General features: G+C 38.5%; 1 protein-coding gene across 1 annotated transcript; it reads right to left on the minus strand.

The window, feature by feature from the left end:
* Positions 1-169: 169 nt before the first annotated feature.
* On the minus strand, positions 170-35846 carry LOC104155318 (ectonucleotide pyrophosphatase/phosphodiesterase family member 1-like; the record flags this gene model as incomplete). The annotated part of the gene is given in 20 exon segments (XM_009708905.1): positions 170-305; positions 1494-1648; positions 4464-4515; positions 5049-5224; positions 8294-8381; positions 11525-11594; positions 12690-12817; positions 14064-14095; positions 15648-15779; positions 16952-17060; positions 19354-19426; positions 19738-19803; positions 21011-21120; positions 22208-22327; positions 23707-23786; positions 26574-26671; positions 31636-31696; positions 31865-31990; positions 33922-34038; positions 35669-35846. Coding segments are annotated over 20 exon segments (2107 nt in total), but the record flags the coding sequence as incomplete, so codon positions are not given.
* Between the last annotated feature and the right edge of the window lie 15580 nt (positions 35847-51426).

Genomic DNA, 51426 nt, shown 5'->3' on the forward strand with positions numbered 1-51426 from the left:
AAGTGCCTAAAATATTTTTCTTTCTCATATGTTGAAGTGAACAGCAACAATTCAGCAACTCCTCCTTCATACTCTGGTTAGTTATCAAGAACATCTATAAAAGACTACATCTACTACATTACAAGTTAATTAAATCAGATACACTGTACAATGAAGGCAATGTACGTACTTGGAGGAGAAAGGAATCCATAAGTTAAGCGAGGATGATTGTTATAAAACAAGCATGTCTGATTATGATTGAAAGAAATACGAACATCCTTGTGTAAACAGCTGGAGGCATCCTCTGTAGCAGAAACCCATTTGTCCTATTAAGTAAGAAAACATCACTGGTAAAATGGATAGCTGACTTACCATAGTTCTCTCAGTGTGGGAGACTGCAGAACTCTAAATATTTAGCTGCAACTGCTTTTAATGGTGTGAAAGAACTTAACTAAGATGCAAGAATTGTTCCTGGTTTGTCAGTGGAAAACAAGCCCTCCCATCCAATTTATATATTTTGGAAATAAAGTGAACAGAACTGCAGCATTTCAGTCGAGTTCAGAATAGCGTCTTCCAAAGAGAACCTGAAGGTGCCCATTAGAGATAACCTGATCACTGTAAATGTACTTGTTCATGCAGACTAGGAATCAGAGGCGTCCAGATGTGTTGTTAGCCATCTCCCTCCACTGGGCCACTTGTTACAGTAACTGGTTGCTTCATGCCACTAACCTCAAAATATTTAGGATCAAGCAAATCTTGCCAGAGTTTAAATTTAATTATAACAGTCATTTAAAATCTATCATTCCCAGATAATCAAATTAAAATAACACCCTCTACTGTCCTAATTCCATTTAAGCATGACGTGGCTTCTAAATTTTTTCCGAACGGGAAAGGTCAACATAAAAAAAAAAATCACCTTTCATTCACAAGATCAGTGCCCTGCAAGAACAGGCACATCTTAGCATAGGGTTCAGGACAGCAAAGACCAGATTTATCTCCACCAACCTCTTTTTTCCCCACCTAATCAGGACAATCTTCTGAGAAAAGGATCAGATCAAGGCGTGAATGATTTAAGATAGTCCAGAGATTATTCTTTCAGAGGGATCCCACCACATTACAAACACTGCTTTAAGACCACAAAACCCATGTTGAGACCAGACTTTAAGGACAGTACTGGCAGACTGCTATAGCAGACCTACACTGCCATGCAGTAAGCCGGTGCAGACTCATTGGGCTTCTGTATCAATGGCAATGGGTTCCTCCTCTTGCTGGTGGATCTGCTTGCTCTGCAGGCAAAACTGCAGCTCACTCCAAGAAATAGAAAAGAGTCAAAGCCAATCCTTGAGAGGAAAGTGAAGAAAAGCTCATATAAAATTCCTCTTTTTATCTCATGTGGTTCTATGTAGTTCCCTGGGAAATAATATCATGAACAGATCTAAGAGGCATTCAGGAATAACTGGTATTCAAGCTTTTTACCTTTCAAGGTTACTTCTAACCGTCCTTCATATACTTACCTCTTTGTTAATGGTGTACGCACTCCACAGAGACATCCTGTAGTCCTTGCTGTACCCACTCACATAACGGTAATGGTAAAGGAGGCAGTAATTATGCCTCTTCTGCAGAACCCTGGGCCGTCCATAGGGCAAAGTAAATTTCTCTATATTTTTAACTGCAGCAGAAATAGTACTTGTTACATTTCAATCAATACTGGTTGTTAAGCATCTTTACACACCTAAGGTTGCCTCAATTTCCAACTGCCAAACAGAGAAGTCACATTAATGAAACAAAAAAATTCTCATTCTTATATCAAAGATAATTTTTGCCTTGACATGGAAACTATAAGTCAAAGCCAGTATAAAGCAATCATTTAAGCTTATACTGTACAAATTTATATTTAAAATAAAATCAAAGATAGTTTCCATGTCAAGGCAAAAATTATAAGTCAAAGCCAGTATAAAGCAATCATTTAAGCTTATACTGTACAAATTTATATTTAAAATAAAACATTTTCCCATTTAAAACAGGAAATGGATCTAAGTTGCAAAGTTAAGTCTTTGTTGACTTTGTGTTTCAGTTTAAATATATGTGGGATCTGCTTCTACTTAACATGTAGATGGGACAGTAATCAATTGTGATGATTTGAAATCTGCTGAGGGGATTTTAGTAGAAGCCACAAAGTCATATGTAAAAGTGACATTTAAAGGACCAAGAAGTACAGAGAGCTAAACAAACAATACAGTGAAGTACTGGTTGGATTTTCAGATGTGCAACAACTCGCTTTATAATGAGTGTGACAGTCAAAATCTTCCTTCTTCCTATCATGGATCACATCTCTTTAGAAAGTTTGTATACAGAGAAAGGTATCTCCAAATGTTTTATGTATGATACTGCACAGGGGTTTTGGCAGACTCTTGCCTAAGGCATTGCCTGTTTATTGGCCAACTACCACATCCAGTGGAAGAGTGAGGACTTTAAAACTGTATCAGAAAGAAGCTGTGTGGAATCAGCATAGGGTAAGTCATTAGACAGAAGCTGAGAAGTAAAGCAGAGTTAGCAACAGAATTACTTCAGAATCAATACCATTTATCTTAAGGAATAAACAAAGTAGTTACAAAACAGAGTCATAAGAAACACAAGCTCTTGCAACCATCTGCTGCAGTCAAATGTCAGCAGAAAGTTCCAGTTTAACCCCTAAGGTAGACTTCAATTTCATCAACACATTGAATATTTAAACTTTTGCCAACTGGAAACAAAGAAAAATAAGGTCTTCGAGTTCTCTGATGTAAAATAAAAACTGAGAAAGACTTGCATATCATGAAAATATTTTAAAATACAAAAATACTACTTTGCCTTCGAGAATGCAGGGATTTTCAATCATTACATGACTGGAATTATAAAGAAGGCAAAGTGTATTTTCCATCAAATAGATCACTACTAACCACAAATTAAGCAGAACTACAATTTCGAGGCAACTGTTTTAAATGGGGAGAGAAATTGAGCAATGAATGCTGCAGTTTTTTTTCCACAGTAATTCCACAACACAAAAAAACTATCAATATTATGACATTTATTTCTCCACCCATGAAGGAAAAGGCAGACAATCACATTTTTTCATGAAACTAAAGTAGCAGTTAATATTTCGGTGTTCTTACAGGCTGTTAAGTTACAACAATCAATGACAGAATATGCAAACTGAGGTAACTAATAAACTTGAAATAGTCTTAAGGAACATCTAGACTGGTTACTGGAATTATTTCATCTGTGATAATTCTTTTTATATCTAATTAAGTACTTAATTCATACAATTTATAAGGAAATTACTGCTATTAAGACCAGTGCTAAGTCAGGTCTCACTGATAATCCAAGCCAAAATCCTAGTGTTTCAAAAATGCAGGTTGAGAGCCTTAGGCTCCTATTTCTACAAAACAGCACTGAACTAGGTTATGCGCCTGGCCTTGCCATATATCTTCAAAGCTGGGTTCAACAAGGCACTCGGGCATCCACCTACACATTAGCAGAGTGTTTCAGTGAAACAGACTTAGGGGAAAGAACACTGTACCTTACTAACTGGATTTCATTCTGTTGCTCTCATGAGTGTTACAATACTGAGTTATTTTGGGACACATTTTAAAAAGATGCCCTGTTTGTGGAAAAGATTCAAGAAAGCTCTATTCACTCCTTGTGCCAGGACAAATGACACAAACTAACAGAAGCCTTAAGTTAGCCCTGAATAAGCAGCAAGTACTGGATCCTGCCTGTAACTGGCATTTAAGTCCAGTAGTGAGCTATGGTGGCGTGTTGCGAAATACAGTTTATTTGCATAAGAAACAAGGTTTCATGAACACACACAAGGTAAGGGCTCTATCAGCCTATTTCTCTTTGACAGCCGAATCCTCTTGATTTCATTTTTTAAGGTATTAGCACCAAGGGCTACATTCCATTTTGACTTATGGTTTTCATTAGTCTTATCTGCTTCATGCTCAAGATAGTTTATCTTGTTTTACGAATCATGAGCACATCTACAGCCTTGCAAACTGCAGCTCAAACATTGCATGTATATCCAAAGAATGGAAATAAAGTGTAAGACCACGTAACAACTCAACCATGTAAAATATCCCTTATGCTTCATTAAAAGTATGCTGCCATCATGATGTCAGTATTTGCAGGGATTTCTTATCTGATACTTCCTGATTGCTTTTGCTTCCCATTCTGAAATGCTCATTACTTCAGTGCCAGAAAATTCAGAAGTATCAGATAATACAAGTGCCATAAAGACAGATGTACAAGGATACACATCTATTTGAGAACAAATGGTTCAGTGAGACTATTTGAAAACTTCAGAACTATATAGTCCCAACAAGTATTCCAAAGAATTTTTACCTCATGTACTTGAGAGTTGCTCAGAAGTTTAGGCATCAAACATTTTATATTTAATAATTTTTACACCACTGTTGTAATTTTATATTGCTATCTAAAGTTCTTACCTTCTGTTTCAGTGAGATTTAAACGCTGATGAAAATCCCTGACTGGCAAGCCCTATAATTATAAAGCAAAAACAGTGAGATTCTACTAAGTGCTCTACAAAGCATATTATGAGCCACTACTACACTTAAAATACCAAATGTAACATCTGCCTTGCAAGTTATCCCTATTCAGAGCCCACTGGCATCTACTGGAGAGGGGCTATGGAGAATTTGTAGAAACAAATTGGTTTTGTCACAGGCAAATCTACAGCCTTGAAAACCACAGCCCAAACACACAACATTCACAGAAGGGAAGTTTCAACATAATTAAGTGAAGCAAGCAAGAAGATGCTTTCCCCATCAAAGCTCGCTTCTGTGGCATCTTGTAGGTTCTTCAGAGCTTTACATGACTACATAAGTAAACTGCAAAAATGAATATACAAATACAGGCTAGTGCCCACTAACCCCAGGCAATATTTGATTCTGAAACCAATAGTAGGGGACTGCAAAACTAATGGGTAAAGATAAACACTGGACAATCCAGAGGTTCACTCTTTGAATACAACAGACATCTCTCTCCACAACTTCATCCATTTCAGTACTCACCCCTGTCCTACAGGAGCAGCCAAGGCTCACTGAAAAGGCTCTTTGTCCCACCACAGAGCATTCAGAAGGGTGGCTTGTTTCTTTGGGGTGGTGGGGGATGTAAACAGGGTTCCTTAAAAGATGGTTTAGGCGTCCGTGAGTTCCATTGTTTGGGGCTGGTTTCAAATCAAGCAAATCTATGAAAGAATTCAAGTGGTATTAACAGGATGAGAAAGACTGTAATACACAGCTGCTTGTATTGTGATTACAAGTATGGGTGAGTCAATAAAGCTGCACTGCTTGCTGCTCATAACACCCAAACCAGAAAGCAATGTAACCCCTTTAAAAGGAAGCATGTATATTCTTAGCTAGGGCTTAGGTATTAATCTGCTTGTAAAGAGGGACACAGCAAGTGCAAAAAATGAGAGGCTTACATCTGAGGGGAATTGAACCTGCAGCACCCAAACTTGCAGTGGGGGACAGAATGGCAAATCTCAAACACATGAAGCAAGTGACTATGTAACATTGAAGCTTTGAGGAATAAGTTTGGGAGATTTTTGTTCTGGTTCTTTTAATTATCTGGAAATTAAATACATAAGCTTAAATTAACAAGCATCACTAAAGGGTAAAGCCATAAAAGAACCTAGACAGAACATAGGTTTCTGCTTACCGCTTAGGTCTAAAATGTTAAGTTTCAAAACTCTCAAAGTAGTCTAACCACAAAAACATCTCTACCCCACAAACACCTAAATCTCTGCCATTAAAGTAACTCAAACAACTAAAAGCTGCCGACCACCAATGCTCAGAGATACTTCAGACACCTTCAGAACACTGAATAGGTCAAGTCCTATTTCATGCTTAATCCTCACTAGCATTCATAGATTTGTTGTTCTTTCACTTAACTCATATTGAATCTATGAAATAAGATGTTTTCAAAACATAGCAAGTGATGAGACACACTTGTATCCAAAAGCTTGGTGTCTAGATCACTCACCTAGAACACATGAGTTAGAGATGAACTTCCCTACCTACATGGGGAACTGAACATATTTCTCCCTGCACTGTGCCACTCATATGTTGATGTCATCCCCTCCAGATCAAGCTGTTTTGCTTTGGAAAGAATAAAACAACTCTTCTAATCCTAGCAGTCCCTGCTCCAATGAATACATCACAAAGCAGTGAAAAGCCAAATCAGAACCAGTCCTGGAACTCAGGTCATCACTTCAACAGCTAAATTACATTGTTATGTTATAATACTATTATTTTAAGTGGAGCATCCAGGAATTCGCAACACCCCAGAAGTCCAAGTCTGGTAACTTGAACGCCTTGGAAAACATAAGTTGAAACTCCCCTATTCAGACAAGACAGTTGTACATATCTGGTGTTCATGCTTGAAGCACTGAGATGTTGGACAAATAGGAGACAGTATCTCTTCTCTGGCTGCACTTTGCAAGAAGATACAGCCAGGCACCTCCAAGATAAACGCTAGAGCCCCAAATGACAAGTGAAAGAAGATGCGTTTCTACAGTCCAGAAGGCATTGAAGGCCTTGGCAAGGAAAAGGCTGAGTAAGTCTCATCACTTCATTTTCTACCTGAAAGTCAATGTGCTGCCTTTTGCACATCCTATTCTTCTAATTCTTTCTATACAGGATGGAGGAAATCTAGACCTCAATGACTGCACTTAAACCATCTGATCTGTCACTGAACTGGCTTCACTGAAATGTCAGTAAGGATTCTACCCCTCCCATGCAGCATACACCGAACAGATTGGGGGGGCACAAGATGGCGGTTCAAGATCAACCATGACATAAGACAGCAAAGCATACGAGGCTGTAAGACACACTTCCTGATAATGACCTGTTCCCTATTCCAGCAAAGAATTTAAACACAGGGTTTAAATGTGGTATACCTGAATATCGCCACTGATCAAGCATGTGCAGTGCTCCCGTTAAATATTTTCTGGATCAAACCCTTTGGTAATACTTTGTCTCTCACAGATGCAGATGTTAGAGCAAGTATAGGTCCTGCCAAGAGAGAAGTAGGCAGGAAATAATGGAAAACAGGTTAAGACCTCAAGGGGAATAAACAAACAGGAAGCAGTGGGAATAGTGATAGACTTTTGGAGAAACCATGAAATACAGAACAAAGAGGGAACAAAGGAACAAGGAGTCATAGTAACACCGTGTTTGAAAGGGGAGGGGGAAGGTCCAAAGTGTCTAATAATTTTCAAAAAGAAACACCACTTCTCTGGTGCGATGTACTGTAGAGGGACAGAAAATAAAATGATTAATATCTGTATATGGAGTGGGCTGTCTGTGATCCTCAGATACAGAAGTAGACTGCATGGAACACAAATCAATCGCGAATTCTAGAGTGACACCATAGAGGCCTGAGAAATGGGAGATTTGATTATATCAGAGGCAACTAGCTCTAGAGCAAGACTCCAAAGCAATGGGACAGACTAACAAGACAGTTGCAGTCCCTCAAAAGACCAAAAAAGCGTATTTGAAACACCTGTTGTATTACACAATGAGAGTGGGCAGAGAAACATCCAAATCTAGTATTATAAGATACAACATATAAATTTAACAAGTGATACACAATGATGAAATTGGGAGGAGGTTTGTTATCTGAATCAAGCAAACAAAAATTTAAAACCCAAAGTTTCACCTGCATTAAAAAATTTATATTAAGTAACTGAAATTAATAATATGGTAAAGGAAAACAACAAATAGGAAAACAGATGACAAATTATAAGGAATTGTTCAAGTGTGTAAAAAGCAGCAGGAGTGACTGACACAGGCTTTCTGGAAACGAGCTGCCTGCCAGCTGCACCCATACCCATTACTATACTCGTTATTTATTGCTCTGCCTGAATAAGGTCACCTGAGTGATTAATCTGATAAAGCCTCTAGTTAGATATGAGAGAGAAATACCTCTTCTTGATTGTAGGGAGATTGTGAAGTAGTCAGTTTTAGTAGCAGTGAGTCAAAGCATTAGCTCTGGAGCAGCCAGAGGAACACAGGGTGACCAGTGGAAAGGCAACATACAAGGCGGCCTGACCAGTAGATCCTAAACAGCTGTTAGCTATTTAGAAGCTGGACCTTTCTCAGAAAAACAAACAGCTTTTTATTTGTGAAAATCAGTAGCAAGTCTTAAGGACAAATTTCTAAGGACACTGAAAAATGTGTTATTAGAAGATTTACAATGCCCCAAAGATACTATATTTTACTGAACAAAGATGACCCCCATCAATTGTACTTACCACACATTAAATTATATACTTCAATGTTTTCAAATGGATCAACTTGAGTACGAAACTTGAATCCTGGTCCAAAACCAATAAAGATAGCCTAGGATTTACAGAGAAAAGTAAAGTGGAACTCTAAGCCAAATTAAAATGGAAAATATCTTCATACTCAGAGGGCATTTTCTTCCAAGAACTTAATCTTTACTTTACCAACATAGTATGGATCAAGTCAGAAGCATGTTTTCTTTAAAAAAAGTAAATGTATAAGAATAATTTTTAGAACATCATAACAGTATTAGGAAACCCGATTCTGCCTCACTGATGTCTTTAAAAAGTCGCCTTCAGCCACTTATGAAGACCCCTTGTTCTTCCCTGCTCTTGAAGGAGTTAAATTCATTTTCTTAAATGCTTTAAGAGATTTAATGGAAATGTTGAGCCAATATAACCATCACATTTCATACCCTGTAAACAATTTGGAAGCATTTAACTTAAGGCTATAAAAATATCTGTTGGTAGCAATGTTTTAAATGGTTTAAGCAATGGCAAGATCCTAGGCTTCTACGCCTGGTTTGCAGCTGTTCTTTCTTCTTCTTGTACCACTTCCTGAGCTGTACTGGCACAAGCTATTCTGTAGCCATCCAGTGAACCTGATCCAGGAGTGAAGCCAGCTCAAAAAACCTTTTTTCCTGCTGGCTTGTTTCCTTCTGGTTCAGTTCCCTGACCTACTTAACACTGCAGCCTCACAAAGCTTGCACTAGCATATAGCAGGGTTTGCTGCAGGAACAAGAACAAGGCAAGGGCAGCAAATGCTTAAACTTAACTACTGCCAAAAAGATTGTTTTTAAACTTATCCCGATATATTCCGCTTATTTTTAATTAAATGAAACAGATTGCATCTATCTGTTGTATCAAGGTACTGAATAAGTGATGGATGTTTTGCACTCTGTAGCACCTTCCTGGGTAAGATATCAAAGCTCTTTGCAAACAATGCAATTGTCTCAGATTTCACAGCTGTGTGGCAAAAATAAGAGGCTAAAAACTTAACTCAAGTTCTTTTGAGATTAAAGCATAATGCAGGCTGTCATTCTCCAGCTCTTGATACTAAAATCTGTAGTCTAATAATTTACTCAACAAGACTAATTTGAACCAAATGAAGTAGGAACATGCTACCTCCTTTCTGTTGAACTAGGTAATTACAGAGTATGAAATTTATGCTGCTATAATGTTAGCCACAAAAGGATAAGTTATAACTGTTTTAAGACCAATTAGGGATGCTATGAACTGACAATCCCAAGTCTGGCAAAAAGTCTGAATAGAGTCAACTACTAAAAAAAATTTACATAGTCAATTTGTAGCAGAGAGAATATATTAAACTGGCATTTGGCATCACATGGCCTTGCTGGTTGTAACCCATTACTAGGTATCCTATCAACAGGTTGTCGATTGCCAAATTGAGGAAGAAGAGTAGGTCTGGAAGGGTAAACCAATACAAAATTAACACAGGTTTTAGATAACATTTTTTTAAAAGACAGTTTGATATCAACACTACGTAATTCTTAGAAGCCTGATTTTCCATGTCTTGTAGAGCAATCTATGCCTTTCATGGACTATGTAGGTCTCTTCATAAAACCTGTTTTCAATAATTTTTTGAATACAGGTTTTTCTATAGATGTGTTTACACATATTCACTGTAATAGTACCAAATACCTCACAACTATTAGTGGATTTTATCCTGAAAATAGCTTTTTGAAATGAAGAGTATTGCCTTTCATTGATAGCAGAAACTAAAGCAGAGGATGGGTTAAGTGACTTCTCCAAATTAGACAGAGCTGACCAAGGATCTGCTTTCATGTTTCCCTGTGATCTCTTCCAATTTGTCATTAAAGACAAGAATTTCAGGACTCTATTATAAACATGGCTGACATTCTCTCAAGACAGTGATACATAGTCTATCATGACACAGCAGAATTACAGAGTTGGGAGATCATTTAGTCAACTTTTGCAAGAGACAAAATCAAAAGTAATCATGTTATTTCTGAAAGATGCTTGTCTAACCAGTCTTTAGGTAATTCATCTCATGGAAGCTCCACAGACTTCCAGGGCAAACTGCTGTACTCACTAATGGTTAAAAGATGTTTTCTAATAACCAAATCAACTCTTCTTTATTGCAGTTTAAGCCTGTTACTTCGGTTCTTAGGTAACCAAGAAAACAAAGAATGGACTAGCCTTACAGACCAGGGGACTGACTGGCTAGCAAACAACCTTGCTTGCAAGGGCCTGGGTGACATATTTGACAGCAAGCTGAACATCAGCCAGCAGCACACCCTGGCAGCAAATAAAGCCAACAGCATCCCATGCTGCATAAACAGAAGCTCAGTCAGCAGACTGAGGGAAGGGATTATCCTTCACTACGCAGCATTTCTTTAGGCCACATTGGGGTACTGCACCTCCAACATAAGAATGACATCAATAAGTGATCATAACACATTCAATGGAGGCCCCCCAAGGTGGTTGGAAGCTGAGGCTCTTGCCCTGTGATGAGGAACAGGGCTTGTTCAGCATGGAGAAGAGACTGCTTCAGGTGGACCTAACAGCAGTCCTCCAGTACCTACATCACCAAGGAGATAGAGCCATGCTCTTCAGTGCGACACAGTAGGAAGCAGAGAGACAACAGGTATAAATTGAAACAAAAAGGGTTCCGGCTGGCTATAACTAATGCACATTTACACCAGGAGGACAGCCAGGCAGTGGAATGGACTGGTCAGAAGTTGTGGAGCCTCCGGCCTTTGCAGTTTTGAAGATGCAACTGCATAACGCCCTGAGTAACCTGGTCCGATCTCAAAGCTGGCTGTTTTGCATTGGAGGTGGGACTAGAGACCTCCCAAGGTCCCTTCCAATCTGAATTCTTTTAAAATCTGTATTTGACAATTTGATGAGATAAGTTTTCTCTTTTCTTGCTTTTAATGTTACAACAAAACAACTTGGTACAACTTTATAGTCCTACCAGCACAGTGAAATCTCTGGGGTAAGTCCTGTTGGGTTTTTGCCCAATTCTTATGGACAGCAGAATCCCACCCTATGTGGGTTACCCAGCACATCAAAATAGCAATCCTACAAATGCTTGATTTCTTTAATTACAGATGGAATAGTGTCACCAATCTTAAAAAAAAAGATCTCAGCACCCAGCAAACACAACATTCAGAAATAGGAGCCAAAAATAAGAGCAAGCATAAGCTTCAGTCTCACCTGCATACTGGGGAAGCGATTGTCTGAACCATGGAATCCACCCGTGCAGCTTTTAATCTCAAGCGGTTTCCTATAAAAAAATTCAGTTTATATAACTCACACTTTACAAGTCATATCAGTATAAAATACATTCAGTGATGCATTGTTTACTTGTCTATTTGAAGATTCTTAGAGGCTTGTCCCTAGGGAATAGAATGTCTTTAAGGTCTGGAAGAGAATGCTTTTACAATCAGAATGATAGTTTTCTCTGCAAATGTTATCCCTTTGGAATTCTCAAGAGTCCAGAGTCATTTTAAAGTCAAGTATCAGATGACATATGAACAAAATGTTTGTTCTCAGGATAACAGATTTTCACTTCACTCCCGTTTGGGTAACAGAAATTTACAGTACTTTATGTAAGTAGATTTTTAAGACTGTCAGTTTTTTTAAAATGAACACTGTAATGTAATTTAAAGCATTCAGCTGGGCATCTTACAGTCTAATAAAAACAAATCTCCAACACATGCCAGGTCCATACATATTATTTAAACATGTACAGTTCTAGTAACCCAAACCTGATTTGCATGACTTGGACACGTTTACAGTGTTATACAACAGGACTTACTGAATACATGGACTGAAGAACTCTTTCATGATGAAAGCCCTAGAGTATCACAGTGGTGTTCAAAGATGTATTACTATAGCAAGCACCATTATTCTGGGAGTTGTAAATTAATTGGTCAGAACATGCAAGGTAACTAACAACAGTGGGCTCGGTAACTTCAATGTATACCAGTGGATCACTCGCAAGACTGATTCAACTGAGTAGTTATGCACATGCTTAGCTTTCATGACTCACTTTGGAACTTCCTAAAACATGGCAAGATGTGCTCAAGTATCTGACAAAGGGGACTGTAGTTTCTAACATTTGTGCCACAAAGCCTGCCACTACCTGTGTACTCAGCAGGGAGAGTATCTATGGCTGCCAGTTTAGAATTGAGCCTCCTCAGGCCAGCAAAAACTGTAGAGAAAAGCATGCATCATTTCTTTGCAATATGCCTTTGCTATGACAAACAAGAATACCATGCTCCAATAGCTATCATTGAAATCAAAGCATCTGGAAGAGAAAAGCTAGGAAAAAACAAGTTATTTGCTGTATAGTCAAGTACTGAAAGCTATAACTTACCTAGCAAGCTGCCATTGGGAGTCTAAATAGAAGTGCAATGGTTCAATCCGGTCATTATAGGAATAATGGAAACGCTTGGGTAGCAGCTGTTTCATATAAGCTTTGAAAGGCTGATGTGGTTCTATGCACTGAAATGTTTAAATAAAAATGTAAAATGTACATTTCAAACTTTTGCTTATGTGACACACAGTTCTTATAAAGCACTTCCATTGAAAAGGGTCTGCAATAACTTCCACTAAGGACAACGAGACTCCATCAGGTTTGGAGTCATATGGTCTGGGATATAAATATTAATAACTCTTTAAATAACAAATAGTGACTGGTTTTGCGTTCAATATTTATTAGAAGAATATTTATATTGGATTATTGACATAAATAACTTTTTTCTTGCAGCCTACAATTGTACAGAACTGAAGAGTACTGCTTAGAATTAATAAAGAATTACACTGAGACATGAACATCATGATACTTTCACAAGTGGCAGGAGACTACACAGTGCAATAATTCTACAGCTCTATAATGCAAAGTAACAGACATTCAAAGGGGTTTTAGATTGGTCACTTAGGGACAAATAGATTTTTCCACCAACTAAGATGCATTAATGATTTGGAAAAAAAACCAAACAAAAACACCAACAAAAACACAAATGAAAAAATCCCTCTACTGCAACATTGGAATTTTTGAATAGTGAAGTCATCTATACAAACAGAATAGCTCTCACCAACAGCGGTGTCTGCACAACTGAGAGGCAAACAGATAGTGGTACAGGGATGAGAGCAGAAGCCAAGTATATAGCAGAAAAGCAAATTCCTTAAGCTGGAACTGACAAAAAAAAAATCATATCCTCTCTCAAAGCTGTTTATCAAAAAGGTGTGAGCAAGAAAGTCTTCTGCTTGTCCAGGAAACAGAACTGAACTTTACACTGACTTGGCCCTCAGCCAGCTCCTTAAGCCGGAACTGACAAAAAAAATCATATCCTCTCTCAAAGCTGTTTATCAAAAAGGTGTGAGCAAGAAAGTCTTATGCTTGTCCAGGAAACAGAACTGAACTTTACACTGACTTGGCCCTCAGCCAGCACAGTCCAGATACACAAGTTCTCCAGTTTGAAGAGCAACACAATACAGTTAGTGAAAAGAAGTCAACACAAAACCTTAGTTAATGCACAACCACAGATAGCCATATGATACCTTACTCAGCTTTGACCTTCCCTTCCCCTGCATGGAACTACTTTTGCTGTTGTTGTTAACTGTATAGCATATGGAAGGACACTGATTCAAAGTCCTATGTAAGTGCCCCAGCAAACAGCTGATGCTATAAAATATCTGTAAACGTCAGTAGAAATTAAGCTAGAACAACAGGTAAGACTACACTTACTGTGAGGTTTCTGACAATGCCTTCATAATTAACTGGAAGAATCATATGTAAGAATTAGTCACCTAAGTTGAAAAAAAAATCAGATTTAAAATGAAAGCATTCCCATCACATAATATAATTAGCTTAGTTTCAAAATATTTCTGGACATAAGAAATAATTTTTCCAGAATGAAAACCATATGGAACAACAACAAAAAAAAAATCACTAAACTGTCAAGCCATTGCTTTTATGAAATTTTAGTTCACAATCTCTCTTCCCCTTGTTTACTTTAGAGCTGTAAAATTTTAAACTATAGTAGCCACAGTCAGAAACATAATCTGAGAAGTAAGTTTTCAGAGAGGCAACTAAATGCTGTGCTAATCAAGCTGCATTTTTCCTGCTTACTAATAAATTCCTAAAGAAAAATACAACTATCAGAAGAGCAGTTTTATCTGGCAAGCATCCTTAGATAGCCAAGTGCAAGCTGGCTAAGATTCAGATTCTTGGACTCAAGCTAAAAGGGACTATTACATCATTCAGCTTGACGTTTTGTATAACACAGGCCCACCACATTTCACAGTTACTCTGTCCTGAGTCTGATATCCAATGCTTGACTAAAGTACATAAAGGATTACACTGGCAAGGGAACCATTAATAATCCCTGCATAGATATATGCAGTGCTACAAAAATAGCTATGCTACTTCATGAAAATGGTGCACGTGTCAAAAGCAGGAGATACTCTGCTTTTCTTCCTGAACTTGTTTCTCCAGGGAGAACCTGGAACTGCATTTCACTCCCACGTTCTCCAAGGAAACATTTAAAACAGTTTAGAATAGCATCAAGCAATGAGGTAAACAGGACTTAGAGTCACTGGTGTTGAGGTCTACAAGTTTTAAAGGGCACAGAGAACAATAATCTAGATAGAAAAAAACCAACTTATGAAACATGAAGGCAACACCTGCATTCAACATTAAAAAGTACCAAAACTTGCAGGCATTAAATGTTCACCTAAAATGAGGCTGCATAACAAATCAAAGTTTAACATTTGTAAGCATTCATTGATTATTTTTTTTACTCAGATTCATTATATTAGGTTTATTTGCAGTCTACTCAACTGCTGTCAGGCTATTAGGCCATTTTTTAAATAACTAGGAAATACATTACAATACTTATAAACTAATTTGTAAAAGATAGTAACAAATCTCACATTCCTTTAAGACAGAAATATGGCAAATTTTATATGTAAACTGCTAAATGGGGAAACAAGGCAAGACACAAGGGTGGGACTTTTGGGCTGTCCTGAGCACCAAAGATCTGATTCAAAAGAAATGCCATTCACAAGGCAAGAGCATTTGCAGTCAATTACTCTGAGGCAGCCTGCAAAAGCAATCTGTAGGATTCAAATACACTTTCAGACCTGCAAACTCAAATGGTCTTAAAAAATGCAGGTGCACTACTCAGTATTTCCTCTTCATCTTTATCCAGGTTGTCCCTAGTTGACCTTCACTCAGGTTTACCAATGGAATATGTGGATCCTAAGTTTGTATTCGTAAAGTACAAAAGCATATAACTGAGTAACAAAAATTAGTTTAGCAATTACATACAAGAGAAATACTCATCTGGAACATTATTAGGTCTTAAGCGAGCTGCAGGACCAGGTACTACTATGAAATCTTGAACATCATCCAGATAGCTGTTCAGATATGCTGTTTTTCTGCAGCTCCCCGCTTCCATCCCTGCAAAAGAAAACAAATTTTATTTGAAAAAACGGAACATCAATGTAGAGTAGCCTTGCTGAGGAGACATGTAACTTAAGTTGTAGAAGTCAGAAATGTAATTTCTCAGGTCTTTATCAGCAACCCCAAGACATCTGATCCAAGGAGACAACAATACTTATGTATGCAAGAAAACAAAACACTACACAGGTACACACAGTCACCCATTTCCTCAGCCAAGAAAGACACGTCAATTGAATAAATAGACAAATTTTCTTCTTAAACTCATAAGATTTTTTCCCTTCAGAGAACAGTAGGAATGGTCAGACCATATATTCATTTAGCCCAATATCCTACCTAATAGTGTTCAGTAACATGTCTAGAGAAATACCCAATAAGCACAGCAACTATGGACTGATCTTCCTCACACTGTTCCTTATCAGTTTCCAGAAGTCAAAGGAACTTTGATTTGCATATTGCATTTGAACTCTTATTTTTAATAATTCTTGACAGGTTTATCATCTATTAATTTTGTAAATATTTTTTAAACCTGTACAGGTATTTGGTTTGGATCATTCCCAGTGGTAATGAGTTGTGCAAGTCAGTTTTGTGCTGCATGGAACTGTGCTTATATTTTGTTTGTCAGGAAAAGAAGCAGAAAAAATGTATTTGTAAAAATATATAACTTATCATAGAAATAATTCTAGAAATACAGAAAAGCTATTACAGAAATAAATCAGTGTCTCATACTGACAGCCTTCTAATAATGGATAAGGGAACTGATAACTGACTGAAAAGATATCGCTTGTATTTTCACTTCTTCAGCAATTTGCAAACTATTGCTGTGTAGTGTAATTAAAAGAATAAAATGAAATTTTTTTTTTTTTACACTTCACATTTTTTTATTCTATTTCTTTTATTGGCTAGCAATGATCACCAAAGGAATTAGGAATAAAATATGAAAACTATTTAATCCTTCCTTCTGTTCTCCGTGTCTTCCCCCCTCCCCTCAAAACAGCCTGATTCTCACTTACACTGATTATCTCTTACACCAACTTGATAATATAAAATGTAATTTCTAGGTATTAGCTACTTCGTTAACCTTGACAGAAGCATGCAAGTATAAACTCAGAATATTACTTTATAAAAACAGCTCTTCAAAATTTTGATATATTTTCTAAAATCAAATTTACCATGATCTGATATAAAAATAATGTTCAGGCATTTATGCAAGTTCATTTGCTTGAGACCATCCATCAGCATCCCTACTATGTTGTCCACTCTCTGTAATGCCACAATGACCTGCAGGACAAAAACAGGAATGTAAGGTAAGTGTTAACCACTTTAATCAAAAATAATTTATTTTTAGGGAGAGTGAATAAATTTAAACTGTAACAGTTTAAATTGTAACAGTATGTGTTAATAAAGAATAAGAAGGTCTTCCTATAGACTATTCAAGTCTGAAAGGATGGGAAGTTCAGGCTACAGGGTGCCAGGGGAAGTTCAGGCTACAAATCAGGAGGCATTTCTTCACAGAAAAGAGTCATTAGGCATTGGAATGGGCTGCCCAGGGAGGTGGTGGAGTCACCATCCCTGGAGGTGTTTAAGAAAAGACTGGACGTGGCACTTAGTGCCATGGTCTGGTTGACATGGTGATGTTAGGGCAAAGGTTGGACTCAATGATCCCAGAGGTCTCTTCCAACCCCAAATCAATTCTGTGATTCTAGATGCAGTCCAGACATAAATGGAAGGACACAGGGGACCTGCACTGTGCAGTAACCCCCAAACTCATGAGACAGAGCACAGATAGCACACACTAACGGGAAGAACTGTGAGGACAGGAGACTTAGAGAAGTAGGAACAGGCAAAAAGCAGGTTTAATGGGGAATTGAGAATGCTCTTAGTTGTACACCCTTTAGATGCATAGTCTTTGCATCTACTGAGAATGGACTCAACAGAAACACCTATATTGCTAAATAAAAACGGGAGCCTGCAGACTGCCTAGCACCTGCGCTGTTCAGGGCTATCTCCATCTACAGCAGACTGGCTATATCTATACTACACAGCTCTTAGCCCCAATTTTTTCTGGGCTCCACACCATGCTAAGACACAGCTACACATTTTCATGTGTTATTTCAGTTGAAGACATCAAAAAACAAATAAAAAAACTAAAACCCCTAGGTTATAGCCAGTGAGGGTGGTTTTAAAGTATGAAATTGAGGACATTTGTTGCATTACCAGGGGCACAGACAAGGACAAGAGGGAATGCCTAAGGGTACAGATGCTGATGTGAGAATACCAGAGGGCTGAAGAGAACAGAGGAAGCCAAGCCAGCAGCACTCTTCCTTAAAATCCCTGGAGCAAACTGTCCTTGAAATTGTGCCTATGTTAGTCTCAGAGCAAACTAGTTTAAAGGGACTGAAATAGCCAAAGAATAAGCTACCAGTCTAGCACCGTTCATGATCAGGGGTCTGGCATTCAAGCTGACTTGCCTAGGTACAGCCACTGGGGCTACTTTTGAATACTTGCTAAGTAAACAAAATTTTAAAAGTACTTTTAAATTATATCATGCTGTTACCTCATTGAACCAGTTGTATAACCTGTCTTGCTTTGTGTCAACAAAGATGAGATTCTCTTGGGGAAACTTTCTCTCCAGAGCATTCATGACATACAGAACTTTAGATCCACTTATTAACTGAAGAAAAGGATAACCAATTTAAACACATCCCCCGTACTGCAGTTCCAATTAGTTGTCTGCTACTTCACTAGGCACTTACAGTCATCTTACAGTTCCTTACAGGAACAGTAACTGCTCACAGCTCAAGAGAAATTGGCAAGAGCTTTTTACTCTTGTCACCACTGAGGTTAAGTACCTGGTTAAGATGCTCAAACTTCCTGACCAGTCAAGACAGGAGAATTTTACAAAGTTCCTGAATTTCCAAGAGCTTTTAACAAACCGAAGTGAAAAATGCAAAGGAAAAATGTAAAGCTATTTAGCACTTTTGAAAACAGTAGCAGTCCCAAAGTCTTCTTGTTTATACAATAGGTACACCACAGACTGATGGGGTGAATATCCCTTTTATCACCCTCTTTCCGAGAAGGTATAAAAAAAAAATCTAACTGCAGGGAGATAAGACCAATATGCTTCTAACCTCTGCACAGAGACTGAGGGAAAAATAATTACAATTATAACATGAATACTTAACCACAAAACTTGGACCATTGCTATAAAAATCTCTGTTCTTGCTAAATTGGAAGTATACAAACTTTCTGTCCCCCTCCCAAAGCACTAAAATCAACATAAAGAATTAGTAGCAGAAGATAAAACAACATACAAGACATACCCAAACATGCTTTGGCAATTTAAGTTATTGAAATGAAGAAAATTAAATTTAGACTTATTAAATAGGCTGTTTATTACATGCTTTGTATCAGTGATAATTGTAGATAGGCTGAATATTCACAAATTTTTCCTAATAAGCATACTGAACATGGTCTTGGTTAATCTAAAATGAATTATGGAAATTTATTATCGAGCCAGAGCAAAGTTTCAAATTAAAAAAGAAAAAAATTAAGAAACTATAAAACTACTTACTCCGCTGCTTACTGGTCCAAACTTATGGCCTGAGGAATCTGGTTCTTCTAAATACAGAGTGTAAAAGTGTGGTCTATATCAAACAGTACCAAAAATGTAATATTTTACATACACGTTGAGACAGTTTGAAGATAGTATATTTCAACAATGGATATCAAACATTGGAAACACCACTGTCATTCAGGGGAAGGAGACATTAAAGGGAAAAATCAAGAAATGTAACTTAAAAATTATTTTAGTCACAGAAACAGGCTTGCATTAAATAGTCCTTTAACATTGTTAGACTAACGCATAAGACGTTGTTTAAAGCTGAAATCATATTTACAGAGCAATTCATTGCAATACTACTTGAACAGGAACTTACACTTGTAATTGTGTACCTACCTTTCATCTTCAGGCAGCTGCAGCCAGCGAAGAACAGTTACCACCCTTTCTTCAAAGGGGATTGAGCTATATCAGAACAATACAAGATCAACCTAACAGTCCCAAGAGCTAAAAAAAATTTTAGTCACATATTACAAAAATTAATGTACTTCAGCAGAGAAAATTGAATTCAACTGGATGCCATTAATGGCTATTTAGCAGGATGCATGTTTACCTATGCTAATTGCCTGTGACTCTACAGGAGTTAACGGCCTGATCTAAAGCTCCCTCGAATATTGTCCCTATTGATTGCAATGTGATTAGAATAAAGCTCCCTGTATAATGAACAAAAACGATACTAAGAGAGTAATTGGCTCACAAGGTGCAAAATCATGTGCAAGTTTTCATTCCAGTATTATGTTTTGAAAAAGTTTTGGTCTGGGGTGGTTTGTGTGTTGGTGTTTGGGTTTGTTTTTTTAATTTTAAACAGTTTGAATACAAGTTCTCATCTTATGTCACAAAGTAGATGCTCTATATCAATTGCTGGAGTAGACCAACAATAAGCATGGTGACCTGTAATAATACAAGGCACCCACAAAGCTGCTTAACACAAGTAACAACATTAACACAAGTTCCAAGTGAAATAAAAACATGGGTAGTAAGTCAAGAATCAGAATTGCCATGCTATATGAAGGGTGTAGGAAGAGAAAATCATTCTAGGAAGACAGAAGTCAAAAGCCCAATTTCTTGGATGGGATTTGAGATTAAATGGTGATAAACAGATTTATGTATAATTTTCATTAGGTAGAAAACAGTTAATTGCAGTGAAGAGCAATCACTGACTAAAATATGACTGCCTTAATGTGAAATATTTTCAAAATTTGCAATGAAAATAATTTTACCTCAGAGCAATTTACCACAGTCAACAGTAAAACTTTAGTTTTCATGGACAATATCACATCAAAACCTGAATCATTCACTTTGAGAAATTTGGATTGAATGACTCTAGACACACCCACAAGATTTTTATAAACAGAAGAGCACTAAAGCTTCAAAGTTGGCTGTTCCTAAACTTGATTTTTCCACATCTTTCTGGTAAAATGTTTGCTGAGGAATGACAAAATGATTAGACAAAGAATCTATATTATACTCATAACATTAATTGGATCCTATCGTTCTTCACATTGCGTACAACTATTTAGAAAAGCAGGAAAAAATTTATGCTTTCTCTGGCATCTGTCCCATTGCAACAGTTAAAGTAAAATATTCATCCAAGATGCAGGAGTTTACATACCTATTGTATTTTTCATACAGGTTTGGAAAGGTTCCATTAACTGCTACATCTGATCCAGGCCAAAAGAACGTACCCGCTTTTAGACCTTGGTACATAGCCGTTAGCCAAATCTGCAGAAGAACTGCCATCGTTAGTGCAGATCACTGAATTAGCTGAGTAACTGCCAGATCCACTACCACCCCCGCACCTTTTCAGCAAGATCAAAACCTAAAAATGTGAGTGGAGCACCTCTGACAGTCAATCTTGCACGTCATCGCTATCTGTGGTCCAGATATACCTTGCAACCTGATTCCTTATGGCAAACACTGACATCCCTTCTGCTGCTACACCGGAGGGAGCCAGGACAGAAGCAGGAACCACTATCTCCCATAGATGGAGTGGTCATGCAATGCTAGAACCATGGCTGAACACCAGGAAGGGGAAATGTCTCAAGAACCATGAAGCAAGAAGGGGTGGGAATGTTCTGAGGACCTAATCCCCACATACTCTGAAATATGGGAGCAAGACTTGGGTCAACTCTTCCAATTTTACTGCTGATCTTATGATTTGCAGATTTCCATCTGCCTTCTGCATCTTTTCCTGCCTGATTTGTACACGACTTTCTTCTCAGTGGCCTGCAAAGTCTACACTTGTACGTTCTTTCCTAAAAAAAGAAACCTCCATCCTCCCCACATCACTAAATAGTTGCATCTGTTCCCTTGCTACTCTTCAGGCTAGCATTCACTCAAACTTTCCCATGCCACTTCATTTTGATGGTAGTCTCAGCAGATTTGCCATAGCTGTATGATTGAACAGACATTTTCTTGTAAAATCATGCTTTTACACTAAGTAGTAATTTGAGCAGAGTGTAAACCTTTACTACTGCTTCTTACTAAAGCTAACTGGTCTGGCCATTTCCTCAGAAAAGTTAACTGCAAGCCAACTTCATATTAAAAACAGAACAAAGTCTGGTATCTCTATTAGTTATTTTAAGTAAGTTTTCTCCTTAGAGAAAATTCCATTTAAGTTCAACAAAATCTGTTACACTTTCAGTTGTCATTTTGCAGCTCCAGTATGGCAGTTCCTAATCATGCTGAGTAATGCTTCTTGGCTGACTTAGAAGTACCCTCTGTACTCTTTCAACATCACTATGCATCCAAGTGATATTGAATAACATAACAGGCTGATGTACATTCTCAGTGGTGTACTAATACTTACAGGCTGTCCTTGGTACCACTGGGGATTAAACTTCTCCTCACTTCTAAGGGTGAAGGATGCATTTCTCTTGGGGTCATACATCTTGTTATCTATAATACCATGAGATTCAGGATACAGCCCCTATAATTCAAAGCATACATTGTCACAATGTTATAAAGAAACTTCTGGCTACACAGATGTTCATTAAACAAATATGTTCAGTGAATAATCTATATGTGACTTCACCATCACGACCTCAAGACCCAAATTCAGCAGCACCACCTACCATTGCCACCAAGCCCTACCTTCCAATTCTTAATTGCTTCTCAGTGAGATTAAAAAAATAGGCAAGCAACTTGCTCTGAAATCAAACTGAAAGACACCATCTCAGCTCCTGCATTTGTTGTATCTTTAGTACCAATGACAAAGCAATTCCCCATGCTGGGCCTCCATCACCTGACCAAAAATGGTATTTCAAAGAACTGCACATCAGAGGGTGAAAGTTCTATCCGGGGCCGTCCATTAGGCAAGCAGTGAAAGAAGTGCTCAGAGGCACCAGCTGTTAGGTCATTTTAATAGACTTTGTGCTCTGCCTCCAAGCAGACTAGCTCCTTTTTACCTTAGAGGATATAACACCACAACCATTAGGACCCCGATAAACATGCCCACTACTTTTCACAAGAGTGGGAAGCAGAGACAAAGCTCTATACTGTATCTAGGGACACTCTCACATGACTGCAGGGCACGATTAATATCTCTTAGTTGATATTCAATCATGGGTATTTGTGAGGATTACACAATTAAACACCTCATTCCTGTGCACCTCACTTACCAAAAGTCCTGACAAGCTAAGAAGATAAGAAAGAAGGCGCAGATCCTCAAGTATTTGATTGATTTTTAGGTCTGACATGATGAAACTAAGAAAGATCTGCTGGATTCCAACCCTGTATTTGGTGCTGAAAACCTCTATTTTTCTTTATCCTCCTATATGCAGGGGGTGATTTTTTTTTTTATAAAAAAATCAGCTTTGACATTCCTATCCAGGCTTGGGTACAGTCCAGAGTCAACATCAATACGATGTTCAAATCATTCATTTCATACTCTGAGTTGTGCCAAGCTACCTTAAAGAAGTGGAACAAGGCCAGCAGTTTAAAGGACTCGGGCTGCTCTCACTCCACGAGAGAACAAGCTGCAATTGGGTGGAAATATTTACACAAACGAGGAGTTGTAAAGTGATGTGACCTTTCACCTTTACAGGAATTCTTGCAACTAGTCTTGGAAGGATTGGATTACTTAATCAGACCTGACCACTAATTACTAAATTAGATCTGACTACTTAGCTGTAGTGTTATATAATGATTGTTAATCTAAACTAGATAAAGAGTATAATATATACATTTTCCTATTACGAAGGGAAATCCTATTTTAGTAATCCAAAGAAATATACTATTCCCTTGAGACAACTTGATAATGAACAGTCTCTTCAGCAGTGGAAACACATAATATACAGGAATTCTTACCGTGACGATGGAGTAATGATTGGGAAAGGTTTTTGAAGGATACACTGGTCTCATACTGGAAGTGTATGTTCCACATTTCTCTAGAGGGAAGGAGAAAGAAAATCAGCAAATTATAGAACTAAAAACCCTTGTAAGTTTCTCTTGTGAAGAGATATACCTACTAAAAAAAAAAAGAGAAAAACATAAGATATTTTCCCAAAGTTCTCATTCTTCAAAATTCTGGAGTTAATACTTCATTTTTCTTCCCACATTCATTTACAGGCTGACTAAATGGCTATTAATACAAATTTTATATATTCCTAATGACTGCCTTCAATGGTCACATGAGCAAAACGTACAGTCTTTATGAAAAGCCTGCATAGATAAGAATGAATAATCAAAGAAATCAATCACACCCTCCAAAGCTGCCCTGGTAGATAGTAAGTGAAGTCTGCAGCTTGAGACCAACTAGCTACTCCATCCTGGGCACTCCCAGAGATGTAGACGCCACTGGCACAGTGACGTCCTGGCTCTCTCAGTCACCTGTCAAATCATTATTTATTTTGCGGTCTCCTTTTTGTTTGTGGTGGTTTTGTTCGGGTGGTTTTTTGATGTTTGTTTTGGTTTTGTGTTGTTTTGGGTTTTTTTAAATTAAAAATAAGCTCTTATTCTAGGATGAATCTCAAAGTTTTTTATCTTTATATAAAAATCACAGGTTTTTATAGAGATTAGTGCACAGTATTTGCTAGTATGAAGAATCATTAGCCAGGCCAAAGCACTTAAGCAAACCTTAAGTTAGGTGCCTAAATTTCTACAGGAAAATGTATGGTGTCTGATTTTCAGAAAGAAAAGTAAAAAAGAAAAAAGCCTTCATTAATGACTTCAAAAATACTATGCGATAACCAAAACCACTTCAACTGATACTAAAGAGCCAAAAGTAATGACCCTATAGGAAGACTACCACTGGGCTATCTTCACTGGCCTTCTAGGTCATTATATATAATATAAATAAAACAGAAGTGAAAGGTTTGACAATATAAAAAGTGTTGCATCAAGGCACTTTGAACTCATTGAATTGGGGCTTTGGATTAGATCTCAGTTGAAATAATCCATTTGAGCTGAGATTAAAAACACCAAGTCAAAAAAATAATTCCTCTCAAGTTATAGACATCCTCTCCCACATTTGCATCCTGTAATAACGAATCATCACTTGTACCCTTTTTGCTACTGCAACACACTTCTGCATCTCATCCATTTCCATATCTGTTGTTGAGGCTGTTTTCCAAAATCGTAGGGTTTCTGTAGGGGTGGGTGGGGAGGTTGAGGGGTTTTTGTTTTGTTTGAGGTACGAGAAAAATATGCTAAAAACCTTTTGTTTTGTCCAAAATCCTAGGAGGTTTTGCTAGGACTTTCCATAAGCGTTATCTTTCTTATTTTTGGCATGTTGCATTAGTTATAGATAATTTAAGACAACAGGAGGATTTATTTAAAACTTATGATCACAGTGTAGAAGTACGTGAAAATGTCTTCTCTGAAACCCATATGCACACATTATGGCTATGCCTGGGTTCACTGAAAATCCTCAGCTCCATGCTGAATTGCCCACCTTTCAACAGGTAGCAGAGAGAGTAAGTGTATAATAAAACTTGCTAAAAGTGAAATTATGATATTGTCTTACAGGTATCTACTAACAGTTTTCTTCAAGGAGACATCAGAATTTCACTGTAGGCATGGCAGAATTAACAGGGCTAGATAATGGGACTATTTTTATCTAACAGAATGCTGCAATTGTCATCAAGTGTTTTAAAGAGTAACATCCAGGGATTTAGCATGGTTCTAATTTAATAAAGAACTGGATAGTCCAGTAAGTTACTTAATGCGAGTAACTCTTCACTGCTCTGTAAATGCTGTCATTCAAACTGTGTCGCTTTTTGAACATTTATAGTTCTATAGATGGATAACTATGAACTTCAAAAGGATTCAACACAATTTTTCAGCAATAGTCAAGCAATTTATCCATTATTGTCACTTGTCTACCACAGAGGAATAGATTTATTCAGAATGACATTTTATTCTAACATGGAACAAAATGAAAAAAGTTAAAACCTCAAATACATCTGTGAATTGTTATTCTCTGGAACAGATCAAGTTGTAACAACCACTGTACAAAAAAGCAAGTATTTTTACTGATTTATTTTTAGTCAAACTGAAATTACTACCTGGAGTGGCTGGTTTATGAATGACATGAAGATTGGCATACTGTTCAGACAAGAAGTGCCATCAGTTCTTCACAGACCACAGCCAAATAGAGACAGGAAAAGTAACTAAAGTTACTTAGACACTACAGAAGCTAGGGAAAAAATATGTACTTATGAGGCTCTCACTTCTTCTGAAAATGTTTGTTAATGAAGGTTTTCTCAGATTCAGCACACTTCTACCAGCCCTTCTATATCATCTGTTCCTAATCTCTTCCTTCTCCATCTTCTTTTTCAAATATAATCAAATGCTTTCTACTTTGGTTTCCATTTTCTAAAGCCATTCCACCTAAATATGAGACAATATGCAATATAGAGTAAAAAGTGGGTCTACTTCTATTTTGAAGAAATAAAGTAAGCTCACAGCAAAAAGCATCCACCTCCTAAATATATGAAGAGCTACTTAAAAATTACTAAGGTTTCACTGAAAATTCAAGGGCCCCTTTCCTCATGCTCTCCCCCTCTTCGCCCTCCTACCCTACCACACCTCAAGTTCTTTGCGCACAGTTGTTTAGGTCAACAACTTCAATTTCCATGGAAGAAGAGCAAGGATTTTAAAGAGTAAGCATAGCTGCATCTCTGGATTTTTCAAGTAAGACATAACGATACTGCTTAGACAAAGAAACTACTCACGTAATTTGCTAATAACAGGTAGAAGTCCACCCCAAGTCTGCAAATATTCTGCTCTGAAGCCATCCAATGAAAACAGTAACACCGGAGACTTGGTAAATCTGAACAAACAGAAATTGAAGTATTAAGAGACACACTGAGAAATAATTTCCTATCACTTATTTCAAGAAAGTCTCCCCCCAAATTGTGGGGACGTTCATTATGGAATTATAAACCAGGGCAAGGAAGTAAGTCTTCCTAAGCAGGCAGGTTTGCAGGCTGGCACAGCAGTGAGCAGACCAGCCACTCCGTCCCTCCACCCATCGGCTGGCATAGCAACCCTGCCCAAAGAGGCTGAGGATTGCAGTAGGACATGCACAAGGAAATCATGACAAGGCCCAAACTGACAAACACCCATAAAATAAAACGACAAGCCAAAATGCTCATGTAATCTGTCTGGTAGGTTTGGTAATCCTTATCTTGAAATCAGTCCCACTGGAGCAATGCTCAGCCCCTCCAACCCCCCCACCCCAAGGTAAGAGCAGGGAAAGAAAAGAGGTAATGAGAAGCCATGGCTTTCCTTTATTCACTTTGCTCCTGAACAACTTGTAATTTAGCTGAAAAAAGGAATTTATCTTTTTACATATACAGTGCACAAAATTGTAAGTCTAATGTACAGGATATGTTAAATCTGTGGCTAACACACACATTTTTCCTTTCATCTTATAAAGATTATTTAGCTAAAAACTTGGTTACTGTACCAGAAGTACTACTAATCTCCAGACTGAAAATGTGGCCCTACAACTAGAACACTAACAGTATTTCTGCCTGGAACTTGACAGATAAATTCCAAAACTAATTTCACTGGAACTGGCAAAAATAAATTCTCCCCTTCTAATCTCCACAGGATCTATGTTTTCCAGCCTTGACTTGTTCTCAGCTTCAGCCCTGTTCAAACAATTTCTCTCCAACTAAGTACTTAAAACATTGCATCAGACAGGAATAGTCTTCAGTAACTTCTTCCTTGAAGAAAAAATATCCTGTTTGACCTACAGATACGAGGACATGTGAGACCGCAACAAAAAAATTCACTGCAGTGCAGCACCAACAACTGAAAATATAGATTCGCATAAAAGATCTGAATATATTTCACATGTCAATTGCAAGCTCATTTTACCTTTTCAGTTACAAATCATAAAACAAAAATGTTTTTTAAAAAACTTTGTTGCACTTCAGTTTCCCAAAATAAAACAACGAGGATAGAAGACAAATATTATTTAGAAAGTGTTGACAATTTCTTTAGTGAGACACCCTATGAAAAAAATCCATTCATTTACAAGTGCAACATTTATAAGCCTTACTTCAGTCAAACAAACATGACTATATTAAACTGAAGATCAGTCAGGCAACAAAAACACATCTATCCTAAGATAATTTTAATCAACAATTTGGACAACAGTTCAGCCAAAAGGATTTCATTAGTCAGAACCATTACACAGCCTACCCTACACCCCACACAGAACAAAACATTAAGAGGTATTTGCAAGATGTGTGTTTGTAGCTTGGTTTTTATTTATATGGTATATTTACTTACTTATATTTATTTATATATATCTTTTGAAAAATCTTAGTGTGGGCAGTTAGTTGGGAACAAGAAATTAATGATCTTCAGACCACGACTAAAGTCCTTCAGCAGAACAAAGTAGGGAAACTTCATGCACTACCTTTGCTGATATTACAAGTAATTTTTTGCACCATATTCTGATCTCTGCAACTCTTGCAAATATCTTCTCTGCCCTGCTTCCCCAACAAAATTATTCCCTCCAATGCAGAGGTCTAAAAGTCTTCACTGCAAAGTTTCCTGCAATAAAATATGAACTTTGAGGCAAAGACTGTTCAATATTACTTACTGACGCATCTAACTTAAAAACCCCACACAAACCAATTTTAATACAACTCCTTTGAAAGGGACTTTACGCAATCGTTTTGGGTTTGGCATTTACAAGTAAACCAACCGTTAAGTACATGTTTTGGTTGTCTGCAAATCCAGCTACTGGTCCCCTCACACACGTAAAATTAAACTTGGCAAAACAGACCATTACCACAACTAGGGAGATTGGCCATTTCACTTCTTGTATACCCTATACATGCTGAAACTCATATAGCTAGTGATCTGCCCTGTGCTCAGGGAAGCAAAGCATGACAGATCATGTCAAACTGCACTCTTTGGAACAGCTCCAGTAAAATCCCCAGACAAACTGACCTGAGCTCAGTTCTGAGCTAAATCAGCAGTTTCCATGACTTTTTCCTGTCGTTAGCAAGGCTACACTTGCTATTTCAAAAGTGTGCTACCATGAGCAAGCAACCTGGGAGCCTCAAGTTCTGGCCTTGCCAGCGAGTCATGCTGGCTGTGTCCAAACAGTACGACAAGGGTGTTTCACAGGTCTTGGATAAATATGTACACCACAGTCACATCCTGACTCCAAACTGAAGGAAAATGCAGTGGTAATTATCCCCTCCTATAAACTGGCTTCTATGGAAACATAATGCAGGCAACACAGGCTTGCTGTGGTCTAGCAGGTTCACCAGTCTGGATGATTAAGAGCCCAAAACTGCTGACCACACTGCCAAGCTGGCCTGCCTCAACGCAGGCGAGTTAGACCACAATTAAAGGAAAAAAAATAGAAGAACAGGAAAAAAGAAAAGAAAGTCCCCTTGAAAAGCTAACATACTACACAGAAAACTTCCTATCCCCCCCACACATACACTACTGCCTATATACAGCCATAAAACATAGGAAGTAACGCTGTCTTTTCCACTAAATGTATGTAAAGCCTCAACAGGACGCATAATAGCAACCTTCAATTATACAGGAGAGACCTGCAAATAGGAAAGGAATCAGCTGCTCTTCCAGCTCAATGAAGACAGAGCAAATAGTAATAGGATTAAAGTACAGCAAAAGATGCTAAGACATCAGGAAAACCATCTAGCTAAGCATGAGAAGAAACTGCTTAAATAGGTTTGAATTCTCAGAGTATTATTTCACTCCTAGAACAGCAGGAACAACTAGATCACTCCTGAAATCTTATAGCCTGTTAACTTATTAAATAACATAGAACTTAGTCTTGGAAAGACTTAGGTATGCATTTAATTTTAATCATTTGATCTGCTTCACTGAAATCAGTTGGATTTCACAGATTAAGCACCTCATTGAACACTGCACTGTCTTTTGTCTATTCTGCAGCACAAGAGCAAACTCAACTAAAACCAAAACAGAATAAAACCAGCAGTTTGAACTCATAAAACACGCTGTATTAATATGCACAGAATCAGAATTGACATCCTGAGGCCTCAAAATGAGCACTGCACTAAAGTCACCTGCACTCCTGCCTACCCCACCACAGGAAGAAGTGGGCTGTTTACAGAGTTGTTAGTTTTGGGAAAGGCTTGTGTGCTAATAGTCTGAGATGAGCCTTCAGTCAACACTGTTCGATTCCACCTTGACCACACATCACCCTTTCCTGGGCTGGGTTTTATTGCAACATTTCTGATTTTGCCAGGATTAAAACAATTTTAGTAGAGTAACTACATATCCCTTTCATGCACTGAACAGAAATAACCAACAAAAAAACATAAAAACAAGTTAACCAACAGGAGTTGCCCTGTGGCATTTATGCCATTAACTTTGACTGTGGATCTGCACAAGGCTCCTGCTTGTCATTCACCCCTTGGGGGTAACACTTCCCAATCTTCCATTAGGGAACTCGGCATCCAAGAGTCAGTTCCAGCACACAGTCCTGAATGGCCCCCAACCTCAAAATAGGACTTAAAACAAAAAACTTCCAGAACCACCCAGCCACCACCCTCCTACGTGTGGGCTTATCAGGGATTTGGACTCCAAGCTGGACAGAAGCTCCAATTTCTGTCTTGATGAAGGTTCTGAAGTCTTAGCATTTGTTATTGCTCTGAATCAGAATGAAAAGTACTTATTTGGTATAAGAGTATTGCAAAAGGAAATGTATTTTGTTTGGCAGTATTATAAACTCCAATGAGTAAATAGAGCACAATTTAAATATCTTAAGTCAAAAAATGTAGTGACATAAGAACAAAAGGAAATGGTTTTACTTTACTAGAAATATCTGCAGCACACTAATTTCAAAACCATCAAAACTATTTTCATTTTGACTTTTGACACTTTTCAGAGAAGAACATACCTGAATTCAACTCATCACCACAACATATCTACAACTTAGTTTCCAGTGGAACACTTTTCAATCAAGAATGTTTAAGTCATTTGTATTAATAACTTACACACACAATCATAGTTTGCAGTCAACTTTAGCTTTAAAGTTAATGTGATGATCTCACAGCAAAAACAGGAGAAGAAACACAGGCTTTTTTCCTGGCTGGGAGCTTTGCTGTACTATTTGAGCCCGAGTGCTGATGCCATAAACTACATGAGTCATTCCTCACACAGTGTATACATAACTTGCAGGAGCGGGCCCAATGCAGAGCCAAGCCAGAGAATACAAGGATCCCATGGCATTTTGCACCTTTTAAAGAAAGTAGTTCAGACAGCTTGCAAATAATGCTGTCCCACCGCTGGTGAAACTGGGACAGTGATCTGCCCACATTTTGCAGCTCTGGGGCTGAACAGGCAAGGAAGTGGAAAGTAACAAGAAGTAACTGGGGAGGGACGTGGTCTTAGAAGCCTGTGGTTGCTGGATGGGCTCCAAAATATTTGGGATAGCAGGTATTGGAGCACATGTAGGACAATAATGAGGCTGGCACAAGGCAGAGCTGCCAAGAGCACACACATCTGTGAGACAGAGCAGGGTTCAGGAACAGGCATGTCTTGCAAGTCAAGCAAGTGCTGGGATGCACAAGTGCTGCTGGGATAGAGCAGCCTGATCTGTTAGTAAGCACTACCAAATGCTGGTTGAACAGGCATCCTTCTCTGTCTGGCAGCTGCTCTTACTGTGGATGAGAAAGGCAAGCAGGTCCCAGGAAGGCACAGCAGAGAAAATAATTTCAAAACTGAAACATAAGCAAAGAGCACAGCTATGCAAATATACAATATCCTCACCCTTTCGGACACTGAGGTTCAGTAATGTCCTCACACTCTTCTTCAACCCAGCTTGCCTCTCCTTAAAACAAATGAGTGCAATTTATTTTTTAAGATAGTACATTCTTATTGATAAATGCAAGTTTTTCATTTTACTGGATGCTTTTAAAGTTATATTATGTCCTTGCTCCTTTCATACAAACATGGGTACGTATATGAGAGACTGTAGGAACTTGTTGAGGACATTTACCTTTACAAACAGCATGATAATTCACACAGCAATCTTTATTTTCCACACAATCATCTGAACAGGAACAATGATATTCTGGTCGCCTCTTCTCTCCACACCTGAATTTATTGCAAGTCCATATGTGGGCTAAAAAACAGGAGAGAGAGAGAAGGACAGTACAATGATTAATACCAGTGTAAAGTGCAGAATTGATAAACTGAGCATTCAGGTCTGTCTCGAATGTGTACTCACTGAAAAACAGTCCTGAGGCATCTCAAGTATGCGTAATATTGCAAGCTTTGGCACTTTGGAAAGCCGAAACACCCATGGCTAAATAATCCAAGCGCATACCCATCTGAATACAATTATGCAGCATATGGTTATAAATAGCACAGATCTTTCTGGAAAGAATAGCCCTGTTTAGCCAAACCAGGACACAACACATCATACCATTTGAAGATGATCATTTTGTTATCAGTCAAACACAAGTAGATCCTTTGCAGTCAGTGAGGATAAACATGAATGAATTTATCAACTGAGCAAACACTTAAGTGAAGCTCTTAAGAGACACAGAAGCCAAATCTAAATGTTTGAGTAGAGGACAGTTAGTGATCTTCATACATGGCTAGCCATTAGAAATCCCTAAAAGCATTCTCAGGAGGTTAATCTCACTTTCAGGAACACTGAACTTCAGTAACTCCACCAACATCAGTAGATCTTTACTTCTGCAAGAAGCAGAAGAATCTATTATGGTTCTAGTTAGATGACACTATTTGGAAATTAGAATTTGATTCTCCACTGATGTTAAGGCTAATTATTTTTAAAAAAACCCACACCAAGCAATGAATTCCCATTCTTAGTGTGAAGACAGACTCTCCAGTTTGTTTTTAAAGAATCCTTTAAACCAAGGGAGAGTGGTTTAATAAAACAAAGTGGAGAGTAAATCCCATGCAACTATTCTATAAGCAAAAACTTAATGCAATTCAGAGGAGCTTTCAATAAGTTATTTGAAACAGGGATCTGAGTTCAGTTTAACAATTTGGTTTTAAAAGTCAACACTGGAATTTTTCATTTCAAGGTGAGACTACATTGATAAGTCTTACAAATACACATAAAGAGGAGTGAGAAGAAAAATAGTTACCTGAAAAAAATGCTGCATATGAAGCATTAAGGTAAAACTAAATTAGAGAAAACAGCCAAGTTCTGTCCTTAATCTTACTACCCACACTAACATCTTTCCCTGTAAAATTTCTGCGTGGTAATTTTTACACCCTTGTCTACCTGACCTTTGCTTTCTGGCAAGTCATGAGAACTGCTTCTTGCTTTGCAATCATCCTCCACCAGCGCAATCTGTTTTGTCATCCTGCCTTGTCCCAAAGGCCAACACATGACCCTTGCTTCACACTCAGGCTGGGGAGCAACAACGCAGAGGGTCTGAGCAGCTGGGTAAGGAGAGACAGCAGCTTTCACAGTGCTGCTCTGTCCTTCCCCTTTTTCATGCAGGCAATGACAGAAAGATACACTATGCAGAATGCACCCCTGTTCCTGGTTTGCCCGAGACTGTAGGAGTTGTCCCTGATGCCAGGAACAATGCAGGTCACTGTTCTCTCACCCCCAGCCAGAGAACAAAAGGCTGGCTGAGACCTCCAGTTGCAGTTGTTCCTCCTCTTTCCAAGGGAGAGGGCAGCAGCACAGTCCCTCACAGCCTCTCTGCCCACAGGAGCTATGGGAAAGCCAGCCTACTGGCTATGTCAGCCCCTGTGCAGTTCAGCTGGGTGAAAGACAAGCTTTGTTTGTATACAACAGCAGCTGCACTAGAGCCCTGATGTTTCCACAGGAGTCCCCAGTACTGCCATCACCACCGCAACTCCACCCATGGCTGCAACAGAGAGCGTGCAAAGAGGGGGAGACCACTGGTGTCTGAATCACGCTGCTGTTCAGCAGCCCCCCTTTGCACTCACAGCCCACCTGAAGAAAGTTGGGGTTACGGCCACCTGACCACCACAGTACTCACACACAGTGCTGTCCCGCATCACAGAATAGGAGAATTTGCCCCCACAGTTTTTTTCCATCCTTACCTGGTTGTATACATGTTTCCTGGTAATCTAAGCAGCAGTTCCCAAGCTTGATGCAATCTCTATCACAACGGCAGCTTCCAAAGGTCCTTTCAAAGCAACGACCTTTGCAGGTTTTCACTGTAATATTGGATAGTGTTAGATGTCAGTGGCTGAGCCCAAATCAATCAACATGTGAAAGAAATTAATAAAGTTGATGTGTGGAATGACACAGCTGGTCATTCCACAACTTACAGGATGGCTGCAAAAACAGTGACAGCCAAAGGAAAAGGAGTCTTGATCCAACTAAACGTTTATTTTCTCTTACTGAACAAAAATATTTTTTCATCCTATTGAACAAAGGGTTCTGTTCTGTTTTAGAAGGAACATGGGGTTTTGTTACCAGCAGAAACAAGTAAAAAATACTACAATTCTAGCTGTGACTGTCCCCACCTTTCTGTATCACCAGAAGACACAAATACCGTCACTCAGAATATGGAAGATATCTATTGGAGGAAATCTGAACCTAGGTTTTCAATAAGGGTGCCCTAAACAGTGGAATTCTTTTGTGGATAACACTGATCTTCATTTTCACACCTGACAATGTTCCACTTTCTATAAGTAATTAAACATTAATTAGAATCTAGACTGCATTGGCTATGCTTCCCACTCTCCCATGCTCATGCCCTGTTTGAATCACTGTCTTTATACAAGTCAGAGGAACTGAAGAAGCCCCAGTTCTGCATCCCACTGTACTAAGGCTAAGGTACGATCTCAAGACAGGAATGGCTGTTCCAAACCAGACACAGGAGATACGAACTCGAGTGTACTGCTCAGTGGCTTAATTTTTCTTCAGTTTTAATGTATAAAAAGACACTCTTCCACTAGACTGGGGTTGCCTGGGGAAAACAAAGAAACTGGTGATGTGAAGTATTAACAACACTTAATTAGTTGGTCAGTCTGTTTCATCCTGTGCAATCACCATAAGGGAGTGAGGTAAATCCTTCATCATTTTGCTCCTCTTTTCAAGAATCTTGAGGTGTGCGATATTAGGAAAATGAGATAATAATGAGCTAATATTGCAAAGCTGTAATAAAATGAGAAAAAACCTAAACAGATTCTAGCAGGAAATTAATAACCTGTATTTTATTAAAAATCATTGTGGGACTGTTTGTTAAACAGATCAACTTGAAATTATTCCAGATAGTTGTTCCCAAAGTAAAGCTTGGTTTCTTAAAGTATCTTTCGTAACCTTCTACCTGAAAAAACTTCACCATTGAAAAAACCACATATTTTTCAAGACAGAAAACACCCAGAGGAATTCCACAAGGAACATTTTCAGACTACAATTCTAACCAGTTAAAAAAATAACTTTTTTTCCCCCCCCATAATTGCCTGGAAAAGATGAAAAACAAATGTTCCAGGACAACATGAAATAGAAATTGTTGGGTTTTTTTTTCAATAGTGAACTGAGAAAAGCCAGCCATGTGACATCACCACAGTGACAGCTGGGATACATGGAAGTTGCCAGACCAGACACTGAGTCCCAGGATCAGTTTACCTCTCAAGTGAGTACACACAAGTACTGAGTACACCTGAGGTTCATTTGTCAGTGTTTTCATTCCCTTCTAACTGAAACTGCTTCAAGCAACACATCCAATCCTCTTTCTGCAGCAAGAAAGGGTGGCATTCTGATAATATCAAAGTTAATTTACAAATTACAAAAAGAAATTGCTTAGAAATATTACAAAATATAAGGCATATTAGTTACCATCTTTTGAACAGCTAGGCTTCAGGCCAAATATACATCCTAGGATTGTTGTTAACACGCAGACACAGAGTACCTGTGGAACAAGAAGAAAAAGAAAGGAATCTTAAGTGATCACTGAATGGTTTTGAAAGCCCTCTTTTTCTCTATGCTACAGAATTGTACTGAAATTAATAAACATGCAGATTAGGCGGCTGCTTTCACTAGTGGTTTTCACTCACACAAGTAGTTATGTTTTTTGCAATTAATGACTAGTGCACGAACATGAATATTCTCAAGACTGAATTTGTGTATTTCATTTCTTATCAAGCTATTTAATGCAGACATAACATTTCTTTCTCACGAACAAAAAAAATTAAGGTATTTACAGTTACACATATATCAATTTTATAGAAGACTTTCTTTGCTCCACTTCTTCATTCCTCCTAGGTTGTTCTAAGAAGGTGAAGCAAAGTTTTGCCATTGACCACAGACCACAAACAGAAAGCATGGTGCAGACATGATAACATTTCTTTCTCACGAACAAAAAAATTAAGGTATTTACAGTAACACATATATCAATTTTATAGAAGACTTTCTTTGCTCCACTTCTTCATTCCTCCTAGGTTGTTCTAAGAAGGTGAAGCAAAGTTTTGCCATTGACCACAGACCACAAACAGAAAGCATGGCCCTTAAATGATACCTATAATTTCCTTAGGCAGGAAAACCTTTTCCCACTTCCTAGTATCCCATTCATACTAGATGTTGGTCCATGCCATTGTAAGCAACTGCGGGATGTCACGTTAGACTGAACACAGTGTCTTACACCAACCAGAAACTATGGCCGTGTTTATTTTGGATTCTGAACGCATTAAAGTTATCAAACAAGCACCATATTGTCCTTGTCCAGCATTTTAGGGCAAGATCTAATACCTACTCAAACACAAGGAAAGATTCCTTTTAATCTCATTAAGTATTGGATTTGGTCCATAAACTCTTCAAGAAAAGTGTATATATTATCAATGCATATATAGTAATTAGAGTCCAGGAAAGCCAACAATGCACTTATGGCTATTCAAGTGTAGAATGTAATAAGGTAGTTTGCCTGAAACAGAAGGCACTGTAATAATGCAGACTTTCTTATTCAGAAGTATTTGCACAGGTATGGGTAGTAGAAAGGCTATGTCACCTTTCCAGTCACTGTTTTCAGAGGAAAAAAGTACTTTCAAAGAATACTTCAACAACTTTATGTACATGCCTACAAAGTCTCTCCCTTTTTTCCTCCTCCATCAGCAAAAGCTGCTGACTCAAAGGCTGAGTATGATGCCTGAATCATGTTGTGATGTGGCAGAAATTCAGCCCATTTTCAAATGCACATAATTATTTCTCAAGCTTATTTTTTTTAAAGCCTGTGAGCACTTCAGTAAATAAAAGCTATTTTGTGTTGTTTTTAACAAATATACAGTTCACTGTATAGTTTTGTTCACTAAGCAGTTAGATACAGTAAGAAAGCATTTTCTGGAACATGTAGCATTGAAATCCAGATATTATTCTGAACTTGTGAACTGCAAATTATCATAAGACATTAATCAATATAGAAAACATTACATATATAGCATTCATGAAAAAGAAGGAATTATGGACTGGACATGATGAACCTTTGGCCTAGAATTCTGAACCAGGCAAATCTGGTATCTTAGATTATTCAACAATGTCTAGCAAAGAAATAAGCACTTTTTTGTGTTCAAATTTATCTTTGAATTGGCAGAGAAAGAAGGAAAATAATAAAAAAAAGAGGGAAAAACATTCTGACATTATCAATGCACCCAGATACACTACAACTGACAGAAAGGTGCAAGTCCCCATTAATTCAGCTGTCAAGAATGACCACAACTGCAGAGCTCTGTACTTGCTGCCTTTTTTTTTAACAGCATACTAACATGTGCTGTATCAATGATATTTTCCATTAAGTCAGTATCAACAGTATTATCTTCCATGTAAATTGTTCTGGACCTTTGAAATCATCCATATGAAACATTACTTAGATAAGACTACATGCACAGCTAGGTAGGTAGCACGTCAGATGCAAGATGTCAAAGCCCACCAGTCAGTGGAGACAGCAAAACCTGTTACTGTCCTTTTAAGTTACGTATTATTTGGAAGTTATAAGTTTATTCATTTGTTTTTAAAAAGCCAACCTGAGAACATTTTATTTTGGGTTGATGATATATTGCTTCTCTACTCCCACCAGGCACTGCTAGTAAGATCAGAGTAGAATGTCCTCTGACATGTACGTACACAAACACATTTTAAAACAAAAGCCACACCTACTCTATCTGCAAAAACTTTATTCCCATATCTTCAAAAAGCTGTGTGACCTATGGGACTTAGGCCACCTAAGGCATCCTTGTAACACAACCACATTGCAGTGCCACTAAATAGGCTATTAATATTCCCTTATGGATCTTCAGTGTAGGTAATGAATATTTAAAACCCAGGAATTTAGTTGTGACACCAAATTAATGTAAAAATAAAATCTAAATAAAACCCACTCTAAAGTGGTAGTGTTAAAATACTTCAACTAAAACTGGTAAATCCTCACTACAGTTCCCACAAATAATTCCTGAGATTCTGGCACCAAGTGTTAAAAAAAAATCATAGTTTTGTACTGTATTCCAGATTTTCAGTTTTACACTACAATGAACATAATTAATTCCAACAAGCAAAAATATTAAAGGATTATGTTCACTGAGGCATATCAATGTTCTTTTGGGTAGGAAATACTACAACATGGTAATGCTACTTGATACAATAGTGCAACCTGTGTTTCCTGCAAGCAATACTCTGGAAACCTCATAGCTTCACAAACCACAGCATACTACAAATGTTCTGTCTCTACTACAAACCAGTTCTGCTGTCAAATTTCTTATATATATACACACACACAAGGGAAAACACAGTTCAGGTCCTTACCTGGTATACTATAGCCATCCATGCTAAATGAAGATCTGGGAACTTCTACTGACTCACATTCAAGCCTTTGCTTTCTTAACATTAGTCCCACTAGCTTAAGTTTTAGTCTTACAAAGAGTTTACTGCAAAATACTAAAGCTTCCCTGTTTTTTCCCCCCTCCTTTCTTTCTTCAATGCTTAATGAAGCAGCTTCACAAAAATGGTAAGGTTAGAGGTAAAGCAATTGACAATGTTCTGGGACAGCCAACTCTAATCTAGCTGACTACACCATGCAATTACAGCTTACTGTTTAAGGCTTTGATTCAAAGCTTCACTTTGAGCCTAAATGACTTCAGTTACATGGATATCATCCATGCAAATGGCACAAATGTTCAGCTGAAACAATATGGAGCAACTAATACTGGTCAACAACAGCAGTAGTCCAGACTAGGCACAGCAAGAGGTGTTACACTCATAGTTGACCTATCGTCAGTGGAAAGGCTCTAAGATTATCAGCTCCGCAGATGACAAGGAATATTCAAGCCAGCTTTAAAGGTCATCCAGTTACTGAAAGTCATCTCACTGCTGCAGCCTAAATGCAGACTAAGTTACTTTGCTTCTTGCTATATGGGACCTCGCTGCAGCAGGTAGGTTACTAAGGTTACCTGAGCTATTTTACATAGTAAAATAGTAGTTCAGGTTTGGGATACTGCAGTCTGCTGTGTAACAGATTACATTTTTAATCTATATAAAGATAAATAGCTGCACATGATAGTAAACCTTAAACTACAAGGACCGCATTGGAACCCTGCAGCATCCTGCTGCAAGCACTAGACTCAAATCTCCAGCTACTACCACACTGTCCACCTAACACCCGCCTTCGCGGTTTAGTCTGTCTTTTTAAACAAAAGGAGCAAAACCTTACCTGTTCTCTCCCCCATATTCTTCACCTCAGAGAAAGCAAGAATTGAGAAAAAGGTGCAATTAAGAAAGAATAGGAATCCAACATTTTGTAGGAAGGCAAGTAAAATTAAAGAACCTGGCCTTGTTATACACAAAAGTAGCACATGAAATTTTTATGGTCTGTGACTTGAGAGATTGCTAGGACAAAATGTCAGATTTTGTTTTAATATAGAATCTGAGAAAAGTTTTTAAACCAACACAGTAACAACTGCAGAGAAGAAAGTGTCCTTTGTTTTAAAAATATTTTTTTTAGAAAGTTTGTTTTGGAATCAAAAACATTGTCATCTAGGGATGAATCTCTGTCCCATCACTGCTTCCTTTACGTGGGAGGAAGCAATAAAAGCTTTGCTTTGTAAACATTATAGCAGTTGAGAATAGGTGGTTGAATGTCTGGAAATCTGCAATCCTGAAAACATTTCAAAATCCTTTTATTTTGAGCTGGGCAGATGGAAATATGATAACATGGTTAGAGAGCAGAATCACTTCTGTCACTCATCTCTAGAACTGCAGCTGAAGAGAATTTCTCAGCAGTGATTTCAGGGAGCTAGTGGAAGGGCCACAGAGCCAGCAAACAAGCAGGCTGCAGACACTGGATCCCAAAGAGACTGGTCAGCTGTACAGGTCTTAGTGACACAAAGAAATCTCTCACCAGCCCTAGCTACTGTCACCTTTCCTTTATTATCATATCTTACTTTTCCTTTACTAGTCAATGCTACTATCCCTTTCTCCTCATTCTTCCCTAGCTCTGTCCATCTCCCCTGTCACCTCTCTACTTTTCTATTCTCCATTTTCTTCGGCAAAGAGTGCCTTTATATTACTTTTAAGGAATAATCATTCTGAATTCAGTTTCTTCCTGTGTAGATTTTCCTCACTCTTTGCCTACCATGTATTCAGTTGCTTCCCATCTTCCTTCCTTCATCCTCGGTATTCCATGGCCAACAAAACTTGTCACTCCAAGGTTTAAGGCACATCCATTAACAACTACACAATTAACAAAGCAGCAATGCAAAGTAGCAGTTTTCCATTCCAATCACCATGATTGACTCTCACAGTTGCTTCATGTCTATCCATGAAGGGAGAACATCTAGACGACGTCTGTAATGCCAGTATTACAAAAGCCCATAGAATTTTCCAAAATCACTGGGATCCATGAAGGACATACTATGTTTTCACCGTTTTGTGCACCTAGACTAGATGACTAACAACACGGACCTTAACACTAAAATATCTTTCAGAAAGAATTTCATCTGCAAAAGTGTAAAGAACACAGTAATAAATAATGACTGTCAAGTAAGAACAGAGTCACCCTCTGTCTTTAAAAGGGCATCATTAAAAACGCAGAAAGCATATCGTAAAGATTAAAACCCTTATCTACACTTGCCAGGGGCAGTGGAACACTTACTCGTGCTTGTGAAAGTTTTTAAACAGGGATAACCTCCCAACAGCTCAGTTTTATTCAAAAGTAAGGGATACTTAAAGTTTACTAAACTGAAAGGAGGTGAATACTTCACTCACACCAGCACAGCTACATACCTAAATAAATCACCTTAAAAAAACCTAATGTTATCAGCACTGAAACAAGGGCACCACCTCCTTCTTATACCACTCATCTCTTCTTTCCACATTTGCAAATATTTTTATGCTCTTCAAAGACTTGCTTCTTTTGATCCACATTCCAGGGAGGAAAAGGAGAGCTGCTGAAGCTCTCAGGTCCTGCTTGTCCTGAAACACTGACGGTGACTGAATTATCCTGAAGTCAGTGGATGGAAAAGCTGCAGCTTACACCCAAAACCTTTTCAGAGCCAAAAAGAAGATTTACTCTAAAGATATGTAGAGATTACTGTTTTTCTTCTCAAAGCTCACTGTTTCTATTGATTGTTCTCAAGACTTCTTACATACTATTGCAACCCAACATCATTCAAAGGACAAGAATGTTTTAAAAGTAGCTCAAGCCACTGTAAGGCATTATAAAAAGCATTCACAGAGCCTACCAAAGAGCGGTAACTGTTCATTCAGCAGGGAATTAGCAGCAGAAGACGTTATCATACTATAGCTCTCTAAATACCTTCCAAAACTATTCAAGCATCTGTTGTTTTTTTTTTAACAAGAAAGACAAAAAGATAGAACAGAGTTAGCTTCTGTCAGCTAGGATCTAAAATACTTTCCTTATCTGTTGCTTGTCAAACTGTACAAGCACATATTCATTTTCCTGGAAGGCATTAACACATGAGATGTTACCTAAGCGCACATGCATTTTACCCCTGGCTGTTTTGGTTTTCAATGCATTTTATGTCATGGAAGAATTTTGAGAGAAACTAAAGTGCAACTATATGCTAGTCAAAAAGAAGAGGAAATATAACTTGTGGTTTAATTCCCAGAAAACAGATAGCAGCCAACTCTGCTATTTAATCAGCAGGTAGGTTTTTGTAAAGCTCTAAGGATAAACAGGACTGAAAACTGATCTTTATTTATGAGAAAAAAGTAAATATTGTATTTGCAAACACAATTCTTTTATTCAGCACAGCAGACTATGAACACAGATCAAAGACCTCATGTCATCTGCTTTAGTGGCAACCACATATGAATGCACAGTTACATAGAAACAGAAGAAACCGGTATTATGCCAACTCAAAACTGCTGTCCAAACAAGGTGCACTTGACCCATGGATAAAAGTAAAACTGGAGAAGAAAATACAGCCTTGAGCCATCTTCATGCTCTTCCTATTCCAAAAATCCCTCTTCAAGAATAAAACTAAAACTGTTCCAATTTATAGTACTGTCATGAGAGTTGTAACAAGAACAGTGTAAAGAGGGGGTTACTTCTACTGCGTACTGATAATACCACCAAACACACCACATAAACATACATTCACCTCCACTTTTCCATGGCAGATGTTGTTGCTACTGCCACCATGACAGCAACATTAGGCTGAGCAGGAAGACACAGCAACCTTAAAGACCAAGTGAAAAAATCCTGTAAAACATCCTAAGAATGTAAGGAGTGTCAAAAATTGCAGAACTACAAAGCAGCAAGGGAAGAAAATAGGACAAATAAGGCTTCAAAGCTATTCACTATGGGTCTTTACTAAGCATACCGATATCAATCACAGGCACATCTTTAGCTCTGAATCCTTCGGCTATTTTCCCAAAACAAAGGCCAGGGTTGACAGAAAGGCCATTATTTACCTCTGCACCCTTTGCATATAGCCCCTCAAAAACCAAGAGGCAGACTATCAACCTTTGATGCTTGACAACATGGAAACTTATTTCAGCCAGAAGGACTCAAGAACCGGCCCACTTGATCATGCCAGAAATAAACAGCACAATGGAAGATAAATATCTGGGTTTGATTGTTGACTTTTGTGCAAGCAGCTATAACATCACACTTATTGTTATTCTATGAACAAACAAAAAACCTTTAATGTAAACTCGTACCCAAATGCTACCACATATTACAAGGTATTTATACAGGTTGATTTGCCTATATGACATTACACAGCAGAACTGGGACAAGGCTCATACTCACCCGAGTTTCTTCAGAAATGCAAATATTTCATCTTTTCTCATTACTTCCCTTTTCTCCTTAGCCAACTTATTCACTGTTGAACAGTTAAACAATAGCCTATTTGCCAAAAGTCCTTATACTACCTTCCTTTGCCCTCTACCACATCCCATTTCCAAAAAATCCACTGCTGTCTTATAACTACTTTTTATACAGTTGACCTGTGCAGAAAAGTACTTTTTGCTTTTCAGTGCAGAAAGGATATTTTTTACATTGTTTTGATATATTTCCTGTCCTATTTTCAAAATACCATTCCAATATTGATCATTATAAAATACCTTCTCTGAAAATCATATATACTGCTGTTTCATTCACATGGGACACTACTGTGATGCAGCACACTGCCAAATTCTGTCAGACAGAACATTCTTTAACACAAGTATTTATCCCCTGGCCATAGCATCTGGTCACAGTGATGCTTGCCAATATATTAATTTCCAATACCAGCTCCAAGGTGAAAAACTTTTCATACCTTTGATGTTTTCAAAAACCTTTAAAATTTGCTCTGCTCATCCTTTCAGTTGAAAGGAACAGAAACATAGCTTCCAGAATAATTCACCCCTTGTGTAATTCTACTGATATTAGTGAAAGAATGCCAAGAAAAAATTTTGAAGAGCAAGAGTTGAAAGGAAGCCTTGCATAATTTATATTTTTGGCCTTGCCTGAAATATAACAGTTTTAGCACAGTAACTAAGTTGTTCTGAATTTAATTTAATAATTATCCCTAAGGAAAGCCTATCCATTTAAACTATTAATATCTTCCTTATTATTTTAGTATCCAAGAGCCTTGCAGAACTACATGGAGGTTGGTGTTCAGACCAAGAGCACCTTCACCCATCCCAGGAGTCTGGCTGCCTGTGCTTGTGGCCAGTTCTCCAATACTGTTTCAGCTGTTGAGAGCACTGTTTGGGAACCCTCAACCAGCCTTGAAGACAGCTCTTCAACAAAAAGCTAGAAGAAGCCTCAGCAAAATCACCCCTCACCTTGTTTCTGCCAGCTCTTGCCTCTGTCCCCTACCTGAGCTGTGTTACAGCCACGCTGTAGTCATGTCCATCCTGGCCAAGCACTCTATTGATCCTGACCCTAACTCAGACTTTATTTCCTTCCTTGACCTTGGACCTCCCTCATCACCATATACTCACCTGGCAACCTAGAGTACTGGCTGAACCCAGTGTAGTGTCCCCAAACCTGCTTTGCTCACCTTGCCCAGGTATGGTGAGATTGTCCCTTTTCAATAAGGCCACTGCCTGTGTCCATCTTGTTGTTGCACCTGGGCACAGTTTTACCTTCTCTTTCAGTGCAACCTGCCCTCATCTGGTGCCTGACAGGTAGACAAAGACTATTACTGCAAAATTAAAGAAAGGTGATGAAAACCCTAAGGCATGGATTGAGCTCTGAATGCTCAAGCAGGAAGTCCAAGCACATAAATCATGGCCCCAGATGCTCATTTGTTTTGCCTGAATGGACCAAATGGCTGACTCTACCACACTACAGCCTAATCCATCAGTAGATCGTCTACACTCAAATTCCTAGGCACAACAGGGATGTTTTCAGGCAGGCAATCAGCCATCGGTGCTGACAGAAGCACACAAGGCACACAGCTGGGTGTATTTCAGCCCATTCCAAGCTTTGCACTCCAGCTGGAGTCCAGGAAGCCAGCAGCATTCACACACTGAGCTCTGAGAGGTGACCAAAACCTCCCAGGTGGCTTAAATCCTCCAGCTCAGATACATAAGATAGTATCTTTAAGCCTGTCCTAAACTCCACAGTTTTGTCTATGCTGAAAGCAATACCTATTCTACCCAGCTTGAAGCAAACTGAAGTACATTAAGCAAAGTTGCGATCACACCTTTCACTGCGGCACAGCCACACCCAAAGTCAACCTAGTTCGGCAATAAAATTTAAAGTGAGTTCTGAGTACAATTATAAACAAAGGCAGTCCCTACTCTCCCTTGGTGAAGATCTTTATAGAAGTGAAATTTTTTTGGTTTTTTAAGTATAGACAAAGACTAAATTTCTGCTAGTTTATTTGGATAATATTTTTTATTTCATATCAGCTTCTAGCTGAACATGAGGAACATTTTCCATCTGAACACAAGGAAGAACTTCTGTACTTCGAGGGTGGCAGAGCACTGGCACAGGCTGCCCAGAGAGGTTGTGGAGTCTCCTTCTCCGGAGATACTCAAAACCCACCTGGATGTGATCCTGTGCAACTGCTGTAGGTGACCCTGCTTTGGCAGGGGGTTGGACTGAGGGATCTCCAGACGTCCCTTCCAACCCCAATCAGTCTGTGGTTCTGTCATCTAGGACAGGATATGCTGACTAGCTCTGTGAAATAAACTGCAAGTGAAGCAAGAATACAAATTAACCCTGGAAACTCAGAGTTAAAATGGCTACATATCTCTTAGCTTTTTACTGTATGAGAGTAAGATTATTATTTTTGTCTTCAATACCCAGCATGAAGGTGCCCACTTGAATGGCAAAGAAGCAGTGGGTTTACAGCTCTCTGTCTATAATGAGATTTATTTGCAAATTCCTCCTTGAAAAAATGGAGTTGAGCAGAGAAACATTAAAGGTTTAAAAATTCTTAAAATTCACCAAAACCTAAATTTTCTTTTGATGGATTAAATTGGATTACAATGTACTTATTGTATGTATTTATAGTTACAATTGTATTGTGATTATATGCATTTAAGCAATATCAACAGCAAATGCAATTAAAAACACCTTTTGTCAAACACCAGTTTTTACTGTGCCTTCAGAATTCAAAACAAGCCACCATTGGGGCTAGAGAGGTGTAATGTTGAGGAAAGACAGGCAAGACACTTACTGTAAAACATCCTTGTTTCCAAACATCGGAATAGAATTTCCTACAAAATATTAAAATATTGGAGACTGGCCAAGAACTGCTTTAATACTTCTGAACCAAAAGTGCTTCAAAGGCTATTTGAGCTATGGCCATCTTGTCACTGTCATTTTTTACTTCATATTTCAAAGTATGTTTGATGCTAAAACAAAATTACATCACCTAACAGTCAGTCACTTTAATACTGCAGTTAAGCTGCATGGAGTTTCTTGGAACACAGAAGTCTCATCTAAGCTCAATCCAGCACTCTCACAGGAGCAAGTAACTTCAGTAAGGACTGTTTTTCCTTACTGAAAAACTAAAAAGGGAAAAAAGGTAAAGCACAACACTACAAAAATGTTTGAAATGGAATGATTTGCTGAGGGCCAGAAACGATTAAAGGAAAGACTGAATGTGGTGCCCAGGTCTCCCAGACTCAGGCACAGAGTACAGTGTCCTTGAATCCAGTGCTTAAGAACTGACCAATACCCATAAAAATACCCACACCAAAGTCAGCTGAAGTCAATAACCATGTTCCAAATCACAAGGTTTGGGCACGAACACTTTCCTATCATTGCCTTTCCCCTCCTCACATAGGTTACATTAATTCCTGAGCCCATGTGATGAGCACAAGGAGAAAAATCCATGAGTTCGGAACCAGCTTTCCGTGCAGTCCTTCCCCCAACAAGACCACATTGCCACAACACAGGAGCAATGGCAGAAGACAGAAGTTCATCCAGTGATCACATTCCTCTCAAGAGCCTGAACCCGAGAGCAGAACAATCTTTTGAACGGTCTGCGCCAACACACTACTACTTGACAAGTACAACTCACTTCCCACCTGCTCTCTCACTAACTGCTCCCCATCTTTCCCTCTCCAACAGCATACGTAGAAGAGAAAGTAAGATTAAGTTGACAAGTATATTAAATAATCAAATATGTATTTTTGCATCTTTTCTGGATAAAGAACACAGAAATGCATTATTCCAAACACTTGTTTAGTACTAACCTATACAAAGGTTTGGGCATCCTCAAGCGTTATTTAGGAGGAAAAACATCAGCATTAAAACAACCAAACAGACATGCAGTCTTCCAGACACTGACATAAGAAAAGGTTGTTTCCACCCCTTCATCTCTGTGGGGGAAGAAAAAACAAAATAAAAATCCAAACAAACCTACAGCTGCCTCCAAAATCCTGACACAGCACACCCATCTTTCCCTGTAAGAGCAGAAAGTCAGCAGCTATTGTTATTTTGGAAGAAAGGGGTAAAAATTATTGGGACTCAAAAAAACATCTTGATAGCCAACAGACCTCTCTTCTATAGTTAGAGTCTCTCCTCACTGCAGCAATGGCAGATATGAACTGACAAGAGATTCTCTCTTGGGCTGAGACTGTCTCACTTATTTATGATTTATGGGGGGTTGATTCAGATCTTGCACACTAAATTTATTACAGATACCAATGGAAAACAGGAAACAGATTTATAGAATCATAAGGCTAGAAGGGACCTCAAGAGGTTTTTAGTCCAATCTCCTGCCCAAAGTTGGGTCAAAACTGAATTCAGACCAGGCTGCTCAGGGCTTTATGTTGTTCAGTCTTGGAAACTTCCAAGGGTAGAGACAACACAATCTCTCTGTGCAACCTGTTCAACACTTAATTATCCTCACAGTGATTCCCCTCCTGTATCTAGTAAGGACCCCTCTTGTTTCAATTTATTGCCATTGTCTCATTCTCCCACTGTGCACATCAGTGCAGAGTCTGGTTCCATCTTCTTGATGACATCCTCAGACATATGGGAAGACTGCTGTTAGGTGTTCTTCATCCAAGCCATCTCTTCTCCAAGCTGAAGAAGCCCAGGTCCCTCATCCTCTCCTCACAGGACAGGAGCTCCAGCCCCAGACCACCTCGGTGGCACTCTGCTGAACTTCCTCCAGTTGAATTGATCTTTCCTGTACCGGAGGGCCCCAGCCTGGACACAGTATTCCAGGTGGGATCTAACAAGTGTTGACTATAGGGAAAGAAAGAACTTCTCTTGGTTTACCAGTCCTTGGACAGCCCAGCACACTTAACTTTCACTGCTAAGTAAAAAGACAACTGAGATCAGTGCAGAGGCTCTGTCTTTATCATGATACCCTTCACTGGCTTCAGTTCACAGCTGATTACAGGGCCTTGTCCCACCCACTGTCTTAGTCTGATCCTCAGCTGATAAAGAGTTCACTAACCATCCAAAAGAAAAAGTAACCAAACCTACAGGAGCACAACCACATATCCTGGATTGCTTCTCACTGCATCTGCAACCAGTCATAAAACACAGAGCAGTCTTCTGGGAGTAAGCACCAAGAGTTACATGGTCTTAATTTGTCAAGTAAAACTGTTTTAATTGACAGGTATTATACAAGCTCTAGCTACCCTCTGAGTGAATTGCAGAAGGCAACTGAATAAAAGAAAATTTCTGAAGATTGTTCAGTGTTTGGCACACGCATTAAACACTAGTCTCAAAAAAAGACTGGAGTGCTTTAATGAAAAAAGTACAAGGAAAAATATTTTAAGTCGATTATTTAAGTGTATTCTCACAACATTTTTTAAAACTTCACCATTTATTATCTTTATGCACTCTGAAATCCTTGAGTTACTCTTTAGAGGAGATTAACATACTTTCAATGTCTCAGTCTGGACCTTACCTGAAATTTTTTTTTTCTAATCAGGCAATCTCAAGTTCCATAAACTCTTGTTAGGAATTTTCTAACAAAAGTATCAGTTTAAATGGGTTTTCCAGTTCTGACAAAGAAAGTCTGAAACTGTCAAAAAGAAACATTGCCTATTTTGTTACTTTTTTCTCCTCAATGTTTCAGCTGTTATAAATGCATGGAAATTTTTATTTTAACAGAATGAGTGAATCAGACCAAAATGCACTGCCTGAGAGTTACTGGCAAGCTGGAATAGAAAACTTCAAACTCAAGCAAGAGTTACGCCACCCTTGGGCAGTGGCATGCTGCTCAGTCACACAACGGCAGCAGGTGAGCCTGGAGAGACTACAAACAGGCAGACAGCTTGTTGGGCTTTAAGGGACAAAGGTATGAGCTCAGAAAATTGGCAAGACACTAAGTGAAAAGGTGTGCACAGAAATTACATAAATGGATAAAAGGATCACCATCTCTCAGTTACTCAAAGCTGGATGTTTCCATCCTGTTGCCTTGGGAAAGCACTATGGGTTAGTAAATCCCTGCGGGCCTGTCCCACCATTTGCAGAACCCTCCCTGTGCAGCAGCCACAGAAGTGTGACATGCCTGGTATGAAAACCTACAGCTGAACTTAATTATGCCTGCTACAACAAGCACTGCTAGAAGTGGAGATGACTCTATACCACTTCCTATCTACCTACATCCTCCATCAACCAGTGTACATTCAAGTAAAAACCAAGTACCACCATAATAGAGGCTTCTGGAGCAAACCAAAGCCCACCACACAACCTTTTGTACATGGGAACTCTGCAGTTCCTCTATAGCTGGGTAAGGTTAGCTCATGGAGGGAAGCTGGGAACACTGAGGTTGCGTTCACAAATTGTAGACATCTACAGGTGGTAGGCACAGGGATAGGAAGAGGGGAAGGCAAGCAAGTCCGTGTTTTCTAGAAAACATGAAAAAATAATTCAAGTATTCCCAAATCACTAGAAATTTATTCATCAGTTTTTACAAAAAATTCAACATAAAAAAATGCAGTTTCAGGTAATTCTATCTACCCGAATAAACAAAGCAATGGTACATACAATCAGGGTAAATGCAGGCAAAGGGAGTTTACCTATGTCTAGTCACTTTTATAGTTTCACACTGCCCAACTCAAAACACCAAGTCAGTAAGTCTACTTACTTCTTTCCTGCATCCGGACAATATCATCAATGCATTATAAACATATTGGCCCATGAGAAAGAACAAACTTGCATTTCCAACTCCAGTTTTCCACTTTCTACCATGATGTTTAGGTTAAATATAGTCTTATTTTACTCAATCCAATATCACCTGCAGTATTTAGAAAGTTTTTCAAGTTTTCTCTGAATATTCTCAACTATCTCAGTGTCTGCAACAGGCAAAAACAATACTGCATCATCATTTATATTTAGAAGTTTTAAATGATTTCTATACAGATGACATATACCTCACTGACATTTTAGTCAGCACAAGATGAACATCTTTCCAATTCTCAGGGAACAGCTATGGTTTGGAAAGTAAGGACTTAATTCAGAAAACTATGTACCCACAAACATTTTAAAGAATGGAGTTGAATATAGGTTAAGTGGCTATGTATCTCTAATCATTTTGTTGTATTAGAGCTTAAAAAGCTCAGAGCAACAACATCAGGTTTTGCATAACATATGATTATTTTCCACTATTACTACCTATTTCTAAGCCTGAAAAAAGCTGGGCTGCTTTCACCATCCAACTGCAATGGCTTTTATGGCACAATCTAACCTCTCCAGGACACAACAAAGTAATGAAACAAGCTACAAACTGCTGTCTTTATTTGAAAGGACTTTTCATCAGAAAAATTCCCAAAAAAACTTCTACATAAAAAAACTTACAGGAATTTTGATATTTTTCTTGTAATGTTCTGACAAACTTGGAAATGCAACTTATGACGCATTATGTCAGAAAGTACAACCAACATGTAGTCATTATGATATGAGGAACAGTTTATTTGAAACAGTAACCAGCTTACAAAGCTATAGGTAAATTCGGAAAGACATCTTGAACCTTATGCTTTAATGCACCGAAAGAGGACTACTTATGAAGAGATATATATATACACACACACGTAAGAGTCCACTGCAGTTCCACTGAAGCTTCCTTCCGAGAACGCTGCAGTTCTTCCACCTTGATAATGATTTTAGCCTCATAATGATCACTCCAGGCAGTCTGGAAGGTCTTATTTTCACATCTCTACAGGGAGCGTAATTATAACACAGCAGCATGGCTAAAATTGGAAAGTGACCTACCTGCCAACAACGGCTTTGGCCACCGGGGCCTCCAAACCAGGGCTGAAAGTGGCTCCAAGCAGCACTTGGAGGCAAACTTTCAGTCCACAGTACTTCAAATTCAGTGAAAAGCAGGTTTTTATACTTCCTCTGTCATCTCAGCTCTTGAATTCTCTTTAGCTTTCCCAGTCATACTTTCCTGTTTTAACCTGGTTTTGTCCCCCCTGGCGCATCTCCTACACCAAACAGCTAAAACCACATGAGGGAAGATGGGGCAACCGTTAACACTACAAATCAATCAAGACGATTCGACCCTGAGCACTGTCAAAAGAGTAAAATAAATCAACTGAGAAGTTATGAATGCCACATGCATAAGCATATACATCTAAGCAATAACACGTGCACAAGCACCACACTTCTGCCCGAAGCCAACTCCTGAGGCGGGAAGGAGGGAGCCGCCCCTCAGCACCGCTGCCCTGGGCACCCTGAG

Source organism: Cariama cristata, unplaced genomic scaffold (assembly GCF_000690535.1).
Source record: "Cariama cristata isolate BGI_N322 unplaced genomic scaffold, ASM69053v1 scaffold8301, whole genome shotgun sequence".
NCBI lineage: Eukaryota > Metazoa > Chordata > Aves > Cariamiformes > Cariamidae > Cariama > Cariama cristata.